Consider the following 72,089-nt stretch of genomic DNA (forward strand, 5'->3'; position numbering starts at 1 on the left):
GATGAGATGCCACAAAAGGGAATTTTAGAAGTAGAAATCTTTGATATGTGGGGAATCAATTTTATGGGACCCTTCCCATCTTCCTTTGGAAATAACTACATACTTGTCGCAGTCGATTACGTGTCTAAATGGATAGAAGCTGTAGCCTCACCAACAAACGATGCACAAGTAGTAATTAATCTGTTCAAAAATATAATTTTCCCGAGATTTGGTGTACCAAGATTAGTTATTAGCGATGGAGGATCCCACTTCATATCCAGAATTTTCGAAAAACTCTTAGTAAAATATGGAGTTTGACACCGTGTAGCAACACCTTACCACCCACAAACGAATGGACAAGTTAAAGTCTCAAATAGACAAATTAAGCAAATACTTGAAAGGACTGTTGCCACATCTAGGAAGGATTGGTCAACTAAGTTACACGAAGCATTGGGGCATATAGAACCGCCTACAAGACACCTATAGGAACCACGCCTTTCAAATTAGTGTACGGTAAATCATTCCATTTACTGCTAGAACTAGAGCACAAAGCCTATTGGGCCATAAAGACCTTAAACTTAAGCTACACTGCCGTAGGCGAAAGGAGGCTATTGGATATCAACCAGTTGGAGGAAATTAGATTGGATGCCTACGAGAATGCTAGGATTTATAAAGAAAGAACAAAGAAGTGGCACGATAAGCGCATCTCTAGGAAGGAATTTAATGAAGGAGATGTGGTGCTATTGTTCAATTCTCGGTTTAAGCTCTTTCCAGGAAAACTTCGTTCAAGATGGTCTGGTCCATTCGAAGTTACCAAAGTATTTCTGAGTGGCGCTGTCGAAATTAAAGGGAAATCAAGCGATAGCTTCATTGTAAACGGGCAGCGATTAAAACATTACCACATTGTTGAAAACAAAGACTACACTGATAGTCTTAAGCTCGTAGAGTCAATCGTCGAGTCGAAGAACTAATCATCGATTCGTCGATCTTGCGACGTTAAACAAAGCGCTTTCATGGGAGACAACCCACCTTTTAACTTTAACTTTATTTTAAATTGTTTTAATTTTAATGTTTTATTAAAAATCTTTTTTCTCTTCTTTCTACATTTATTTTTCAAAATACTAACTCCATTTGTTTTAAATGATACTAACTTAAAATTTATTCTGATTTTAAAAACTTTCAGGGTACTAACCTCTTTTCTGACATTAGAGATGGACTTTACTGATGATATGGTAGTTACTTTTGGGAGTGAGGATCACCATAGATGATATGATATTCTGGCACAGCGTGAGATGGGTCTCACTACTTTTTCGCATGATGCGATTCTGACCGTTCTAGGAATCCGGGAAAGTGTGCACTTTATGCTTCATCAGATTGGATGGGAGGATATCCTTACAACCCGTACACCCACTTTCCGCAACCTGACTTTAGATTTTCTGAGTTCCCTCTGATATGAGCCTAGACTTGGATTAGGATTCAACAGAGGAAGAGTTTCATTCAGGCTGTTTGGATTCACTTATTGTTTCACCACCCGTCAGCTGGCCGAGTTACTAGGATTTCATAAAAGCATGGATGATTTAATGGAAGTTGATGATGAGTACCTCCTTGATAACATAGTTGACTACTTTTGGAGTACCATATCTGGTAGAAACTAGAAAAATCTACGACTCTCTTCGGAAATCCACAATCCCGTCATTAGGTATTTCCACATGATACTAGCTTTCACTCTTTTTGGAAAACCTTTATACGATACCTCGGTGACTAAGGATGAGCTATTCATTATGATGTGTGTTTTCCAATCCAAACCAGTTATGGGAGTATCTTTTATGCTTTCTAGGATGGTCGTTTTAGCCCAGGACACCATTGGTCCTATCCTTGTAGGTGGTCTTGTCACTAACATCGCCCGTGCCCTATCATTAAGAGGACCGCTTGCTAGATTGATTCCTTATGGAGGATTCAAATCCATGGACATCGAGTTTTGCTTCAACAAAATCCTGATTAGCAATTACGATTCTCCCCTTATCAGCTTCTAGTGAACTATGAGCCCTTTCGTCATTTTGCCTTACCTTGCATTAGGTTCACAAGTGTTCACAAGAAAGAAAATTGGATATATGACTTGAAAGGACAAGGTGAAAATGATCTCGTGGAGGAATAAAGTGATTCGATGACACTGACTGGCTACCATGACATTGATGCTACACCTGATGAGGATGTGTCTATGGTTGACCATACTGCTGCTATTGAGTCCCTTCGGAACGATGTTGTTGTACTTCGTATCGACTTAGGGAGACTCCGAGGAGATTTCCACGGATTTATGGATTTGGTCACGGCAAATCTTGACAGTTTATATCAACATTTTAAGTCCGTCCCTGCTCCGAAAAGTGGCTAATTGAAGACCTCTAGTTTAGATTTCTAACTCTTACATTTTGACAATGAGCACATCGTCTAGTTTAAGTGTAGGGGAAGGAAATACTTAGTTAGGATTTACCGTTTTAGTAGTTTTAATTTTCATTTTTTCAATTTTAGTATTTTAATTAGTTAGTATTTTTATTTTCAGACAAAATTTTAATTCCAAGTTTTTGATTTTAATGAAATTCAGCAGTTTTCTTTAATCTGGTTTTTACTTTTCTCTGCTTTATTTCATCTGCTAAAGCCCTACTGTGTGTGTGTGTGTGCATTATAATTTTTAGTCTGCTATGTGCTATTGTTAGAAATAAATATTGCTGCACTAATGTATATGTGAAACACAACACAATCTTAGTCTGCTACCTATACTCTACTCTGCTACTGTTAAAAAATTATACTGGTATAGGCTATTAATTTATGTTAGATACTGAGAATTATATGCACCCCATTATAATACTTTTACTATTAGTCATAGTTATTTATGTCATTTATGATGGTCCAATAGCATGGCAAGAAGCTTGGTCAAAGAATCTCTGCACACGCTGAACACACGCTGCAACACACAGAGGACAATGTTGTTCTATCTCATGCATGCAACATGCACGCCATCCATCACATGGGGGTCCCTGCCGACCGTCCCACTCACCAAAGTGACGTTCATAACTTTTTCTCTATAAGTGCAGGAATGCACTTGCTTCGTTCGCACTTCAGAAAATCTTCTCTGTTTTCTCTATGTTGTTCAAACTTCCACTGAGTGCTCATTCATTCAAATTTTCTTCTCATCTTCCCTTCAAACTTCACATTTATTTCCATTCAATACCCATTCAATCCATTTTCAACCTTCACACCCCTATATAATCTCATTGTAACAACAGAACCATAACCATCCTTCTGCTATTTCTTTTACAAAACTTTTCCATACTTTCTGCAGAACAATTGTTATGGCCAACCTCAACAATCAAAACGAAGCCGAGTTCCCTGGTGTCATTTTCCGGAACGGAGAAGCGGGTGAAATTTAACGGAAGCGGGTGAAATTTAACGCAACCTTTACCGAAGTTTCTCTCAGAGAGGGGTGGTGTCATCAAGATTCGCCCATATCGAAAGTTTGCGAAGTTTGGGGCTGTTCGAAAACAGTGTGCGAATATTGCTCAATAAAACGGGTTTATCATTCGTAAGCACACTGGACTTCCCCATATACGAGGCATTAACCTTGGAGTTTCTAAGTTCGTATATTTACAACACACCCACTGACGCTTCTCACAACCTCATCGGAACCGCTACCTTCCGACTATTCAACCGAGAGTACACCATGAATCAAGACAACTTAAGTGCGATCTTTCACTTCACACGTGTTGAGGGAGTCAATTATAGAATTCCGCCCGAGCTTGAATGGCAAAGAATATTAAATGATATATGGCAACGAATGTCCGGTAACAAAAATGTCACTCCCGACATGCACTTTTCTTCTCAAATTCATAATCTGGTCATGCGTTACTTCCACCGTATTTTAGCTAATACTATTTTCGAAAGGACCAACAACAACAAAGTCAATGGCAAGGAGTTATACTTATTTTATTGTGATTTTTCCAACCATCAGATCAATGCCACCACTTTCCTCATGTCTCACATTCAAGCTCTCGTGTCAAGAGAAGGAAACACACCATTCTATGTAGGATGGCTTGTCACTGGTATAGCTCGAGCCCTCGATCTAAATGATAGGCTAGAAAATCTACCGTCTCTACCAGCCGTTTTTATGGATATCAACAACTCCAGAGCTGGTCGCCTCATCAAGGTACGAAACAGGGAAATTCGCAGTGTTATATTGCCAAACAGCGAGATCACCAGGATATACCGCAAAAACAATTGGATCTATGACCTTGAAGCACCTGCTCCTGTTGAGAACATACAAGATAATCAAAACAATGCAGATAATGTGGATGAGATCGAATAGGAAATGGATCAAGAATGGCCCCAGGCTGATGAAAACCCCCAACCCAATCCTGAAAATGTTGCTGGATCATCTGGACATCAACCTCAAAGAAAGAATCAACCAGTCACACTGGATGACATATATAGAGAGATGATACACAACCACGAGGAAGAAACTCAGTGTCATCAGAGGATTGAGGCGGGGGAGAATGAAATGATGACGCTGATGCGTCAGATGCAAAGGGATCAACACGATTATGTGTATTGGAATGATCAAAGCATTGCAATCCTCATGGAGGAAATGCATTGTTTGACATATCATGTTGAAGGCTTACATGAGTATGTGTATCATGCTAGGATAGTTCCGCCTAGAGACGGCGATGAAGGTCAAAGAGGAGGTAGAGCACGAGCCCGAGGCCGAGCACGAGGAAGAGGAAACGAGTAGTGAGTTTTCACCGTTTCCACCACACAAAGTCGCATTGAGGAGAACGCAAAGTTGAAGTGTGGGGGAGGAAGCTTGCTTCTTTTCTATCTATTGTCAGTAGATTTTAATTCCTAGTATTTAATTTCCAGTATTTCTAGTTATTACCTAAAAAAAATTAGTTCCTGTCATTCCAAAACATTTCAAAAAGTCAGTTCTCCCACCGTATTACACGTACGAATCGAGATGATTGTCATGCATATGTAAAACTCTTTTTCTTTGATTGCTTGCTTGAGGGCAAGCATAGTTCAAGTGTAGGGGAGCTTGATAACACGAAAACATATCGTATATTTAGCTTAATTTACATGTATTATTGTTTTATTTTATTTCAATTTTATTACTTTATTTCGTATAATGCCGGTATTTTGTATTTGTTTCAGGTATTTATTAAATTAGGGCTCTCAAAAGAAATGATCAAATAAAGGAGCCAAAATGAAGAGAAAATTGCTTAAAGGACGCTTGAATTGATGGGGGTGCAAATAAGAAGAAAGAGGCCCACCAACAAAGCTGCAAGCCAAAGCCCAACGCAACAAGAAGGAAGGCACGTGACGAGTGGCACCCACTGGGCCACGCCGTCCGTCGCACATCCTTCCCTGCCGGTCGGCACCCCCCTATTTATTTAGTGTGGGACATGAGTCACACACTCACGCCCTGAAGAGACGTTCGTCAAAGCCCAGTTTTCTCTCCGCCAATTTCTCCTCCGTAAAGCTTGCTACTGAGATGAAACAAATTCAAATCCAAGAATCTGAAGCAGCTCTATAAATACCCAGCCAACCAATTGAAAGGGTTACAAATTTTTACCCTAGTGCCGTCATTTTACTTTCTGTAATTTCATTTTCTACTTCAGTCTACTTCTTCCAAACCACTTAGTGCAATAGATTTCCACACCGGAAATATTATTGCAAATTCAGTTTCTTTTTAAGCTTCAGATTTAGTTTTAGTTTTTAAGATTAGATTTAATTTCAACATTTATTTCAAGTCCCGGATTCAAGAATCAGTGCTGCAAGATTACAATTTTCAGTCTGCAATTTAATTCAGGTTTATTCATTAACGTTAATTATTATTTACTGTTCATGTTAATTTTTCAAATTATGTCCGGATTAATTTATATCTATTATATCTGTTCTGATTCGTCTATCAAAATAATGTTTGGCTAAATATATATTATCGGTATGTAAAGTCATATAACTGAGGGAATCTAGTGACGCTATCGATGTAATTTATTAACGAAGATTTATTTATCTGGCTGTGATTTCTAATGCTTACTTAAACTGTTTTGTAACGAGAGTTAGAAACGATAGAAGTTAGGATCAATAAAAACGAGAGTTTGAGGTTTTAACTGGACCATAGGAATTAAGCATTAACCTTAAATACAGCGAGAGTGCTTTAAGGTTAATTAGTCTTCATCTGTTTTCAAAAATCATTTTAAACTTTAATTGATACAGCGAGAGCGCTCACTTAGGTTTAATTATGAGATCATAATCAATAAACACGAGAGTGTGAGAGGAAGGTTTTAAAACTAATGATTTCTACAGAAAGGTATTTTTAAATTATGATCTGCGTCGATAGTTTACTAGATCCCCGACGTCCGACTATTACATACCAATATAATTATCCTTTGATTTAATTTAATTCTATTCTTTTATTTTCCCCCGTCTGATCTCAATCAATCAAACGATAGCCTTAGATTTACGTAGTGACAATTAACTACATTAGGTCGATTCTTAGTCCTTTGGTTTCGATATCTTTTAAAACTACGCAATAGACTATGCACTTGCAGTCATAATCACAAACATACCCACTTTGTCGCGATCAAACAACAATAACAACAAAACTTAATCTTATGTGTTTACAAAAGTGCTTCTAATAAGTTGTATCACAACTGTGATGTATACACTAGGATTCAAATTACAAAAGCAGTACATAAAAGAATTATGAATATCGTTTAGAGCCTTTTGCTTTTAGCGTGCGTGAGTGTTGTACCAACTCTTCAATAAATACTTATTTATATAGAAGGACATTTTGATCCGTTGCAAGACACGCTTTCTTGATTTGGAAACTTGACAAATTACAGAATTAATTTTGTTTGCTTAATAGAAGATTCTGTCTCTTGAAAATAATTTCCAGTCGTTTAAGAAAAGATCTTGCATTTAATTCTTATAACAGAATTGTTCATCAGAGTATTATTCAGCGTTGGTGCATGAAGCGCTTATGTATCCTAGTTGCTCAGAACTTCTTGTTCTTATAGACTTCCTTCAAAGTTTTCGGAACTACTTGTTCTTATAAACTTCCATCAAGTTTTATATCTTCTTATTCTTGTAAACCTCTCTTAATGTAACCTTCTGTTTCTGAGAAATCATTGTTCAGAGCATCTTCTTCTTATAAGCTTCTCTCAATGTAGTTTCCTGCTTCGGAAAAATCACTGTTACCTACTTCAGAACTTCTGCAAAGTAAAACAGGATTAGAGTGCATATTTGTTCTTATCTAAATTTATGTGTTTGTTATCATCAAACTCTTTCAAAGATGTAGAACCAACACATGCTCTAACACTTAACTCTCCTTTAATCAAGCTCACTAACTCCATTTTTAGAGATGCAAAGTTGAACTTCAACAGGTAGAATTTTTCACCATTTTGCTTCAAATTTGTTGCTACAATATAGCCCTTGGTTCAATAATTCTCATAGCATCATTTATTTTTAAATATAGATGCATTTGGTTGATTAATTTTTTAGAGTTTTAGTTTTAAACTTGTCTGGTTTTCCTCAAATCGAGTGAGTTACACTTTGAATAAACTTTTCGTGATGATGTGGTTGAGATCGTCCATGAGAGGCGAATCCAATGACACCACTAGCATTTGTTTGGTTATGTTTTGTTTGATTCAAGATTTCAGCATAAATCCTTTTGTTTTTTTTGCTTGAGGTTGAAGATGATGAGTTGTCATCATTTAGCTAATGATAGCGTGCCAAACATTTTATTTCAATTGGTTTGACCCTTTAATGCATTATGAACGTGTTTTGACTCAGGTCTACCATGGACGCGCGTTTAAGAGCCATTAGATCTGCCAGATCATTTAATGAGCTCCCAATCCAACGCCTCCTAAGTTTTTTGATTTATTTTATTTAGTTTTAATTGTTTTAACTTCAAAAATTAATAACTCTCTCATTTTAATTCCAAAAAATATCAAAGTTTTTGCTAATTTTCTCTTTTTGATGGATATTTTTTCAGATTTTTTATTTTGATTTTACTATTTTTAGTTATTTTTGCTTTGTTTACTGGATTTTAATTGGTTTTAAAATAGTTTTGAGTTTCCAAAAATTACCAAACCCTTTTTCTAAAAATATTACATAGTTTCTATTATTTTATTATGGTCTTCTTTGAAATTTATTAGGTGTTTAGATACTGATTAAGTATTTCATCAATGATTTCTTATTATTTGAACATTTAAAAAAAATTATTTAAATGTGATTTTATTTCTTTTGGTGATTGGTGCTGACTTTTATCATATTTTGAAACTTGTTTTTTTACCTCCATCTATTTTCTTTTGATTTGTGAGTGTAAGTCTTTATGAATTCATTGTGTAGAGGCTATGATTTTATCATTCCTCTTATGGATTATTAAGATGAAATCCGATAAATATCAAAAGGAATTCATCTGGACATTTTGTTTTACATTTTTTCCATTCCCATCCCTCTTCATCTCATTCTCATTCTTGTTTTTTTTTTGTTATTTTGCATGTGTTGCAAGTTTTTGGAGAATGATCTTTTATATCATTTCTCTAACTTGTTCTTAAACACATAAATTATTATTGACCGGCCTCGTTGTAGGGTGACTTCTATATAAGTTACTTAGCGATATCTTAACATAGGGCTAAATTTGTCCCGAATCGAATTATCATCTCTAATACTAATAATTGACCATATAATTCTACTAACATTTACTTTAATGCAATTTATTATTCCACAATTTACTTTTCCGCTCTTTATTTTTATTGTCATTTATTATTCATTGCTTTTTAATATTATGCCATTTTCCTTTTTCTCACTTGAGCATTATTTACTCTTTGCTTGCTTGAGCTTTTATTTTGTTTGTTAATATAAAACATAAAAAAAACTTAATGAGGACTTGGTCTTTAGTTACTATACCCTATGCTTGAAGGACGGACTATTGGACTAAGACTTTGATACGTTGACTTTATTCTCTTGATATTTTGGAGTCCTTGGAGTTTACTCCAAGGAATTGGTTTGATTTTCTTTGTGTATAGGTTATTCTAAGTTCCATACTCTGTCTGAAGTCCTTGGGGTTTACTCAAAGGCATTGTGATTGAGAATTCCTCTGTATACAGTTGTTACTTTGGCCAATTTTTGTCTTAAGTTCTTGTGGTTCATTTCCAAGGCTTTGGTTTACAAGTTATTGATATGGAGATGTTATATTTAATTCAAGAAAGTTCATTTGGTTCATTGAAGCTTTGAGATAAAAATAAATACTTTTCTTGATTCTTGATCTTAGGCTTAGTACATTTGGTACTTGGTACTGCGCTTGCTTGGTTTTTTAATCCAAAGGGTGAAAACTTTACATTGACTTCTTTATGTAAAGTGTTGGCTTCTTGTTGGTTAGATATTTCTTTACCTTATATTTTACTTTATGCTTTAGGATAGTCTCTTCATCTCCTCTCAACTTCTTAAATGTTTAAAACTTCTCCCTGTCATTTCAAAACCTTCTTATGTTTGTAAACTTTTAAATTATTTTGATAAAGCTTTCTTATAAAGTCTTTAGCCCTCTGTAGCTTTCTTTTAAAATCCTTTTTTCTAAAGTTTAGGCATGAGTAATCATTATGGTGGAGATGTAATCCCCTAATATCTTGATATGATTGATTCTTTTCCACTTTAAAGAGTTAGTGACATACTTGTTAACTTTTATCCAAGTTGGAGCTCGTCTTTCACTTATGATGCAAAGGATCCATTTGTTCTCATGTTCAAGAGTGATTGAGTGAGTTTTCTCTCCTATGATGACAAAGTGTCTATCCATTTTTAAACAAAACCTTTTGCTTCTCTTTTAAGTGGAACTACACTTGCTCTGGATTCTCCATTGTACTCATGAGGTATGTAGGCACAAGATGTAACGTCTTGCTGAGCATAATTTGAAAATCAAACACAAAATTTCTTTTACACACAACTCTTTTAACACAGGTTTATAAAAAGGTTCCTGTGGAGTATCATAGATGTGAGGGGTGCTAGCACCTTCCCCTTACATAATCAACCCCCGTACCTAAAAAAACTCATTTGGGTTTTACTTCGTTCTTTTCCCATATCCTTTAGAAACAATAAAGCGCGGTGACGACTTTCACTAAAATACGAGTCAATTTAATCCAATGGCTTTGATCTCAATTTTTCCCTGCAACAGGGTTGCCACAAGCCACCCATATGAAATAGACACTTTGGGCGCCCAAATTGGTCGTCGTATTAGGTATAAGCCTAACTATACTAACCAAACCATGTTTCCCACTAATTCACTAATGGGGAACATGGCATGCACAAAATCAGTCAAGGGTTAAGGGATAACTTCTCTTCCCTCTATTATAGGAAGAAGCCAATCTTCCCACTCTCGCGTTTTTATGACTGGAGGAAAGGGGAAACTACTCTTTTTGGTCTTTGATACAGGCCCAAGTAGTCAACTATATATACTTCACTTCAAGAAGGGCAAGCGGGTCACAAAACTGCTTCAGAAACACATACAAAAACTCATCAATACCCTTACATGGATGAGCTCTTAGAACATCATAAATCTGAAATCTCAGACAGCCCTGCATAATTAAGAATTTTCCCTCACTGCACTTTTTTTAGCAAATACAAAACTATTGTGAAATTATAAAAATTACACTGTTATAGTAATCGCGCTCAAGTATTATTATTATTTGAGAAAACAATGACTTGTTAAAACAATTGCTTGAGTATACTAATAGGAATACTTCTTATTATAGAAATTAATATATACTAGTGTGAGAAATTTTATCTATTAATGAAGCCTAAAGTTTTAATAAACATAAATCCATTGTAATTTCATGGATTCTCTTATGAACTAGTTATTAATAACTAAGACTTCTGAAAAGTAATTTAAAATTTGACTCTATAACAGAGTTATAGTATAAATTCTCAACATTAGTTTTAGGAATATGACCCATAAATCTCAATGAGTTCAAACCTAAATTCTAATTCAAGTAAAAAAACTAAGGCATTAGTCATATCGCTTAACTAATTCAAATCAAATGCGGTTTTTTGCAGTTTTGATTTAGTTTGATTTGATTTGCGATTTTCTATTGGGTTGGTTTGGTTTTGAACACCCCTACCAAGAAAATACCTTTTGTTCTATTCATACAATATTTTTTTGTATTTTTAACATTGATCCTATGAAAATTTAATCAATAAAAAAATATATATTTCCACCTCAATGATGCCTTATCCCTACAACTAAATTTTCCATTCCTATAATTTATAATTTTGGGATTTATTCATTGTCTATCATGAAAGAATAAAAGAGAAACAAAAATAATAATAATAATAATAATAAGGATTATTAAAACTAGAGTTTGCTTTAACAATCATCAAGAAACATTTAACAATATTTTTAAATTAAAAAAATATATGATTTTCACACTATAAAGTAATTGTATAAAATTTTATTTCTACATCCAAACAAGAGAAAATATGTCAGAAATTCTCAAGTTTGTTTTTGTTATGATTATTTTATTTTTCATAATCATTATTGTAACCGATGGTAAGTTTATTTTTTCAACTTTTTCTATATTTTCTTTTTTATCTTACACATGGCTTTTCGAAACCTGATGTAAATTTTTTTAATTAGATATCTTATTTTTAGTAGTTTTCATTTTTGATTATTATGACATTCATTTTTCAAACTTGAAATCACAGGAGCTTATGTATGCCTTTCTGATAAAGAATGTCGTCGTTTTGCCTGCAAAGCTCCTAAAACTTCAAGATGCATAGATTTATTTTGCAAATGTTTGTAACTAATTGTAGCAAATAAAATAAAGAATAATACTATGGAACTTCTAAGAGATTATAATTGTATTTGAAATTATAGTGTTGGTACTCTATTGATTTCTCTCTCACTTTTATCAATGTTCATCGAGCCTTCAATTTTATCGACATAAAAGTATTTTATTTTACTATACATGTGTTGTTATTATTTTTTTAGAAGTTATTGAGAATAATGTAGCTATACATTTAATATATAATAAAAACTATGCTAGATTTTCATTTAGAATAAGATTAAGGTGTGTGATATTAGTTGAATTGATAGAATAAATGAATAAGAAAAGATAAAATCTCAATAATTGAAACAAATACAAATATGTTGTCATATATATATATATATATATATATATATATATATATATATATATATATATATATATATATATATATATATATATATATATATATATATATATATATATATATATATATATATATATATATATATATATATATATATATATATATATATATATATATATATATATATATATATACTTTAAAATTATAGATGCAGTAATGAATAATTATTTGTAGTATTAAGGATCACTATATAGATAGAGAATAAAAGGTGTATCTTACAAACGGAACGACATCTAACAAAGATAACCACAATAAACATGAATGTGTTTGTGTGTTTATCTCTAGGGGTGTGCATGGTATTTGCACAAATTTCTAGCAAACAATCTCTAGCTTCTTGTTCGAAGTTTACTTGTAGGATCGGCTACAAAATCCTAAAAGTTGGTGTTAGCATTAGAAAGGTTATGATTTTTGAATTGTAACGTTTGGATTGAGTAAAATTGAAGTGCAGAAAAACAACGTAAAATAAAGTAAATGGGACAAAGTAAAATTGAAGGCTTGTAAAAGTAAAGACTGAAAAACATAAATTGATTTAAATTGCAAATTGGATGCATGCGTACATGTTAGAAATTTCTCATTTCTCTCTTGAATGCGGGTACTTTGAGCTTTTCTTACGATGTTACAAAATGCGACCTCCAAAACTGAAAGTAACATCTACTTATATAGAAAAATAACATATTATTGTTATTCTATTTCGACAAATCCCAATCTGCCACATCATTTCTCCATGCAGAACTGCTCTTGGCCACCTTTCCACGTTTCCAAAACTGGTTACCACGCCTTTTTTTCCACTATTTCACATCTTGAAGGAAAATTCACTAAGTCTTTTGTTGATCTTTCGACCAGCCTGGCTATTCTTTTGAGGTTGATTCTCTTTCGACTACTCTCATGGCAGTCGATTCCCTCGTGGCTTGCTTTCTGTCGACTTGCTTACGCCTGCTTGGATCGTTACTCAAGCTTTGTCAAGACTTTAGGCCTTAGTCGAAAATTTCCAGCTAGCAAATCCCCCCTCCCAAAAGGCCAGTTTTGATTTCGACCATGCTCGATTGAGAAGCCCGAGCCTTTTCTACTCTTTTGTATTTTCGACTGTCAGTCTATAACTGATGTCATCGGTCATGATTACCACTTTTTGTGCTGCAATTTTCGAGGTTTTCCCATCACTTCTCATGATTACCCCTACTCTCTATATTGTGGTTTTTCAAGCTACTATCACCAACTCTCCTACTTCCTGAAAACAGAACCATTTTCCGCCTACATGTAGCTGCCAACTATTCAATTTTGGCGTTTATTTCTTCTCAAAATATCATCATCTATTCTTTCTCAAAGTTTCTTCCTCTTTGTTCTCTTCAAGTTCACTAAACTATAGAAAAAACCTTTTCTTTCTCGTTGTTTTCTTCCCATCACCGTGGAATGTCTCTAACTCCCATCAACACTGGTAATAATCCTGTGGCTTTCTCTTTGACAGAAAAGGTTGCAAGCTATTCCTCAACCATCATCTTCTGAGGAATTAAGGAATAAGAGATGACAGCAACATATGATGATTCCTTTCGTTGTTGACACCAAACTTTGCGCCTTCCATGGCCCCTACCCAAATGTGAGGATACAACCATCGATGGTTCAAAAGTTCTTCCCCTTCCATACCCCAGCAAAGCCTCCAGATTTTGAGAAAAGAGCATTCGATCTGAAGTTCATGGACCCTTCTTCTAGGGTCTTTCATTTTATGCTTGCTCTAGGGAACAAGAACTATCTGGCTTGGCTTTACAAGGTTAAGTCGAAACACAAAGCACAATGGGTGGAGGTTGGCATTTTCAACTCCATCCAAATATCAAGGTAAGCTTACCGAATAAATCCCTGTATGATTCTATCTTCGATTCTCTTCTAGGATGAATCGAACAACGCCTTCTAGTTTCCTTGTGGCAGGATGATGTCTACACTATTCAACGTGGCAGCCATCATTGGCCTTTCCCCTTTGGGTGAAATTTTCGATGCAACTCTAGAAATGGACCATTCATTCGACTTCAAATGTCCCAGCCTCAAACACTACATTGCTGACCATCATGTCAAGGACACTAAGGAGGTTTTGACATGGAACATATTGCCTTCCTAACCTTGTGGCTCTCATATTTCCTTTTTTGTCCATGCTCATTATAGATAGCCAAAGGCTTCATTCCTCTAGCGATCTTGATCCATGAGGATCGACAAATTTCTTTAGGCAAGTTTTTGTTGGCATATTTGTACCATAATTTGGGATGTGCTGCTTTAAAAATCAAACTTCTTCATACTGCCAATAGATCATTTGCTCTATCGGGACCTTATTGTCTCTTGCAATATTGGCTAAATGCCACTTTCGAACACAAATTAGGTTACCCTGTGTCGGAGGATATCATGTGTATGTCTGAAAGTAGGCATATCGAAGGAGTGAGGCTTGCATTGACTACCCTCCTAGAGACCCCTAACATGTATATTTTCATGAAGTATGTCAATTTGTTCCTTGAAACTACAACATTCATTTCAGTTATGGATCCCTTTGTGGATCGAAGCGTTGGTCCCTCCTAGTTTAGAAATCCCTTTTCTGGCATTTCCTCAAGAGATGCTGCCCAATCGAATGTTGTATGGAGAGCATTTTTGACTCCCACCCTTTTATCTTACAGAATCGACATATGCATAAAAGAGAATGGTTTCATGAGTTACCAACCAAATCTAATGGCTCAACAATTTGGTCTTAGCCAAATGTTACCCAAATCTTTATTCTCTCACCATCTCGATATCATTTGGGTTGCTCGACAATTAAATGCTAAGAATCATGTAGCGTGTCTTAAGTTCCACAAAAACTACTCAACTCTTAGAACTCCCAATCTTCCTATTTCAACAACCCTTTTTTGTATTCAAGGAATTCAACCATTGGTGGTCTTAATTGGCATCTGTAACGCCTGGAAAAATAAGTATATGCTTAATTTGGACGTTTGTGACGTTTATTGGAATTTTACCGTTTTTGGAGTCATTTCAGTCGGTATTTGTTCGGGATGGCAGACTAATATTTAATTGAAGGTTTTCATATTTTTGGTACTAGAAATATTATTAAGGTAATATTTTGCGTTTTGGGGTTTTTCTAAGCAATTGAGTTTAGACCGTAAAGTAGATATTTTGTTGAGATATTTTGGAGAAGTAGGGGGATATAGAAAAGAATATAAGAAAAGAAAAGAAGAAAGAAAAACAGAAAGGAAAGAAAGAAGAGAGAAAGAAAGGAAGAGAGAAGAAGAAGAAGAAGAAGAAGAAGAAGAAGAAGAAGAAGAAGAAGAAGAAGAAGAAGAGGAAAAGGGATTTTTGTGGAGATCAAAACAAACCTTGATCCAAGAACAAATCCAAGGTAAGGGGGAGTATGTCATTTATTATGCATTTGTATGGTTTATATAGTTGTTCTTGTTCATCTTCTTCATCCTTTCCATATCTTCCATTTTTTCTTGTTTTGTAAGAAAATGTTAGGTTTGAGAGAGATTAATGATTCAACCATGAAAGTTGAATATTATGTTGTTTATATGGCATGTGTGTGTTATATTGATGTTATAATGATGTATATGTGTTAGAGAAGTGTTTATAAGAGTTTGGTTGGTGGAAACGGTGATTTTAGGGTTTCTACGAAGCTTAGGTCGACCTACACAGGGGTTTGCGTCGACCTGTGCAGCCTAAAAGGCAAAAATCTGATTTTTCTGATGAATGCGTCGACCTATTGGGTCAGCATGCGCATACCCGAGGGGGGCAGGAGTTCAATGCGTCGACCTACTGCTTTTTCCAATTTTTGACAGATTTTGTAACGATCATAACTTTTGATCCGTAGCTCCGATTTTGTCGCCGTTCGAAGCGTTGGAAAGCTAAGGCAATAATATACACTAAGATTTAATGAAATGATTCATAGGATGTAGTCTCCTATTATTTTTATTAGGATTTAGTGGTAGAACTAAGTAGGGTTAACACATGAAGTATGTTTATGTTTTCCAAACTTTGAAAAGTCGTATCTTTTAACTTGGGTGTTCGTTTTATGTGTCGTTTGAAACGTTAGGAAGCTAACTGGATGTTCTATATGATGGTATAGGTTTGGTTAGCTTGTGATTAATTGGTTATGAGGTTTTGTTGATAAAAACACATAATTGTTTATATGCGCGATATGATTGGTAGATAATCATAGTGCTTGGTTGCAATTGTTGTTGATGTGTGGATTAACATGAGATCATGTTCGTATATGTTATGTATTAAATAATGTTCATTCTTGATATGTGACGATGTTTGGTTGTTTGTTGTTAACATGATGTGTGGCCTTATGGCAAGTAATTGTTGTTATGAGAATGATGTATTATCATTGTTGAATTGTTGTTATTACAACCTGTTATTGAGGTATTGATGAATTTGTGGGCCGATGGCCAATATCAATTTGATGTGTATAAGTGTGTTATACATTCATCTATGCCGATGTGGCAAGTATGTTTTGACGGTGAATGTGTGTTGTGTGCTTATTAATGCCTGTGTGGTAATTATGGTGTGATGTAATTGATAACGATGTTATTAATTGGTGATGTATCCTTTTGGATAGAATATAAACGATGTAACGTGAGTGTATGATCGTGTTATATTGTTGATGATGTTGTTGTCATGTAATAGAGTTATATATTTGCGCATCATAACATTTCAATACGTTAATGGCGGAATGCTGTTAACAGATGGCCTGCGGGCATTGGTTACCAGTAGGAGCTTAATGCTCGGTAACGGTATATTAGCTTGAGTGGCAAGGGTCATCAGTGGGAGCTACATGCTCGATGACGACAGCATGCGGGCTTCCTGAGTGGAATAAAGTCCCAGCATAATGCTCAGTCAGGTGTATTTGTCATAATGACAAGGAGGAGTTTACTCCGGATTTGGTACCACATGCATATGCATAGTCGAGTCTCATTCATCATTGTCTGTCTTATAATTTATGTTATCATTCATGTGTCGCATTACTTATATATCGATTGTGGTTGAATGAGTGGATTGCCGTGACTTTTATTCTTGAGATATTATGTCGATCCGTGTGTTGTATTTTGATTAATTGTGTTTTAGTTTCTACATATATTATACTTATTCGTAATGAACTATATACTCACCCTTCTGCTGATTTGATGCTTGAGTGGCATCCTGCAGATTAGCCGCTTCGGGAGTCTTTGGAAGAGGGAGTTCTCCAGTTGGTCTTGTCGGTTGCTCTGATACGTAACACCGGGGAGTCGGGAGTCTGTTGTTATTTATTTGTATATGACTCTTCTGAACATGTATATGTGATGATGTGCTGATGTGTATTGTAAACACTTTATTTTGGAAAACTCCTCTTTGAGAGTGAGAACTATACGTACATTTTTATGTTCATATCTTCCGTGTGTTATGTATCGTTTTATTGGCAGGTGTTGTATGCTTTTGGCATCGCGGATGTCCGTTTATTTTCTAGGTGTTTGTTTGGTTACTTAGTGTAACATCCTAATTGTGTTGTATGAAATTTTAATACTCTGATATTTTCTTGCCTAAATGCTTTAGGTAGAATTGGGGTGTTACAGCATCTGCTAAACAGGTAGCAGATAACCTGATAAAAGTATCTCGGTTCCCTCGAATGAAGATGCCGAGGGCGTCTTGTAATATCCCAATTTTTCTATTTTATTTATTTGATAGCTATTTTATTATTAGTATAATTATTTAATTATTATTTGGTGTGATAATTAACTAATTATGTGTTATTATGCTCATAGGGTTAATTGAACTATTAGTATAATAATGAGTTAATAGCTATTGAGCTCAATAGTTAAGAATAGAAATAATAGGATGGAATGGGTAGCTAAGCCCATTAACTTAAGAGAAAGATAGTAAGAGAATTAGGCCATTCTCATAGTTTTCATTTTGGTAAAAGAAGATAAAAGAGAGAGCTCAAGAGAAGATAAGAGAAAGAGGTAACTAGAAATAGAAGGAGATTTAACCTAAGGAGGGGAGAATCCTTATTATTATGGGTATGGTATAATATGCTATGGGTAGTAGTATGCTTAGGTTTTCATCTCTCAATTCCTCATAATTTCATATGTTAGGGTTTGAGTAAATCTATGAGATTTTGTGAATTAATCATGTTTAATGATGTTATAATGATGACCCATGGTTAGAAACATGATTAGGAACCTTATATATGTGGTTAATTGTTGTTTGGATGAACTTTTGTTGGTTAAAAGTGATTTTCGGAACTGCTGTCAAAAATTGGATTTTTTCAAAAAAAATTGCAGAGGGCGCGTTGCACGGTGGAGCGTGCGTAGCACAATCTTGAAAATTGAACGAACCATTTTATAGAACGCAGCGCGCGTAGCGCAGTAGTCTGGGCGCGTAGCGCAGCCTGATCCGGAAAATTTTGTGATTTTGATGATTTGACTTGGGATCTTGTATGCTTATGATTTAAGATAGATTTTCATGTATTCTAATCATTTATTCAATAATGTTTGGATAGGTTTTGAATCAAAAATGAACTTATACATGAAACTTGTGTTTTGGTTATGTATAATGTGAATTTTGTGAATTCATATGCGACTCAATGAATGCAACATCACAAATATAATCACAACGAAATCGTCATGAGGCATACGCCTATGTCACAAATATTACCAATAATTAGAGGTAATTTGTCGTCACTTTATTTCCTGCACTTCACAATAATTCACAAAGTAGTAGCATCACCACATCACAATATATCACAACAACCAATCGACAACAACGATTCAACAACGATTCAACAACGACAGATCAACACAATTAGTCCACACAAACATCGCAATACATCACAAGGACAATAACGGTTAACAGTATACTTCCTGTTTAAAACTCCATTTTTTAAACACACACATTTTTAATCAAGAATTACATATAAAGACAACAATGCGTCGACCAATAAAAATACCATATATAAATAATGTCGGTCAAATACATAATCCAAACTCATAGTCGAGTACATCATCAAAAATACATAAACAAATCAAATATAAATACATCATAAAAAAAACTACTGAGTATGCCGGGTAGCATCCTACGTACCGTCCTGGCCATGTCCTCCAGCTCCGTCTCCGCCTCCGAGTCCACCAAGGGCTCTGCTGGCTCTACCCATGGCGTCAAGTGTCCCACGGGTCCTGGCTCGATGTCGATGGTACAGAAATGCACTCTCTACCATCCTGATCATATCATCCAGGACACGCCTATGAGCAGTCCCTTCCAGGAAGAAACCCTCTACAATGGCTCTGAGGCCCCTGTCAGCTATCTAACGACACAAAGGAAGAAGATCCAGAGTGTGGTCCAACTGAGCCTGATGCGCACGGAGAATCTACTCGTGGGCTGGTTTAGGCGGACCTCCCCCGGCAGCTCGAGGAATGTAAGGGTGTGAGACTCTGTAGTACCAGGAGATGTATCCCTCGGCACAGCTCCAATCGTGCTCTGATGGTGTCGCCCGTTCCTCTTCAGGGACCACGTGCTGCTCCCAATTTGCGAAGACCTCCTTTAATAGCATGCGGGTCATGGAGATAGGAGCTGAGGCAGTAGGATCGCGAGGTATCGTCTGCTTAAATCCAAATAGCCGTATGATGCACTCCGGAATATAGCGTACAACAATGGTCGAGCTGGCAGCCAACCATCCGGAGTACAGAGCTATCTCGTCAAACGGAACTGTCTCCTGATGCGCAGCATAGTAGACATACCTGATGTCCTCGGCGGCCATGCGGTCAAGACCGTGCCTGTATGGATCCGGATTCTGGTTCCTTCTGCGGGGGATGAAATGACTGGCATGCGACATTACCTCTGTGTAGGTGGGCACCTCTTCCCAGCCAATAATGTCTGGGAAGTGTTGTAGTATCCAAGCTTGAAACAACAAAACACGGTTATTTTAAAGTACTATTAAAAAAATATAAAAAAGTAGAAGAGTATAAGATTGTTACCACTAAAAGTGTACAGCTGCTCGCCACGATTCTTGCCTTCCACAGGCATCCCTCTCCCAGTCTGTAGTAATTGTACACCAGTACAGCCGCTCCCCAGTTGTACTCATGGATACTTGCTATATCCGATAAGTACGTAAGGTATACGACGTCTGTGTACATCGAGCTCGTGTCCACAAAGAGCTGGGTGCCTATCAAACATAGGAAGTAGCACCTCAGCGCCCGCTCTCTATGCTTAGCCTGCTCTAAGTCGTCTCCCTCAGCCTGGTGTGCCGCAGTGAGCTCTAAGTCATACTGCCTCTGAAGGAAGCTAAACCTAACGTGGGCCCCCTGAGTCCTCTCCACCTCCTCGAGGGCATCATCGGGATCAGCCCACAGCTCAGCAATCAGCATCTCCTGAGCTTCTGCTTTCGTCATCCTACCATGACGAAAGAGGGTACCCCTAATAGGTAGATGAAGCAGGCATGCCACATCATTTAGGGTGATAGTAATTTCACTGTGGGGTAGATGGAAGAAGGAGGTCTCAGGATGCCATCTTTCCACAAAGGCTGCAAGCATACCATTATGTATAATATGGTAGCCGAGCGTACAAAGGTCCCTCAGGCCTAAAGCTGTCAGTACCTCTTGAAACCATGGCTGGTCAGGTTGCGCGAGATCCCTAATCTTCTGCCCATGGTTGTAGAACCTCTGGAATTTTATAAAAAATTTAAACGGTCAGTAATAATCAAGGTGAGAGCTGAAGAAAATAAATAAATATGTAACTATCAAATAAAACTTATAGTTCCATCCCATATACGTCTCGCAGCATGATTTGCATATCCAATAAGAAGAGAGGCATCTACGGGCCTACCGGGGTACCAAACAGGCTCTGGCCCCCGCACCGGATCATCTTCGTGTACCTCCGGAGGTGGCCCGGTAGAAGAAGAACTGCCCCGACGAAGTCTACGTGAGGGTGGTGGCAAGCCTGAAGCTGAAGCACCCTTAGGATCATTTCGAGGTCTCCGTGATGGAGTAGTAGACGTAGAAAGCCCGGCTGGAGAGGGTGATGGATTGGGTCTGGCTGAAGTAGGTGATAGAATGGGCCCGGCTGAAGCGGGTGATGGAATGGGCCCGGCTGATGCAGGTGAACGAATGGGCCCGGCTGGAGCGGGTGATGGAGTAGGCTTGGCTGATGCAGGTGAAAGAATGGGTCCGACTAAAGCGGGTGTGTCGAATGTAGAAGTAGAAGGTGGGTCAGGTACAACCGCAACTCCATTGGTCACCTGAGATACTGTGCACAACGTCCGTTCTCGCCGAACGGATGCGTGCTGTGTTGTTCCTACCATGTATGTCCCTGTCCAGACCGTGATTCATGATGTCTACATTATGATACAAAATGATCGAGTTAGAAACTGCGTATTTATAAATAAACATAAAAATAAAAACAGAAAAATACTCTTCCGTAGATCCATCTACGGAAGCACCATTCTTACAAAAATCTTGGGTGCTTCCGTAGATGGATCTACGAAATGACCTTTCTTTCAAAAACTTTGGGTGTTTCCGTAGATGCATCTACGGAAGTGCCTTAACATACATCTCTTTCGTAGATGGATCTACGGAAGCTACTGAAAGCAGAGAATGTCACAATGGCGTCTTCTCCACTGTCCAATCACCAGAAAAACCATTTTTGTGCCTTGGTCGTGCGTTTAAACCCTAAAACATTACCTACATTGTCTATAAACACTATTTCTAAACCTATCCAATCAACTATACACCTAAATATCGAATTCTAATTCGATTTCACAACTACTCTAAAATAACTCGAAATATCGAAAACTTTCCGATTAAATTGATATTTGAACTTGATAGAATGTGTAGGTTGTTGATGTTAACAATGTCAGCCGAACTCAAAGAAAAAAATGCAACGGAGGGAGTTGTTTGATTTTTGGGTTGGGAGAGTTTTTGAGAGAGAGCAAATGAAAACTGAAGAATGAGGAGGTGAAGGTTCTGGCGCGAACTATAACATCAAACTCTTCCGTATATGAATCTACGGAATGTTTCGGTAGATGCATCTACGGAACAAAGTAAACTTAAACAAAAAAAGTACTTCCAGAGATCCATCTACAAAAGTACGAGAATAAAATTGTCATTTCGGTGGTGCGCCTAAATGTTATGGGATGGGGTGAGAAATTTTCTAAATCAAACTCTTCATTTTTATAATTTTTTTAAATTAATTTATTTTATTTGAAAAGCGTTATTATTAAACAAAATGAAAGAGAAAGAAAATATCAAGATACATTGGTCGGTGATACGGCCGAGTCTGTATCTTCTCTTTTCAACATCACTCTAAACCCTAATTCCAAAATTTATTGTTGAACCTCATATTTTTTTCTTTTGTTTATTTTCATGATCTCCCCTAACTATTAAAGAAATTTTCTCTACCTTATCACTTCTTTTCAACCTTTTGTATACTCAACTTCTTCAAAATGTTCTTATAGTGGTCAAGAACAAATATCTTAGCTTCAACAATAATACTATACATTTTTTAATGTCTGATCATACTTAATGGTGTAACACCCTTCTAAACCCCAAAAATTTTAATTAACAATAATCAAAGTAAAACATGAAAAAGGGTATTACAACTCCAAACAAAATAAACAAATATTCATGTCATGCCATAAAAGGAACGATAAACCAAAATTATCAAGATAACATGTTAACACAGCAGAATATTCTTAACATCTGAATGATTAAACATCCGGAGTCGGAGACTCATAATTCAACCATAAAACAAATAGCCAAAAACAAGAGTTTATCAGGTAACTCTAAATAACGTCCCCAGTGTTACACGACCAGAGCATGACACCGACCCAACTGACTCAAACGGATTTACTCTACGAGCTAATCCTCACCAAGCACAAAAGCTAGTCCTCAATCTGAAAAATAACAACAGTAAGGGTGAGTCTCATTCACATTTAACCAATGTTATAGGCTATGAATAATAAAATATCAATCACATATTATTCACCCAATTACAGTTATGATCAGATTCACCACAACATAATTAATCACAACAATTACACAATTATCACATATTATAACATTGGACAATCTTCCATTCATGTTATAATAATACAAGTAGCCTAATGCAATGCAACTATATGCATGTGGTACCAAACATGGGATAACCCATCTCACCGATCCACCACCATAAAGATTCGGCTACTTCTCTCACTAATTCCGCACAATGGGAATTAGCTACTGCTGTCCCACCACCATAAGGGATACAGCCCACAACATGATTATGAAATGCATGCATCACATACAACATGCTAATCATCAACACCAATCAATTGAATGTCATAATCAACAACCAACGCCACAATCAATAGCCACACACAGTTATGCTATTTCTCAACCACAACAAACATATATTTCACATCAACAATATATGTATATCAATCACCAATTACAACCACGAGATCATAACAGATAAAAAATTCATCAATGTACCTGTACGCATAAACCGTCACAACCAAATAAAATCGAATGTTTTAAAAATAAAATCGAGTCACGACTCAAAACACCATTTTATTAGCTTCGCCGTGCTCGAAACCGCACTAAAATCTGACTTATGGTTTGAAAGATATGGATTTTAGAAAATAAAATAATTTTTCAAAAAGCTTCAGTGGTAACCGGTTACTGAAACCAGGGTAACCGATTACTGACTCACAAAAATAACCCCCACGCTGTTTTTAGTATGGGTAATCGGTTATTGCCCTTTCGGTAACCGATTACCGACTCACAAAAAGCCATTCCTGCTGTTTTTACTATGAGTAATCGATTACCTGTAACGCCCGTATAATTTTAATATTAATTTAATCGGAATATTGAATTAATAATTAGAATTATTAAGGATTTTGTGAAAATAATGAATAAATAATGGTTTTGGCATTTGGGCCATATGAGGAAATAGTAAAAGAAGGAGGGGTGATTTAATCAGTGTTTTAAAAACCGGACCGGCCGGTCGGACCAGTCGAACCGGGAATCGGCTAGGTAACCGGTCTGGTTCAATAGCTGGATCAGGAATGTCATTAAACCGGTGTGAACCGGTAAAAACCGGTGTAAACCGCTAAAACCGGGAAAACCGGCGGTTTTTGTGAACCGGTGGCTTAAATGCATTTTTCAATTTTTTTATTTTTTTTACTTTAAAAAATTAAAATAATGTCATTTTGACTATTTTAATTAAGAATTAAAATAAAAAATAAAATAAAATAAATAAAAAAATAAAAAAAATGGTTGTAGATGCAGTTGATTTTGTTACAGATAATTTTGATATTGAAGAAGGAGATCCCAACATTGAAATAATTTTTCTTTTATTGAAATTAAATTTAGGAGACAATGGAATTATTTTCTTATAAATTATTCAATTAAATTATGTTGCGATTAAACTTTTGTTTATATTTTATAATTATGTACTATTTGATTGTGTGTGATACTTATGTGTAAAATTTGAATTTAAATTATGAATTTGTGATTTTTTTGTATAATATGATGTTTTTAAAAAATTTAAGTACTAGTTATATTTTATAGAAACTGAATCATCCGATTCGATAGATTTTATACTATATAATTTTGTTATAACGACCGGTCTATTCTACTGAGTTATCCGGTTTAATCCGGTTTAGTCATGCGGTTCGACCAGTGACCCAATGGTTCGACTAATAAACCAGTGACCCAGTACCCTCACCGATTTGATGTCCGGTCCGGTTTTTAAAACACTGGATTTAATAATCCTTTTTACTAATTTTATTATTTGTTTTTATAAAACATTTGGTTTGGGAAAAACAAAGAAAGAACGTGAAAGAACAGAAGTCTGAAGAACGAGGAACGTGAAGGAGAACGCTAGAGGGAGAGACCAAGAATCAAGAAATTTGTCTAAGGTAAGGGGGGACTTGTCTGATTATCATCTATTATCGGGTTAGGGGTCGATAATGCTGAATAGATGTAGAATTCGGGTCAATTGAGTCATATGATAGGTTTAGGGATTGAGTCAAGTTGTATGATGTTTGATCCCTATATTTGAATCCATGATATCTATGTTGTTATGGTCTCAATTGATGCGTGATTGATGTATTATGAGGTGTTTTTCGTGTTGTTTGTGCATTCTATTTCCCTAAGTTCGTACTGGTATGAATTGGGTGATTTTGGAATGTATAGAATGTTGTTTTCTGTAGGTTGGGGTTTCTGAAATTACCGGTTCGCGCCGCGTACATAGGGTGCGCCGCGAACAGTTGGACAGAATACCAGGAATTTGTGATACGCACAGGTCGCGCCGCGTACCCGTGTTGGCGCCGCGAAGGCGTAACTTTTTCCTCGCTTCGCGCCGCGTGTAGATGTTTGCACCGCGAATAGCTTGGCAGAGAGCCAAGGATTTTTGGGACGCTCAGTTCGCGCCGCGAACTGAGATGGCGCCGCGTGCTGTTGATTGTTTTGAGATATTTGAAAAGTTCAAAGACGCATAACTTTTTAACCGTTGGTCCGTTTAATGTGCCGTTTTGAGCTAAACGAACCTTATAGAATAATCTATATGATGATGATTGATTGATCTTAGAATGATGAGAATACATGTATGCTATTTCTTATTGATGATGATGATTGGTGCAAATACGTGTATGTTTTCTATATGATGATGATAGAATTGTGATTGAATGATGTTAATATATATGAACATACTTGATGATGATGATGATATTGATGATGATGATGGTATAAGTATGTTATATATGTTGCATTCATTCATATTCATTGACGATACTGTATCCATAAGGGTGTGTTGGATCAGTAAAGGGCATGATTCCCATTGTGTGGAATCTGTGCTGGCAGGGCCATATCTGGATGATGTTGGATCGGTCATGGGTTATTCCCATTGGATGATGTTGGTACCACATGCATAGTGTCAGTTCATTCATATGCATAATTTATAACATGATTGGATGTATTCCAGTGTTGTAAATGTTGATGATGCGTTGATTGTTGTTTGACTTGTTTTGAATGTCTATTTATGAAACAATTGGGTGAATGATGCAATTGTGACGTGTTATTGCTTTATAACCTTATAACATTTGTTAATTATGACGAGACTCACCCTTACATGTTGTCATTTTCAGATTGAGGATAACGGCTGTTCGACTCGGTGAGGATTAGCTCATGAGTCAGTGTTTTAGTTAGCGTCAGGTGTCATGCTCTGATAGTTGTAACACTGGGAACGCTTGTTTTGGAGTTTTGATTGTAACTCTATATTTATTTGTTTTGGTTGAAGTCTGATACATTAGTGATATAATGTTGACTTGATGAAGTATTTCCGCTGTGTAAAACATGAATTTGATTAATGAGTTATGATCTCAGGTGTTTCAGTGAATGCATGACTTATACTGACGTGTGTTTTTCATTATTTATGAATTGTGATACGTCTCTACATGTTACTCTGATTTAATAATTGTTTATTTGCCGCGGGTTATTAGAGGGGTGTTACAATAGTGGTATCAGAGCATAGTCGGTCGTTGTGACCAGAGTCTTAGTGTCAGTCTTTCTATGTATGCGACTAATACGAGTTATTTGTCGATACTTTTGCTCTGACTGGATTGTTGTGATTAAGCAGAACAAATGGCTGGAAGAGGAGGAAGAAACGATGATGCTCTCGCGGAAGCTCTGGGCATGATTGCTGGTGTACTTGGAGGCGGGACTGTAGGAGCAGGGATTGGTGCTGATAGGCAACTGGGGAATTTTCAGAGGAACAATCCTCCATTGTTCAAAGGCACGCATGATCCTGAGGGTGCTCAGAAATGGCTCAAGGAGATCGAGAGGATTTTCCGAGTCATTGACTGTGCTGAGAATCTCAAGGTGAGGTTTAGCACTCACATGTTATCTGAGGAGGCTGATGACTGGTGGTTAGCAACCAGAGCTGAACTGGACGCTGGTGGTATAGCAATTACTTGGGCTATATTTAAAAGGGAATTTCTGAGGAGGTATTTTCCTGAAGATGTCAGGGGCAGAAAGGAAGTTGAGTTTCTAGAGCTGGTACAAGGTAACATGATAGTACCAGAGTATGCTGCCAAGTTTGTGGAGCTGACAAAGTACTATGTGCACTACAACAACGACGAAGCCAGTGAGTTCTCAAAATGTGTCAAGTTTGAGAATGGTCTTCGTGATGAGATCAAGCAGGGTATTAGGTACCAGAGGATTCGGAGGTTTGTTGACTTAGTGAATTGTAGCAGGATTTTTGAGGAAGATAGCATCAAGCTGAAGTCATCTCACTCTCGCGAGTTGGTTGACTGAAAGGGTAAGAAGCCTATGGATAAAGGCAAACCATATGGTAGAGGTAAACCTGTTGATTGGAAGAAACCCAGTGGGGGAGATTCCAGTGCTCGTATTAGATGCTATAATTGTGGAGAGATTGGACATCGTAGGAACGAGTGCAAGCTTGATCAGAAGAAGTGTTACAAGTGTGACCAAGTGGGCCATGTTGCTGCTGACTGCAAGAAGAGGGTTGTGACTTGTTACAACTGTGGTGAAGAGGGTCACATCAGTCCTAATTGTCCCAAGCCAAGGAAGAACCAATCGGGAGGAAAGGTTTTTGCTTTGACCGGGTCAGAGACTACTCCGGAGGACAGGTTGATTAAAGGTACGTGTTTCATTCATGGCACACCTTTAGTTGCAATTATTGATACTGGAGCAACTCATTCTTTTATTTCCTTGGATTGTGCTATGAGATTGAATCTTGAGATATCTGACATGAATGGAAGTATGGTTATTGACACTCCTGCGTCGGGTTCAGTAACTACTTCGTCTGCATGCTTGAATTGTCCGGTTGACATTTTTGGCAGAGAATTCGGGATGGACTTAGTGTGCCTTCCGTTGAAACAACTCTATGTAATCTTGGGAATGAAGTGGTTGGAATTCAACCATGTTCATATCAATTGTTTTGCGAAGACGGTAATTTTTCCTGAAGAGGTTAGTACTGATAATCTGGAAATGACAGCTAGACAGGTGAATGAGGCTATCGGGGATGGTGCAACAGTGTTTATGTTGTTCGCATTGATGAATGTGAAAGAAAAAGTGGCGAGTAGCGAATTACCTGTGGTGTGTGAATTTCCAGAAGTTTTTCCAGAAGATGTGAATGAATTACCACCGGAAAGAGAAGTGGAGTTTTCTATTGATTTAATTCCGGGAACTAGTCCAGTGTCGATGGCACCGGATCGTATGTCGCCGTCTGAGTTGGCCGAACTGAAGAAGCAGTTAGAAGAATTGCTGGAGAAGAAATTCATTCGTCCTAGTGTTTCTCCGTGGGGTGCGCCTGTTTTACTAGTAAAGAAGAAAGAGGGTTCGATGAGGCTGTGTGTAGATTACAGACAATTGAACAAGGTTACTATCAAGAATCGGTATCCTTTGCCGAGGATTGATGATTTGATGGATCAGTTGGTTGGAGCGAGTGTGTTTAGCAAAATTGATCTGAGGTCTGGGTATCATCAGATACGTGTGAAAGATGACGATATTCAGAAGACTGCTTTTAGAATAAGGTATGGACATTATGAGTATTCTGTAATGTCGTTTGGAGTTACTAATGCACCTGGTGTTTTTATGGAGTATATGAACAGGATCTTTCATCCTTATCTCGATAAGTTCGTGGTGGTGTTTATAGATGACATCCTAATATACTCTAAGAATGAGGAAGAACATGCTGAACATCTCAGAACGGTATTGGAACTGTTAAAAGAGAAGCAACTTTTTGCCAAACTGTCGAAGTGTGAATTCTGGTTAGAGGAAGTCAGTTTTCTTGGACATGTGATTTCTAAGAATGGTATTGCTGTTGATCCTGCAAAGATAGAAGCTGTGTCACAGTGGGAAGCTCCGAAGTCAGTGTCAGAGATTCGTAGTTTTCTCGGTCTTGCAGGTTACTACAGAAAGTTTATTGAAGGATTTGCAAAGTTAGCATTGTCGTTAACTAAACTAACCAGGAAGGGACAAGCTTTTATTTGGGATGCAAAGTGTGAAGAAGGATTCCAAGAGCTGAAGAGGAGGTTGACTAGTGCTCCTATCTTGATTTTGCCGAACCCGACAGAATCATTTGTGGTTTATTGTGATGCATCACTGATGGGTTTAGGTGGCGTATTGATGCAAAATCAACAAGTAGTCGCTTATGCGTCGAGACAACTCAAAGCACATGAAAAGAATTATCCGACTCATGATTTGGAGTTGGCAGCTGTAGTTTTTGTTTTAAAGTTGTGGCGGCACTATTTGTATGGCTCGAGATTTGAGGTATTCAGTGATCATAAGAGCCTGAAGTATCTCTTTGATCAGAAAGAGTTGAATATGAGGCAGAGAAGGTGGTTAGAATTTTTGAAAGATTATGATTTTGGTTTGAATTATCATCCGGGTAAAGCAAATGTAGTTGCTGATGCATTGAGTAGGAAGACTTTACATATGTCTATGCTGATGGTGAAGGAATTGGATTTGATTGAACAATTCAGAGACTTTAGTTTAGTGTGTGAAGGTACTCCTACTAGTGTTAAGTTGGGTATGCTGAAGCTGACTAGTGGTATTCTTGAAGAAATCAGAGAAGGTCAGAAAGCCGATGTTGAATTGATTGATAAGTTGACTTTGATTAATCAAGGCAAGAGTGGTGAATTCAGAATTGACGAGAATGGTATACTGAGGTTGGGTGACCGAGTTTGTGTCCCTGATATTGCTGAACTCCGAAAATGTATTTTAGAGGAAGGACACCGTAGTAGATTGAGTATTCATCCTGGTGCTACCAAGATGTATCATGACTTGAAAAAGTTGTTCTGGTGGCCGAGAATGAAGAAGGAAATTGCCGAGTTTGTGTACTCTTGTTTGATTTGCCAGAAGTCGAAGATTGAGCATCAGAAACCGTCTGGGTTAATGCAACCGATGTTTATTCCTGAGTGGAAGTGGGATAGCATATCAATGGATTTTGTGTCGGGTTTACCGAGAACTGTCAGAAATTGTGAAGCTATCTGGGTCATGGTAGATAGGTTGACGAAGTCTGCACATTTTATACCGATGAGGATGGACTATCCGATGGAGAAGCTAGCTCAGTTGTATATCGAGTAGATAGTTAGTCTACACGGTATTCCTTCAAGTATCGTGTCAGACAGAGATCCGAGGTTTACGTCTAAGTTCTGGGAAGGTTTGCAGAAGGCTTTGGGTACTAAGCTAAGACTAAGTTCTGCTTATCATCCGCAGACTGATGGACAGACTGAGAGGACGATTCAGTCATTAGAGGATTTGTTGAGAGCTTGTGTGCTAGAAAAAGGAGGTACTTGGGATAGCTATCTGCCTTTGATTGAATTTACCTACAACAACAGTTTTCATTCGAGTATAGGTATGGCTTCGTTTGAGGCATTGTATGGTAGGAGATGTAGAACTCCATTTTGTTGGTACGAAGCTGGTGAGAGTGTTGTAATTGGACCAGAAATTGTACAACAGACTACAGAGAAGATTAAGATGATTCAAGAGAAGATGAGAGCTTCTGATAGGAAAATAGCAAGTGTACTATTTTTGCCTATGTAGTAGTAATGGGAAAATCCCAAGTATCGAATCTCAAGGACTGCTTGACGATATAGAGTTTTATCAGTGTTTCAATTAAACAAAAGTTCAAAAGGTTGTTTTGATTGGTTTTGCAAATAAAGTAAATAAACAGAATAATAGAACGATGAACAGAGATGAGTAGGTTGCTAGGGGCCGATGAATGATTCTTCCTGTAACAACTATCCTTCTCAATACAATAACATAGTTTCACAATTGGTTACCAGTTCTCAAGAATATCTAATCCTAAGGCCTTAGTGAAAAGATCTTTGACGTCACAACCTAATTACTATGTCCATAGATAATTATAATTATGATCAAGCATTCCAATACCAAGAATTTCCGGTTAAGATAAAATATCCCTAGTCCTAGGTGATAATTATTATCCTATGTTCTTACTCATGTCAATGAACAATTGTTGTCCAGCTAAATTCATTCATACAATTTCATTATCCGTTTGTCCGACGGTTAAGGCATAAAGAACAGATGTAAAACAAACCAATTATATGAAAACCAAATTGTTATTGCATCAATTGAATAAAGTTATCACATTCAGAATCAAGATCACCCCCTAGCAATGGGGGGTTTAGCTACTCATAACAATAATAAAAATCATAGTTTGAATTGTAGACATTACAGATAAACAAAGGGAATCAGATCTTCAATCGCGAATGCTCATGGAAATCTTCATTCCTTGCTTAGAATCTGAATTCTCCAGCTTCTCCAATGTATTTTCGCACCCAAAACTGTCCAACCCCTGTCCAAACGCAATCTGGTTCTTTTATTACTGTCATTCTGGGCTTTTCAGCAAAATAGGCCCAAAAATCACGTGCACACGCGTGTGGGCACGCGTCTGGTGCTGTGACACGCGTCCTGAGACGCGTCCTGGCAGGGGGGAAGTTTTCTTTGCAATTCTGGCAGCTGGAACGCGTGTGGGCACGCGTCTGGTAGTCTGGGACGCGTCTGGGCACGCGTTTGGGGGTCTGGGACGCGTCTGAGAATGCGTTTGCTCAGCTGACCTCAAAATTTCACTTCCACACGCGTCTGGGGACGCGTTTGAGCAGCCAGATGTCCTTTTACAGGCTCCACACGCGTCTGGGGACTCGTTTGGCCAGACCATGTGCTTTTTCATCAGTTTCCTCACGTTTCACACTGATTTTCTCCACTTCATTCATCTGAGTCTGCAAACACTTAAACACACAACTAAAACGTAAAATGCGGAATAAAGAAATAAAACATAAAATAAAATACTTCAAAGACAACTAAAAATAACAGTAAAAACATGTGTAAAAACCACTGATCAAACTCCCTCAAACTTAAACCGTTGCTTGACCTCAAGCGACAATTACAAGAATTAATGACCTTTAAGGCACACCGGTGTTCATATGTGAAATATCCGTTTGTATTGATCAAGAAACAGTTGGTCCGGCATTCACATGACGCGACGAGTTTCCGCTACCACTTTAAACCTTTAGCTCCCATTTTAGATACCTCTCCAACTATGCTTTGCACTTAAGTCTCTTTCCGATTTTTCTCCTCTTTCATTCGGACAATCACATTAAGGCACTGTATTTCTTATAATAATCATCACATGCATGAGACAGATCAAGGCTTTTTATTTTCTTTTTCTAGCACCAAACGAGCAGCATTTGCTACCTTTTTATTACCGATGAAATTTTCAAACTTTGCAGTTATATATTGCCCTTTTGGACGACGTTTGGGGATCAACCTCCTTTGGGCTGAATAACCGGGTGAGGGTTACCCAACTTAGCGAGCCGGTTGCCTTTTACCGCCTTTTCATCATTTGGTGCCAACTTTTTATATCTTCTTTTTCTAATCAGTCATCATGCACGTGAATCTGAATTATGCCAGACTGTATCAATAAACTACTCGAGGAGTACTTCTCAGGAGGCAAGTACTATGGTGCAAATCTACACGTTAGACTCGTATTTCTCTTCGGGAGCCAAGGGTGTTTAAACAAACCTCTTGTCACATTATTCCGAACTTCCTGTCCTCAAACAATCCTCCCTTCATCTCTATATACTATTCCCGATCGCTCTTTCAGATCAAAACTTCTTCAAAAATAAAAATTTCGGTCAAAATTTGGGACAAATATGATTCTGTAGGTCTTACACATATTATAGCAGCAATATAAATTAAAAAGCAAGGAGTAAAACCTCCCCCAAACTTGAACGAAACATTGGCCTCAATGTTTTAGAACAACCCCGAGAGAGGTGACTCACAGAGGGTAATGCACTCCATAGCTTCCACTTGAAATGCCCCTTTTATTTCCTGAAATAAAATTTAAAAAAAAAAACAAAGTAATTATTAAAACTGTGGGTTGCCTCCCACGAAGCGCTTCGTTTAACGTCGCATGGCTCGACGGTCCATTACCCTTTATTATGGAGGGTATTTTCTATTCCACACCTGGTTGCTTTTCACCTCCGCAACCAAAAACTCATGAAGATGAAAGGCATGGACAACTTTTCTCTTCAATTCACTTACCACATTTTTCTTGACTTTCTTAGCCTTCTTCGGACTTTTGATAGCTTCATGAGTTGTTTCTACCCGAGATGCTATGCTTGAAACTTTTTCTTGGAGCTGCTCAGGCTTTTTGTCTTTTTTCTCACTTTCTGTCATACCACCAGAATTTTGATCATTTACAACCGCCCTATGTTTCTTAACTCCTAACATCTTCAAGGTTACTTCTTCATCAAAAGATCTCAGCGTTAGTGTCCCCTTTTCAATGTCGAGGTTGCAGCGGCCTGTCGACAAAAATGGCCTCCCAAGAAGGATAGGAGTTTCTTCGTCTTCCGGAATGTCCATGATGTGGAAGTCAACAGGGAACACAAACTTATCAACTTCCACGAGTACATCTTCAGCTACCCCATATGATTTCTTAATGGTGTGATCAGCAAACCTTAACTGTGTCTTACTCTCACTAATCTTTTCCAATTCAAGCTTTTTAAAAATTGACAAAGGCATTAAACTCACACTAGAACCAGAATCGAGGAGTACCTTTTTAAAAGTTATGTTATTGATAGTGCATGGTATTGCCACCGCTCCCAGGTCTTTCCTCTTTATTGGGATCTTTCTTGCTGACGAGACTAAACCGCACTTCTCAGTTGCAATCTTTTGTTCTCCTTCCACTGATCTCTTTTTCGCCATCACCTCCTTCATAAATTTCCTATACAAGGGCATGTGCTCAAGTGCTTCGAAGAATGGTAAATTTACCTCTAACTTTTTGAACAAAGCTGTGAACTTCTCAAAATCCTTCTCTTTTGACTTCTTCTTTGTCACTCGGGAAGGGAAAGGTAGTTTGATCACCGGTTCAGCATCTTTCTTATTTTTTTCTTCAACTGGTTTAACCGGGGGTATCACAACTTCTGGTTCTTTCGGATTTTCTCTTATTTCCAAATCCACCTCTATTACCATAGGGTCATCTATTTCCTCTTTTTCTTTTTCAGATTCAGCCACTTTTTTGCTCCTTGTTGTAACTGCATTAATCTTCTCTTGGTCTTTCGGATTTTTCACAGTTGAACTCGGAAAGTTACCTTGTGCCTGTAGAGTGAGGTGCTGTGCTATTTGACCCACCTGAACTTCTAGATTTTTGATTGAAGCTGTGGTGTTCCTATGGTTGTTTCTTGTCTCTTCTTGAAATTGAGAGCATTGTCCAGCCAATCTCTCGATAGCTACTTCCCACTCCGCTTTCTGAGGGCCTTGTTGTTGTTGTTGATCTTTCCAAGCGAAGTTGGGATGATTCTTCCACCCAGGATTATAGGCGTTAGAATAAGGATTATTTTGCCTCAAGAATTTGATTTCTTCAATTTGCTTGGGAGTCGCAACACAACAAACAGTTTGATGAGGACCATTGCAAATTTCACAGATTACATGTTGAGCTTGTTGCACTTGAGCGACCTGTTGAGTACCTATATTCATAGCCTTTAATCTCTTTTCTACCTCTGCAGCTATTGCATCTTCAACTCGGATTTTTGAGGTTTCCAGCTTGAGATCAATGATTCCTTCTGGTTTACTGGCACACCTATCATACAGCTCCAAATGCTCATTTGCAGCTATTGCTTCAATGATCTTGATGATACCAGAGGCTGTTGTGAAATTTGTTGAGCCTCCAGCTGCTGTGTCGATTAACTGCTTTGTCTTGATTCTCAGCCCGTTCACAAACATTTGCATCTGTTCAGTTTTGTCCATATTGTGTGTCGGACATGCCACCAAAGTCCTCTTGAACCTTTTATAGGCATCCCCCAAAGACTCACCCTCCTTTTGCTTGAAGTTCAGAATTCCATACCTCTTTCGTAGAAAGACTGACGCTGGAAAATATTCATTTAGGAAAGCTTTTTCCATCTCTCCCCACGATGTGATACTGCCTGCTGGTAGCGAATAGAACCACTCCTCTGCCTCTTCTGCTAGAGTAAAAGGGAACATCCTCAATCTCTTTGCTTCTTCGGTATGACCATCAATTTTTAGAGTGGTGCTCATGGTCAAAAATCTCTGCAGATGCTTGTTTGCGTCTTCGTTAACCTTTCCGGTGAAAGGTTTCCTTTCAAGCTGATTGATGGTGCTTGGGTGTAGTTGAAAATTTGCAGCATTTACCGGTTGGTTGACAATTGTTTGTCTTCCCCCCGGTGTGTTTGCAGCACCGTAGTCACCAAGGAGCCTCTCAGGAGGAGGAGGATTTTCACCCATGGTTTCTTCTTCACTTTCAGACTCTGAATCGGAATGAACTGACACAATTTTCTCTTCAGGTTCCAGATTAGCCAACCGAGCTTGTCTACGCCTTGCGTGCAAAGTTCTTTCAATTTCTGTGTCAAAAAGAAATTCAGCTGAGGCCTTACCTCGCATACACAGATTAGATAAATATGAGAATTAGGAAAAATAAATAGTGCAGAAAATAAAATTTTAGTCGCAGAGCAACAAAATTCTAATTGAAATAAATCTAGAACTCTATAATCTTCGGCAGTCCCCGGCAACGGCGCCAAAAACTTGATAGGAAAATAGCAAGTGTACTATTTTTGCCTATGTAGTAGTAATGGGAAAATCCCAAGTATCGAATCTCAAGGACTACTTGACGATATAGAGTTTTATCAGTGTTTCAATTAAACAAAAGTTCAAAAGGTTGTTTTGATTGGTTTTGCAAATAAAGTAAATAAACAGAATAATAGAACGATGAACAGAGATGAGTAGGTTGCTAGGGGCCGGTGAATGATTCTTCCTGTAACAACTATCCTTCTCAATACAATAACATAGTTTCACAATTGGTTACCGGTTCTCAAGAATATCTAATCCTAAGGCCTTAGTGAAAAGATCTTTGACGTCACAACCTAATTACTATGTCCATAGATAATTATAATTATGATCAAGCATTCCAATACCAAGAATTTCCGGTTAAGATAAAATATCCCTAGTCCTAGGTGATAATTATTATCCTATGTTCTTACTCATGTCAATGAACAATTGTTGTCCAGCTAAATTCATTCATACAATTTCATTATCCGTTTGTCCGACGGTTAAGGCATAAAGAACAGATGTAAAACAAACCAATTATATGAAAACCAAATTGTTATTGCATCAATTGAATAAAGTTATCACATTCAGAATCAAGATCACCCCCCTAGCAATGGGGGGTTTAGCTACTCATAACAATAATAAAAATCATAGTTTGAATTGTAGACATTACAGATAAACAAAGGGAATCAGATCTTCAATCGCGAATGCTCATGGAAATCTTCATTCCTTGCTTAGAATCTGAATTCTCCAGCTTCTCCAATGTATTTTCGCACCCAAAACTGTCCAACCCCTGTCCAAACGCAATCTGGTTCTTTTATTACTGTCATTCTGGGCTTTTCAGCAAAATAGGCCCAAAAATCACGTGCACACGCGTGTGGGCACGCGTTTGGTGCTGTGACACGCGTCCTGGGACGCGTCCTGGCAGGGGGGAAGTTTTCTTTGCAATTCTGGCAGCTGGGACGCGTCTGGGCACGCGTTTGGGGGTCTGGGACGCGTCTGGGAACGCGTTTGCTCAGCTGACCTCAAAATTTCACTTCCACACGCGTCTGGGGACGCGTTTGAGCAGCCAGATGTCCTTTTACAAGCTCCACACGCGTCTGGGGACTCGTTTGGCCAGACCATGTGCTTTTTCATCAGTTTCCTCACGTTTCACACTGATTTTCTCCACTTCATTCATCTGAGTCTGCAAACACTTAAACACACAACTAAAACGTAAAATGCGGAATAAAGAAATAAAACATAAAATAAAATACTTCAAAGACAACTAAAAATAACAGTAAAAACATGTGTAAAAACCATTGATCAGCTTCTCAGAGTCGTCAGAAGAGTTATTATGATAAAAGAAGAAAGAAACTTGAGTTTCAAGAGGGATATCATGTGTTTATGAAGGTTACTCCTATGACGGGTATTGGTCGGGCATTGAAGTCAAAGAAGTTGACTCCATGTTTTATTGGACCATTCCAAATTTCTGAAAAAGTGGGAGAAGTGGCATATCGTGTCGCTTTATCGCCGATGCTTGCAAACTTGCACGATGTGTTTCATGTGTCTCAGTTGAGGAAATACATTTCAGATCCCATGTGATCCAAGTGGATGATGTACAGGTTAAAGACAACTTAACGGTTGAAACGTTGCCTGTGAGGATTGAAGATAGAAAACTGAAGCAATTGCAGGGTAAAGAAATAGCTTTAGTCAAAGTAGCTTGGGGAGGACCAGCTGATGGAAACGTCACCTGGGAGTTAGAAAGCCAGATGAAGGATTCCTATCCGGAACTCTTTGCTTGAGGTATGTTTTCGAGGACGAAAACTCTTTTAGTGGGGGAGAGTTGTAACGCCCGTATAATTTTAATATTAATTTAATCGGAATATTGAATTAATAATTAGAATTATTAAGGATTTTGTGAAAATAATGAATAAATAATGGTTTTGGCATTTGGGTCATATGAGGAAATAGTAAAAGAAGGAGGGGTGATTTAATAATCCTTTTTACTAATTTTATTATTTGTTTTCATAAAACATTTGGTTTGGGAAAAACAAAGAAAGAACGTGAAAGAACAGAAGTCTGAAGAACGAGGAACGTGAAGGAGAACGGTAGAGGGAGAGACCAAGAATCAAGAAATTTGTCTAAGGTAAGGGGGGACTTGTCTGATTATCATCTATTATCGGGTTAGGGGTCGATAATGCTGAATAGATGTAGAATTCGGGTCAATTGAGTCATATCATAGGTTTAGGGATTGAGTCAAATTGTATGATGTTTGATCCCTATATTTGAATCCATGATATCTATGTTGTTATGGTCTCAATTGATGCGTGATTGATGTATTATGAGGTGTTTTTCGTGTTGTTTGTGCATTCTATTTCCCTAGGTTCGTACTGGTATGAATTGGGTGAGTTTGGAATGTGTAGAATGTTGTTTTCTGTAGGTTGGGGTTTCTGAAATTACCGGTTCGCGCCGCGTACATAGGGTGCGCCGCGAATAGTTGGACAGAATGCCAGGAATTTGTGATACGCAGAGGTCGCGCCGCGTACCCGTGTTGGCGCCGCGAAGGCGTAACTTTTTCCTCGCTTCGCGCCGCGTGTAGATGTTTGCGCCGCGAATAGCTTGGCAGAGAGCCAAGGATTTTTGGGACGCTCAGTTCGCGCCGCGAACTGAGATGGCGCCGTGTGTTGTTGATTGTTTTGAGATATTTGAAAAGTTCAAAGAAGCATAACTTTTTAACCGTTGGTCCGTTTAATGTGCCGTTTTGAGCTAAACGAACCTTATAGAATAATCTATATGATGATGATTGATTGATATTAGAATGATGAGAATACATGTATGCTATTTCTTATTGATGATGATGATTGGTGCAAATACGTGTATGTTTTCTATATGATGATGATAGAATTGTGATTGAATGATGTTAATATATATGAACATACTTGATAATGATGATGATATTGATGATGATGATGATGATGATGATGATGATGGTATAAGTATGTTATATATGTTGCATTCATTCATATTCATTGACGATACTGTATCCATAAGGGTGTGTTGGATCAGTAAAGGGCATGATTCCCATTGTGTGGAATCTGTGTTGGCAGGGCCGTATCTGGATGATGTTGGATCGGTCATGGGTTATTCCCATTGGATGATGTTGGTACCACATGCATAGTGTCAGTTCATTCATATGCATAATTTATAACATGATTGGATGTATTCCAGTGTTGTAAATGTTGATGATGCGTTGATTGTTGTTTGACTTGTTTTGAATGTCTGTTTATGAAACAATTGGGTGAATGATGCAACTGTGACGTGTTATTGCTTTATAACCTTATAACATTTGTTAATTATGACGAGACTCACCCTTACATGTTGTCATTTTCTGATTGAGGATAGCGGCTGTTCGACTCAGTGAGGATTAGCTCATGAGTCAGTGTTTTAGTTAGCGTTAGGTGTCATGCTCTGATAGTTGTAACACTGGGAACGCTTGTTTTGGAGTTTTGATTGTAACTCTATATTTATTTGTTTTGGTTGAAGTCTGATACATTAGTGATATAATGTTGACTTGATGAAGTATTTCCGCTGTGTAAAACATGAATTTGATTAATGAGTTATGATCTCAGGTGAATGCATGACTTATACTGACGTGTGTTTTTCATTATTTATGAATTGTGATACCTCTCTATATGTTACTCTGATTTAATAATTGTTTATTTGCCGCGGGTTATTAGAGGGGTATTACATTACCCACCCTATGGTAATCGATTACTTCGAGTCTGCAACCCAAAATCATCATTTTTACAGCACCTGTATCAATTCCAAACCACACCAGAACGTACCACAACGTATTGCGACATCAAACAGCATCAACAAACACAATTTGGCATGTTTATAACTCATTTCAAACATCCAATTACTACCATACACAATCAATGCAAACAATTCAACAATTCTCCCAAACCTAACATCCTAAAACCTAAACATAACCCAATTGATACAAACAACATGCTCAATCTATCCTACTATCGATAATCCCATAATTGAAGTTAAACGGAAGAGTCCCCCTTACCTGAAGGTTGATTCTTCGTTCTTCCTCTCTTCGCACTTTCTCGCTTCTCTGCTCTTTCACGTTCAGACTTCTCTTCTCTTTTGGTTCTATTTTCACAAATCCTTCTCTTTTTCTATTTTATGAAAATAAGTTTATTATTAGCAATGAGCTTCACAACTGAAACCCCCTTTCTACTAAAAGCGACACTGACCCATTAGCCTTATTACTCCATAATTCTCAAACAACTCAAATAATTCTAATATTTAATCCAAAAATCAATTAAATTAAATAAAGAATTTTATGGGGTGTTATAAATGGCAACTACATAACCAAAAGTGACTATCCGTGCTTAATAATAAATAAGGTACTACTAATCATCACTTAATTTCACATCATTGTTGATCTTGGATTTGGAAGCTTCACCTCCTAAAGAAGATTAAGTTTTTATTCTGGCTCACTTACCACAACTCGGTCCTTACTCTTTCTACGTGAGATCATCGTAATATGACCACACTGGCTCTGTGCATTTACTGTGTTTTACAGATGAAGCTTTCATTCATTGTATCCGAGATTATATTAACTCCAAAAACCCATTGTTGAACCTCATATTTTTTTTAATTCTGTTTTTTCACAACCAAAGATGATAACAACTGGCTAAAAAATGACATGTTTTAAGTTCACTACAATCTTTTTGCTATAGGAATATAGTGGGTATGAAGGAATGAAAATTGTACTTGCATCACAACATGACGACCCGTTTATCTATTGCTTCAACAAAACTCATCATATGCACTAAGAGGAAAGACTCTTCAAATGGAACTCTCTCAACCTTTCTCACACTATCATTAACGTTGATGAAAATTGGCTTAACACTTCTACCTGCGCAAGTTATGGCATAATCATTTGCAACTCCATTTGATGCATGGTATAAAGACTTTTTAAACTACATCAAAGAAAATTTGATATCTTCTAAAGTGAACTCTATACCATTCATCAAGTACTTTCCATTGTGAAGGACATAAGTTTCACCGACTCTGCTAGTTACACTAATTCTTCTTTTTGTATCACCTTAATTAAGACCCCACCCTAAATACCACTAGTATGTTATTTTGTTTCACGATATCGATGAATTATTACAAAAAAAAAGGTTGTAATACGGTGAACTGACTTTATTTGAAATGTTGCGGTAAGCAAGAGTCGCCACCGACTTTTATTTTATCCAATTGGAAAGGCAAAAAGAACAGGAAAGACCTTTGAAAAGAGATTGAGTTCGGGGGGTAGGTTATACAACGGGAAGGTGTAAGGCACCCTTTGCATCCATGGTTATCCATGGGCTCTTAATTGCTTAGCTCACTTGTTTGTTAAAATGTTTGAATTGTTTAAAAAGTAGGGTGTGAATGGAAAAAACTTCGTTAAGGACTTTAGCTTGTAAATAAGCGTAGCCTTGTTTTGAAATCGTTTTGAAATAGGAGGTGTGAAAAGTATTTTGATTTGAGTATGAGCAAGCAATTAAGAACTACCTACCTTAAGTTCGTCTTTCGTGTTCTTTAAGTCTTTCGTTTGAAAGGATCTATCCATACCATGAGAGGGTAGGAAGTCTTTCAATTGGATGTGCGGGTCATCGAGAATAATCGTTCGCCACAAGACTGTCCCTACCATGAAGAGGGCAGGTAGTCTAAGGGAAGGATATAATAGTCATTTAGGCAATAGTAAGGATACCTTAACATTCGAAGGGACTATCACCATTTAATCGAGGGACGAGATCATATTTATCTTAGGCAACTCGAAGGGACTATGATCTTTTATCGGAGGGATGTGGTGATTTTTAAATCGAAGGCAGCAAGCTAAGGTATCCCTACGCTCGAAGGGACTTGACTATTTGATCGAATTCGAAGGCAACAGGCAACAAGAGGGATACCCTAAAGATGGGTGTGTGCAGCAATCACGTGGTTAACTTCAGTTATGTTATCTTGATTTAGGTGAGCTATCGTTCAATTAATTAGTCTTGTCACTCCCTATATTACTAACCACGCAGTTATATATCATACAGAAAAATAAAATGCGGAAAGTAAATGTTCTACACTATTACAAAGCTTCGGGAATGGGGAATACATGATAAAAACCGGGGGAGGTGCGAGTAAAGTGCGAGAAAATAGAATCCTAATTACTATTACATCACAAAAATTGCAACCTATACACCTTCTAGAATTTAAAAGACGGAAATTAAATAATTTAAATAAATAATTAAATATAATAAAAGACGGAATTTAAACAATCATGCGATATTCAAGAGTTTTGAGATGAGAAGAGAATCGCAAGTTGAAATTTGAGTTTAAAGACGAGTGAAAATAAACCTAAGCCTAAATTAATTACATTAATTAAATTAAAGTTAGATTAATAAAGTTAATTAAAATTAAACCAAAATTAAATTGATAAGACTTAATTAATTAGTTAATTAAAATTATTTGACTAATTATAAGTCAAAAAATTAAATTGATTTTTATTTGTTTAAAAGAAAAGATTTTATTTAAGAAAAAGGAGTAAGAAATAGAAATAAGAGAAAAAAAATAACAAACATAATAATAAAATAAAAAAAATTGAATGAACCTGGGCGTATAATCAGGTGTGGCACTGTCTGAGTATCCATGGTACACTTGCATCCCTAAGAGCGCTGGATGGATCTGTGTGAAAATCTGATGGACGGATGATGAAGGTTTATGGGGACGGCGTACGTGATGGTCGTATTGAATCACGAATCATGCAATTTGTTAAAAATAAAATGCCATGGCCTGGTCTCGAATGCAGGCCCTCAAGGATACATTCTCTTTGCCTTTACCAGCTCTGCTGCATTACATTAGTCAATAATATTATGTGTAAAAGAAATTATATTGGAAACGTAACAGAATTAATGGACTAGTCAACAAACTCCAACGTGGGGTCCCTGGATCGCTGACTGGCGAATTAGAGAAGGAGGGAGAAAGTTGGATTTTTCTACCATCCAATGCATCTGCGCCACGCGTGGAGAGAGAGTAGACCAAGTTTCACCCACGAATGAGAGTTATCCACGCGGCGGTCAGCCTCTTCAACAAACACTGTTCATCATCTTCATCCTTAGGGCCTGCAATTTTTCCTGCGGAATTTCTTATGAATTTTCCTGCGGAATAGCTTGCCAGTTCATCCTCTCCCTTGGCTGCGACCTAAAACCTACGATAATCCATCAAAAAACAAAAACCAGTGGTCCAGATATACTAATTAACCTACCACGGATCCAAATATGATGTTAGTTTGGCCTTAAACTCCCTGTAGCTATGAAAACGAAGGTGAAATTCGTTTATGCCCTAACAATGGTGTTCGGCCATTCTTGCGTTAAAGCTATGAAACAAAGGTCCATATCCCTTCTAATACATGCCAGGAACTTAACAAACAGGTTAGATTCAATTGATGTGCAATAAAATACAAGATATGAATATTAAAACAAAACATGAATATGTTTAAACATGAACACGAATCCTACGTGTTCTCAAGCATGATTAATGATTCATACCTACTCTATGATGATTCTGGAGATGAATGGAATGAAGGTTTGGCCTTGATAATAGCTTGAACACAAAGTCTCGAGTTGCACCTTCTTTTGAATTTTTTTTTTGCCACCTTTGAACCCTAGTTTTTCTCTCAAATCCGTCCCTCATGCTGAATGAATATGTGTCTATATATGTGAAAGCATTAGGTCAATGGTTTAGGAAATATATCATGTAATTGGAGAAAAGAATTTGATTGAAAATTTGAATGATTTCTTTCTATTTTTGCCCTCAATCTTCCCTAAACCAAATGCCTTGAATTTCCTTGATTAATGTGATATATTTTGACAATTAATTGAATCAATTCTGAAGCCAAAACAAATCTTCTATTATTTTTATAATTTTATTTGATTAAATCATGATTTTAATGAATAAAATCTATAAAATAATAAATAAAAATAATAAAAATGTAAGAGATATATTCCATGGCCGTGGATGGGCTTAAGATGATATTAGGACCAAAAGAAATCAAGCCCATTTAGAAGAAAAATCATTTTGGACCATATTTCTCTTTGTAACCTCTTGAAAATAGGTGAATTTGTGCACCTTGCCATTTCCTCATTTTTCAACATTTTTTCAATCTCTTGGACTTTTTAGAAACCTTGAAGAGTCCTCTAACTAGTGTCTTTGGTCTCATACAAAACTAGTTTTCCCTGCTCCTTGTATGTTCTTTTGAAAAAGATGCCTTTTGGTTGATTTTCAAAAGGACCTATAATGTTTTAAGTCATATCTCTCAAATGAAGCATTTTTAGACTTGGCATGTGAGAGACAAAGTTGTAGAGAATTCAATTTCCTTCAAGATGAACTTTGGATGGAAAATTTTTGATGTTCCATGTAGGAGTTATGGCTGGTCAAAGTTCAGTTGACTTTTCCTATGAAACCCTAATTTAGAAACTTTTGGAATTGTTTATTTCTGATCTTTCCTTGATGAACCATGATCAATCCTTGTTCAAATGGTGAATGATACTTCAAAATGAGGATGTTGACAAAAAATCGGAAGTTTTGACTGTACTTTGACCACAGTTGACTTTTAGGTCAACCAGTCGATTATCATTCGTTTGGGCCATTGAGTGAGCAATCTTTTGAATCGGGACTTGAAACTTGGCATGAGGACACTTTGAATCATATGAGAGGCCATGTAGTCCACTTGAGGTGTCAGAAGTTCAGATTCCTTGATTAAATCAAAAACCCTAATTCAGAGGCTGTTATTTAGGAGAGAGACTGCATGCTTCTTTCTTGTGTGTCTTTGAGCATTTGAAAGTCAGATGGATTGAAATATGAATAAATATGTTGGGAAAATTTTGGGGTGACAGCTGCCCCTGTTCAATCTTCTTATACCTGAGGATGTAGATTGGCTTGTGTGCCTGTCGGAATCTGAAGGTAGAAGAGGATTGAACACTAGAATACCAAGAAATTTGCCCTTGCTGATGGTGAAGGGACTTTTTGGAGACGGGCTCAAAGATGCCGTCCAAGTGTTGGAAAAGATATATGAGACGGGCTTAAAGATGCCATCTGATAGATGCCATATGGATGTTGGGAGTGTGAAGTGAATTGATTGTAGTGACTCTATTGTCATGACTCCATTGTCGTATTGTCTTGATTCGATTGTTATGATCGTTTCTGAATTGAATACCGGGATTTAAATATGTGACTCTATTGTCGTAACTCCATTGTCGTGACTTCCTTGTCGTGACTCCATTGTCTTGATTCCATTATGGTGACTCGGTTGTCGCGAATTCATCTTCGTGACTCAGTTGTCGTGATTCCATTATCGTGACTCAGTTGTCGTGATTCCAATATCGTGACTCAGTTGTCGTGATTCTTTTATCGTGACTCAGTTGTCGTGATTCCATTATCGTGACTCAGTTGTCGTGATTCCAATATCGTGACTCAGTTGTCGTGATTCCATTATCGTGACTCAGTTGTCGTGATTCCAATATCGTGACTCAGTTGTCGTGATTCCATTATCGTGACTCAGTTGTCGTGATTTCTTTACCGTGACTCAGTTGTCGTGATTCTTTTATCGTGACTCAGTTGTCGTGATTCCATTATCGTGACTCAGTTGTCGTGATTCCATTATCGTGACTCAGTTGTCATGATTCCATTATCGTGACTCAGTTGTCGGGATTCTTTGATCGTGTCTATACCATTCGTGATGATGGAATTAGATCCTTGAAGGTTGATCGTGTCAGTACCGTTCGTAGTAGCTGAATTAGATCAGAGATATTGTTCATCTACTTGTTACTGTATCCTGAAAAAGGTAAAGTTAGTTTTTATGTAATGTCATGATGCATGTATTATGCGACAAGTCTCTCAAAATAAATGAGACACTTGCGTGTTATGTATGAATTCGTTATGAGGCAATGTATGAATATGTTTATGACGTATGATATGTGAATATGATTTATGTTGTCTTGATTGAGAAAATAAATCTATATATCCTTGTGATTTTGCTGTTTGATTTTGTCTTGAAGGTACACAGCTGGAGATTTATGATCTCTGCTTGGGGATGATCAGTAACTTGATGTATCCTGATTGGGGATTAGAGATATTAATGAACCATGTTGGAGAAGAGAAAAGTGTTGGAGATATAAACTCTGTTGGGGAGCCATGTCTTTGTCGGGACGAGAGCATTTGAAGATCTCTTCTTAATGATTACTCTGTGGGGATATAATCTTATGAACCCGGCTCTATGGGGAGACATGAGTGTCTTGAAAGTTGCCCCCAGTATTATAGTAACTACCATTCCTGGATTTGATTAGGACACGTTACTGAGTACTGATCAATATGTCAAACTGGACTTGTATAGATTTGCCCCTGCTAGTAGGAACTTTTGGAAAGATTCGCCTTGCGAGGACTTTGTGAGATGTTCACTATGGGCGACATGCCCCTAGTAATCATAGGCCCAAGACAATGTCCTATGTTGGTTGAGAATTAGCTTTAGATCTTCTTGGATGCATACCCCTGATTGGCATCCTTGAGATATTCTTGGAATCTTGACTTGATTGTCTCAGATTGATTGGGAAATAGTTTGAAACCCACTTGGGATGTATGCCTTTGACTATTTGGCATTTGAGAGATTCTTGGAATATTGACTTGAATGCCCCAGATTGATTGGGCAAAACGTGTCATGCCCCTTTGTATGCGTAGGCGACATTGCTTCTTAGAGTAATCTTGTCTGTCGGGATAACTTTCAGTCATTAGTTGTACCCTGTGCAAATTCTTTCTGATGCTAACATTTGAAATTATGTAGCAGAATATATTTAATAATGAATTCATGACATGCAATGCATACGTCTGTCTTGAGTTTGTTGATAAACATTAAAACTGGAGATGTAAAAGCGTGATTTTTATAAAAACATGATGTTTGTAAAAAACGAAATATCAACTTAGCATTTGTGGTAAACCTTAAGGAGTCAGGATACCTTTTTGGTGACAGTATGCTTTCGAACTAACCATGCTTCAGTTAGGACTTTCAAGGGTTGTAACGTGGCTTGGTTCACGGTTTAAGAAACAAAGGATAATGGCTCAAAATTTATTTATACCCATCCCCATCTTCGTGATGTTCTTCGATCCTATGCTCAGTTAACTTTGCGTTTCATCTTTAACAAAGCTTGAAGTGTTAACATTGATATTTGATAGTGGTTGAAGCACCAGAAGTTTATTTGGACAGTCAATCATCCTTCTTTGTAATTCTTTTTGCTTTGGTCGAGGATTTGTAGTGACCTCTTTTTTCTTTGATTTTTGTTATCCCTAACTTTTGCCTGAACTGTTTATTTTGAGGTTACAATCAGCGGGATGTTTTGATTTTTGCTAAGTCTCCTTCATAGGTTTTGACTTAACATCTTTTTTCTTTTTGGTAGATATTGACTGCATGACTTACTGGTTGCGGGAACCCATCATTATTTGTATAAACAACAGCTAGTATAATTGAGTTAACTGAGTAACTACCCTGCCCCAGGTTATGATTAAGGGTTTAATTTGTATGAGAAAGAAACTTCTACTTCTTTGGCTCAAAGGGGTTTGTAGCGGGGAAAATCTGATATCGAAGCCATGGGATTGACTCGAATCAATATTTCGTTTGAAATCGCCACCGCGCTTTATTTTTTCAAAAGAAAAGGGAAAAGAACGAAAAACCCAAAGTTTTGTTTTTAAAACAAGAAAGAGAACTCAGGTTCGGGTGTTGATTATATGAGGGGAAGGTTTTAAGCACCCCTCATATCTGTGGTATTCCACAGGAACCTTTTTGAAAATCTGTGTGTGTGTGTGCTAAAAAAGGGTTTGTTTTATTTTTAAAATAAGCTCGGCAAAGCGTTTAGCTTTGGGCCTACATACCTCCTCGGTGCAATGGAGAAGTCAGAGCTAATGTAGTTCCGCTTAAAGGGAAAAAATGTTTGAAAACGAATAAACACTTTATCGTCGTCGGAGAGAAATACTCAGCCGTGGATTTTGAGCATGAGAACAAACGAGTTCTTTGCATCGCAAATGAAAGAAGGGCTCCAACTCGGATAAAATCGACGAGTATGCCACTAGCTCTCTCACGCGGAAAAGATCTCATTATATCAATCAATTTCAAAATCGTGGGGTATAACCACTCGTTTCGACAATTAACGGTGTCTAAACTTTTGAAGAAAAGCCACTAAGGGCGAAAGATATTTTTTGAGAAAATGTTTTGAAAATGTTGCAAACATAAAAATATTTTGAAAAAGGGAGAAGATTTTGAAAATTTAAGAAGTGGGAGGAGATGAAGAGGCTATCCTATTGCGTAAAATAAAAGCTAAGGAAAAGAACGGTCTAACCGAAATAAGAAGCCAACACTTGACATTAAGAGTCAAGTTAGATTTCCCATCCTTTGGAATTATCAATACCAACACATTAACACTTGGGGGATCCAGATGAACTTATTGTCTTAGCACCACTTTTCATTAAGCACATTAAGATTCTGACGAAAATCGGGCAGAGTAACGGCTGTTTTCGGGTAAAATCCTTATCTCAATGCCTTGGAATTAACCATCAAGGGCTTTCAAGGAAAATACCTGCACATACAAACAGACAACAATCCAATGCCAGACAGACAGAATAACAGCAGAGTAATAACAGAATAAGAGTCCAGAGGCACTAGGTCCATAAGTCCGAATCTCCAAAATGCTAGGGATAGTAACCAATAGTCCAAAGAGAGCCTTATGTGTTTTTTAGATTTTGGTTGTTTATTAGTGTTTTAGCATAAAAGTAAAGTATGGTCCAAGTGGACAAAAGGAAAATAGCGGAAGCATAAACATATGTCCAAGTGGACAAAGAGAAAATAGCGGAATTATAAACGTCCAAATGGACAAAGAGAAAATGGCGGAATGTAAATATGATGAAATGATAAAATAAAGCGATAAAGCGAGAAATATAAAGAGCGGTATAATAAATGGCGGAAATTAAAGTTAGTTGTTAGATGTTAAAGATAACCATCTTGAAACTTGTCAAGTATGTTATCAAAGTTAGTAATGAAGATCGATGGTGAGTGAATGATGTACTCGGATTTAAGGTCAATGGAAACTTATCAGAAGCTTGATAAAATCATAGCGACTACACGATAAATTTCCATAAGTCATAAATCAACCGCATACAATTCTCTTCCATATTTGATCTTTTATCGAGTCGGGACAAATGTAGGAGAACTCTCCATGTATCAAGATCATCAATCAAAAGAAATAAGAAGGAGAAGAAGAAATGATCTAGCCTTTATCAAGAATCCATAGAATTCTCAAGATATCAAGACTTTCATCGATCAAGAGAAAATAAGATGAAAAAAGATAAGAATGAAAACAAATTGATCTAGTCTTCATCAAGAATCCATAGAATTCTCAAGATATTAAGACTTTCATCGATCAAAAGAAAAATAAGATGAAAAGATAAGAATGAAAACAAATTGATCTAGTCTTCATCAAGAATCCATAGAATTCTCAAGATGTCAAGACTTTCATCGATCAAGAGAAAATAAGATGAAAAGATAAGAATGAAAACAAATTGATCTAGTCTTCATCAAGAATCCATAGAATTCTCAAGATATTAAGACTTTCATCGATCAAAAGAAAAATAAGATGAAAATAAGAATGAAAACACAAAAGATAATCAACTCACACTATCATTAATATCATTCATCCATTTTGGTGGATTAGGTCATTTCAAACCTATCAACACCCTAGATCCAATGATATTAATGAAGTGTAGGAAGAAGGAAGCCAAAACAAGCACAAAAAAGGCAAAAAAACCACATTCTGCCTGCTGGAAATCGATTTCATGCAGGGGGAAATCGATTTCCATAGTGCAGTTTTCAAAAAAAACAAGTTACGTTCAGCAGGAAATCGATTTCAGCCTTAAGGAAATCGATTTCCTCAGTGTAAATTTCAGCAAAAACAGCATTTAAAGGCATGAAACTTGATTTGAACAAATATACAAACACCTTATGATCACACATCAACTTGAGCACGAAATTTCCATCACAAAACCAGCAAATATCATCAATATAGCATCAAAGATGCATTGAACACAAGCAATAAAGATCTACATCATGGATCTAGTAAATTACCACTTCTTGAACAAAGATTTTGGAGTAGCTTCAAGAGCAAGCACAAGGTGTGTAGATCCTTCAAATTTGGAGATGATCAAACAAAGAAAAGAGTGAAATGTAGGAGGCTTAGTTCAAAATTAGCAAGATTCAATGTGAATCTCACTAATCTTATGAAAATGAACTTTGGGTGAGGGTTTTGGAAAGGGAGAGAAATGAATTTGCAAGCAATTTTTTGGCTCTCCAAGCTTGAGAAATGAGAGAGTAGTGGGCTCTATTTATAGGATGAGAGCAAGAGTAGTGGTAGTTTGGTCTTTTTGCATTTGGTAATTAGCTTGTGTTTAATTGGTGATTAAAGTGGCAATTAAATGGTAAAAAGTGGTAAAATGGAGTTTAAGTGGGTTTAATGAAGAGAATTATTTTGATGAGGTGGAAAATTGGTACAATGATCAAATAAAAAGGTGCCAAAATGATGTCAAGCTTCCTTCCTTATATTTTTTTGAATTTCGCCTTAAGGAAATCGATTTCCCCAGGAGTGAAATCGATTTCACTCTGTTCCAGAAGAGAATTTGGCGCAAAATACACTAGGGAAATCGATTTACCCAGGAGGGAAATCAATTTCATGCTGTCCAGAATGTGATTTTGTTGAAGATTGCTGCAGGGAAATCGATTTACCCAGTAGGGAAATCGATTTCATCAGTCAAAAATTTGAAAAATGCCTTGTTTATTGCATGTCTTGGCTTGGTACCTACAAAACAAAAGCCTACAAAGAAACAAAGCAATGTTTTTGGTATTTGGGTTAGTATAATATGCATACAAGATAAACAATCATTGGTGCTTGATGGTCCCTCTTATTGATGAGGTGAGTGCAACACCATAAACAAAACTTCCAAGTGAAGCTCTTGATTAGTGATTGGGATATGAATGATATAGGATCTTAGGGTCAAAAATTGGGGTATGACAGATGCCCCTATTTAAGTTTCTTCGATTTGGAGATACGATGATTGGAAATCTTTGTTTTGACAAAATCGAAGAGACTTAAATATATAAAACACAATTTTTGATCCTAAGATGCAATGCAATGTTTAATGAATGCATATGATGATAATAAAGCATGACAACATTGGGGAGTAAAAGGTACTCCACTGGGGAAAATAAATGTCTTGCTGGCAAATCTCCGCTGGGGAAGGCAAGACTTTGTTGGAGAGATGAAACTTTGGTAGGGAAAGAAATTTCTCTGGGGAAAACATTTCGCACAAGAGAGGTTAAAGCATCACTTTTCACTAGGGGTGAGAAAAGGGGGCATCCTCTTTCACTGGGGATGAGAAAATATGCATCATGAATCAGAATGCCAATCTTCCGTTAACAGAAAACACACCATCGTTCCACTGATGATATGAAGAGATGTACCGCCGTACCACTGACGATAACATATACCAACATTCCACTGAAGGTGAGCTACCAACTCAAAAGTTGAAGGTAGAAGAAAATCGAATCACCGCCCCAATAGTTGACGATAAGCTACCAACTCAATAGTCGAAGGTAGAAGCAAATTGAATTACTGCCTCAATGGTTGAAGATAAACTACCAAATCAATAGTTGAAGGTAGAAGAAAATTGAATTACCGCCTCAATAGTTGACGATAAGCTACCAACTCAATGGTTGAAGGTAGAAGAAAATTGAATTATCGCCTCAATGGTTGACGATAAGCTGCTGAGAACAATAAGTTGCCGCTAAGAATAGGGATCAACTTCTTCAAGGACATGGCTTGAGAAAAGGAACTGGATGCAAACTGTCACTTCTGATGAAGGGACTTACCATTTGCTGACTTTGCTGAGGAATCTTTAAGCAAAACGAACGGTCTTCGTGAAGAAGGCTGCCATTCGTTATCTCAAAGGGAACAAACTGTCTTCTGCTGAAAGAGACTGCCATTTGCCGACCCTGTCGAGAAATCCTTAAGCGGAACGAACTGTCTTCTGCTGAAAGAGACTGCCATTCGTTGACCTATCTTAGGAAAAAGTGAGCAAACTGTCTTCTAATGGAGGAGACTGCCATTTGCTGACTTTAAAATTAGAATTCTTAAACGAATTGTCTTCATGAAGAAGACTGCCATCCGTTATCTCAAAGGGAACAAACTGTCTTCTGCTGAAAGAGACTGCCATTTGCCGACCCTGTCGAGAAATCCTTAAGCGGAACGAACTGTCTTCTGTTGAAAGAGACTGCCATTCGTTGACCCATCTTAGGAAAAAGTGAGCAAACTGTCTTCTAATGGAGGAGACTGCCATTTGCTGACTTTAAAATTAGAATTCTTAAACGAACTGTCTTCATGAAGAAGACTGCCATCCGTTATCTCAAAGGGAACAAACTGTCTTCTGCTGAAAGAGACTGCCATTTACCGACCCTGTCGAGAAATCCTTAAGCGGAACGAACTGTCTTCTGCTGAAAGAGACTGCCATTCGTTGACCCATCTCAGGAAAAAGTAAGCAAACTGTCTTCTAATGGAGGAGACTGCCATTTGCTGACTTTAAAATTAGAATTCTTAAACGAACTGTCTTCATGAAGAAGACTGCCATCCGTTATCTCAAAGGGAACAAACTGTCTTCTGCTGAAAGAGACTGCCATTTGTTGACCCATCTTAGGAAAAAGTGAGCAAACTGTCTTCTAATGGAGGAGACTGCCATTTGCTGACTTTGGTGGGGAACTTTGAAAGCGGACAAGCTATTTTCTGGAGAAGATTGTCAATTGTCGACCTGCTTGGGAAGTCCAAAAGTGGACAAACTATCTTCCGGAGAAGATTGCCGTCTACTGACCCGTTGGGAATAACAAAAGTAGTGAACAAACTTACTCTTTGAGGGAGATTTTTGCTTGCTTTGAAGATAAGATTGATATGTGGAGACGTACAAACTTGCTCAAATAAAGAGGCTTGTTGTCAGCCAAAACATGATGGGGATAACATAAGTTGCTTAAAGTCAAAACCTGCCCCTTGCTTTCAAGCACAAATTCCAAGGGAGTGCAATAACATCACTGCTGGAAAATCTCTGATAAGAACATCAATCACAAATGAATTTTCCATTATTGAGGAAAGAAGAAATCCTCAAGAGGTGCAAAATAAATGCCTTCTCAATCTAGGTTTCCCAGCCTAGAGAGGTTCAAAATAGTATTGAAAGAGACCAAAGTTCAACTCCAAGAACAAACTGGATAGAAACGGTCAAACAAAGCTTTGCCTCTTGAGGAATAAACTCAACTAGGGATTAATCAATCTCTGTGAGGAATTTACAGATCATCTTCTTCTTATCAAAAAGATTGGACAACACATCAAGCTCTATTATGGGAAATCAGAGAAAATTTCTTTGGAGAAAATCACCATTCCGAACTTGCAGAGGAACTAAGAAGTTAACATCAAAGCAAACAAGTTAACATGCGGGGGATTTTAGTTCAAAACTCAACACAAGGTGAGAAAGAAAACCCAACAGTCAACCGTTGTCTCAAAACTTCTTGGTAGAGAGTGACATACTCTGGATTGATCATGGCAACAACCTTTGTTCTTCAAGCTAATGAGGTGATCAAGGTAACTTCGGATTCACAACTTGCCCCAGATTACATGGTCTATGAAAGGAAACTACCTCAAAAAGGTTCATAGAGATCCTTGGCGTCATGCAGACTTGGAATAATCTGCCCCAGATCAACAGATTTTTGGAGAGATTTGTCAAATCTCGACGTAGCTGCCCCAGATTGACTAAACTTGGCACATTCTTTTACTTGACAGAGTCTTCGAGATTTGCCCCATGATGGTAATCAAACTTGCAAAAGCATTATACTGGGAAAACAACATGCCCCTGGCAATGTTTTAGTTTTCTACTGATGATCAGATGTAAACTTCCTGGATGTCAAACAAATGTTTATAAGCAGAAAAATGTTTATTCTGAGAATGATAATGAAAATGTGATCGCGACTTTGCGTGTCTATTAGTCGGGATAACTGCAAGTGCACAGTCGTGTCGTGTAGTTTTAAAAGATATCGAATCCACAGGGACTATAAATCGACCTACCGTTATCTAAAGTTACTATGTAAAGCTAAGGCTAATGATATTTGGGTTTTTTATAAATGGGGAAACTAAAATCTTAAATCTAGGTAAAATATAATAACAAATAGATATCAGTATGTATTTCATCTAACTTAGGTGATCCGAAGTTCCATTGGCCAGATTCTAATTAAATCAAAGATCTTTACTAACTATGTTATTTAAAAGTCCTCCTCTCAAACTCTCGCTCTATTGATTCAGACTACGATCCTAACTCTTAATGTACGCTTTCGCCATCCCACCAGATTTAGAAATGCTTTTTGAAAACAATATAGTTAATAAAATGCTTGTTTTATGAAGTCGTTATCTATTTAAATCTCCTAATCTCAAACTCTCGCTCTGTTGACTCGGAACATGCTAATATCCCTAATGTACGCTTTCGCCATCCCGCGCGGGTGTAAAAACACTTTTTGAAAATAAATAAGTTCTAATTAGTTTTAATACGCTTTCGCCATCCTTAAAATTAATGTCCTATGTCTACTATCCAGTTAAAGATCTCAAACTTTCGCTCTATTGATTTTAACCTTTGACCGTCTTAAGACCTCAAACTTTCGCTCTATTGATTTTAAGACTTACTAACTAAATTAGACATACAAACCAAAAACAAGTGATATTTAATAAAATATAATTAAGCCAATTTATTTCGGATCCCTACGGTTAAATTACTCTACATACCGACATCTAAATAAATTAGCCAGACATACTTAAAGAAACAAACATGAAATTATAATTATTAAACATGGAATTATAATTATTAAACATGAAATTATAATTACTAACCATATTATAATGATAATGATAAAACAATATTATAAGAACATAAAACTAAAATAATTGCAAATAAATAAACCTGGAAGTAAAGCGGACAAAACGGACTTGAATTAAATTGCGAACTAAACAAATCTTGAAACTTGAATGAAGCTTTGAAATAATGTCGACAAGATTGTGATCCAAGAGTACATAAATTGTAGGCCTAAAACTAATAGTGTGGTAGTTCCTCAATGTGAGAAACTACCACTTTTACAAAGTGATAATTTATGCCTAAAACTATGAACAGCGCTTCCGCGCCTAAAACTTGGATCCTCTCAAATGAATGCTCAGCCTCTATTTATAGTGAATGGAAATGGAAGTTCCTTTCAGCATTATGTGAGAAGTAGTGGCGATCATGCGTGGGAAGTTGAGAAAAAGGTGGAGAAAATAGTGGAGAGGTGGAGACGGACGTCTCAAGTAGCTGACGTGGCGCTCTTTCACCCCTTGGGCTTAGGAGACGTGCGTCTTCTGAGGAGACGTGGCAAGGAGCATGGAGACGGGCGTCTCCCACTTGGAGACGTGGCTTGGATGATGGGAACGTGCGTCCCTTGATTTATGGAGGGTGAGACGACCGTCTCCCACTTGGATACGTGGGGGCTTCAACTTCACGTGGGCTGGATTTGTACTTGCACAATTTGGGCCTTCTTTGCACCCCTTTCTTGCTTCAACACCCTTTTTCCATCTTTTAGGCACAAATAGTAGTGATTTTAGCTCCATTTCTTTCCTTTTCACAATTAGTCTCAATTTTGAGCGTAAAACCTGAAACAATAGAAATACCAGCATAATACCAACATAAAACAACATAATTAAGCTAAAATAAGGAAATAATTGATATAAATCGAGCCAAATAAACGATACATTTTCGTGTTATCAAATACCCCCACACTTAAACCATTGCTTGTCCTCAAGCAATCAACCACACGGTAAAAGAAAATGATTAAGCAAGTTTCGAAACAAGGGCATGACACGACTCCTAGTCATACGTGGTTACTAGGCAAAGGTTAGATCGATAGGTACTAAATGCCAATACCAAGGATACTGTAACGACACAATGTCAAAAACTCCCCCATTATACAAACCAATTCGAATTATGCCATTATAACTCAACCTATATCTCTCGTTTTTCCTTTCACTCTTTTCATTCAAGCGCAATCACATTAAGCCCGTTATCCGTACACTCACATAGTAGGGGAAATCGCTTAGCGACTATGATCCTTTTCTTTTCCTTAGCACGGGGTTCTGGTTTTTTAAATGGCGAAGCCCCATCTTTCCCAAATGCGGTTGCGGGGGATCGAACCGTAGTCCACCCTACCAAGCCTAGTACCAGTGACCTCTAAGCCAACCAACAGTGGGTGCTAATTAATAAATTCTTACATGCGTAACAACCGTTGGGCTAAATGACCGGGTGAGGGTCACCTAACTTAGAGGGTTATTATTTTTTTTTCAGTCAAATCATTTATCTATTAAAAACAGGATCATTCACTTATATTCATCGACTCCCTACGTAGTTTGTGCTTAAGATGGTGCCGACTGCTAATATAAACTACTTAAGAGCTACTTTGAACACTTGAGCCTAAGGTCTCGACATAATGGGCATCCAAATTGATATCACATAAAGAGGGGGTTTAGGGTGTCAGGACGGTATCGATGTTGTTGAAACATCTCCAAGTCTTTCTAACAAAGCCTAAAGTAGGACAACCTCTATACTTTCAGAGTGTGTAAGCCATGCGTCAAAATTCAAATTTTCGTTGGAGGTTAAAATTTTCAAAATTTTCAAATTTTTGGGAAATTCGATAACAACAGAAAATCATATATAAAGACTTGACAACATAACTAGAAAACAATAAAGCAACAAATGAAAGCGGTAAAGCTTCTCCCCCACACTTAAACCAAACATTGTCCTCAATGTTTCGATCCAAAGTGGAGAAAGAAAAACAGAACCTGTATGGATGCTACCGGCGGGCTATCACGACCAAATCCACTCCGCGTCCGGAGGAAATACCTTCTCTTATCATACTCATCAATTTATGTCACCACCAGCAGCAACACTCGTAGGAATGTGCGTGGAGACCCTCTCATCTTTGAGATGATCATCTATAGGTTTTTCGCCTAGATATGATCGAGACGTGACAGGCGATCCATATCTTTATTATCTGCAAGTTCAAACAATAAAAGGAAAACATTAAATTGAAAACTCGTGGGTTGCCTCCCACGCAGCGCTTTGTTTAACGTCGATAGCTCGACGGCTTAATAGTGCAAGCACTCAAGGTGGTTCTCTCGAGAATGACTCCTCGGTTGAACTTTTAGTAAACCTCGTTTTCCATGGCCATTTATCAAGCCATCTCACATATCCCTCACCTTTTCTTTTCTTTCTTCTATGGGGTGGTTCATTCTTTTGAAATCGTGGTGGCGGTTCTGGATCGATCCTAAGTATCAGCTTTTCAAGTTCGGGCTTAGTGATATTATCCACCACCTCAAAGATTAACCTTACCCTCTTATCACTAGCAATATTCTTAGTTTCATGGTCGTCTAAATTTCTCTTTTTATGCAAGACTTCAAATAAAGGTGCATTAGGGTGGATATTTTCCAATATCTTCACATACATTATGGATTTGGAGTCTACCTTGGCTTCCACAAAACTTTGCGGGAAAGAAATCAGTGGGGTATAGGGAAGAGGAATAACAATAGGTGTTTCCCTCTCTACCTCTTCTACAACCTCCCTTTCAGATGGTGTTGGTGGATTTTTCTCAATCTCCACTCTTTTCTCACTAGAACTCTTCTCAACCACATTATCACTTTCTTCAATCTCATTATCACTTTCCTCAATCTCATTATCACTTTCCTCAATCTCATTATCACTTTCCTCAGGAATTTCAATTTGTTTTTCACTAATGGTTGTTTTAACATCCACGTGCTCCTCAAGGAAAGTTCCTAGAGGGTTTTGTTCAAGTTGGGAGATTTGAGTCTCTAATGCCTGGTTGTGAGTCGCGAGGGACTCAACCATAGTGGTCAGTTGCCTAAGGGTCTCATTGTTTTGAAGACTTTGTTTGATAAACTCTTGGTTTTGGACGATTTGTGTCTCTACAAAGTGCTCCATCATGGCTTCTAATCTAGAGTGAGTTAGCGTCTCATCGGGATCCTCCATTGATGTTTCGAAGTTAAAATTATGGGATTCTTGAGGTTCTTCAAAGGGAGCTAGCGTTGCATTTTTCGTTTCCTCAAAGTGCTTTGTCATCATAGATTCTAGCCTAGAGAAAGTTTGTGCTTCAATGAATTCCTCCATTAAGATTTCAAGGTTGGATTTATGATAATCTTGCGACTCCTCAAAATGTTGGGCGTGGTGATCGTAGAGGAAATTTGGTTGATGATAAGTTGGCGTTGCATTGAAATCCTCTATTAATGCTTCGGGGTTAGAATTATAGGATTCTTGTGGTTCCTCGAAATATTGGGCGTGGTGATCGTAGAGGGAATTCGGTTCAGGATAAGTCTGGTTGGAGTTATAAAATTCTTGCGACTCCTCAAAATGTTGGGATTGATAGTTCGGGAGGTAGTTTAGGTGAGAATGAGTTTGTGATGCATTGAAATTTTCCAACAGTATTTCGAGGTCGGATTTATGGGATTCTTGGTATCCCTCGAAATATTGTTGTTGGGAGTTGTAGAAAAAGTTTGGGTGATACATAGTAGTAAATGAAGAGAAAAAAAATGCCTTAGTCTCTACGCTGTAACAACGAGTTACGATATCGACTTGAATAGTCCCCGGCAACGGCGCCAAAAACTTGATCGCGACTTTGCGTGTCTATTAGTCGGGATAACTGCAAGTGCACAGTCGTGTCGTGTAGTTTTAAAAGATATCGAATCCACAGGGACTATAAATCGACCTACCGTTATCTAAAGTTACTATGTAAAGCTAAGGCTAATGATATTTGGGTTTTTTATAAATGGGGAAACTAAAATCTTAAATCTAGGTAAAATATAATAACAAATAGATATCAGTATGTATTTCATCTAACTTAGGTGATCCGAAGTTCCATTGGCCAGATTCTAATTAAATCAAAGATCTTTACTAACTATGTTATTTAAAAGTCCTCCTCTCAAACTCTCGCTCTATTGATTCAGACTATGATCCTAACTCTTAATGTACGTTTTCTCCATCCCACCAGATTTAGAAACGCTTTTTGAAAACAATATAGTTAATAAAATGCTTGTTTTATGAAGTCGTTATCTATTTAAATCTCCTAATCTCAAACTCTCGCTCTGTTGACTCGGAACATGCTAATATCCCTAACGTACGCTTTCGCCATCCCGCGCGGGTGTAAAAACACTTTTTGAAAATAAATAAGTTCTAATTAGTTTTAATACGCTTTCGTCATCCTTAAAACTAATGTCCTATGTCTACTATCCAGTTAAAGATCTCAAACTTTCGCTCTATTGATTTTAACCTTTGACCGTCTTAAGACCTCAAACTTTCGCTCTATTGATTTTAAGACTTACTAACTAAATTAGACATACAAACCAAAAACAAGTGATATTTAATAAAATATAATTAAGCCAATTTATTTCGGATCCCTACGGTTAAATTACTCTACATACCGACATCTAAATAAATTAGCCAGACATACTTAAAGAAACAAACATGAAATTATAATTATTAAACATGGAATTATAATTATTAAACATGAAATTATAATTACTAACCATATTATAATGATAATGATAAAACAATATTATAAGAACATAAAACTAAAATAATTGCAAATAAATAAACCTGGAAGTAAAGCGGACAAAACGGACTTGAATTAAATTGCGAACTAAACAAATCTTGAAACTTGAATGAAGCTTTGAAATAATGTCGGCAAGATTGTGATCCAAGAGTACATAAATTGTAGGCCTAAAACTAATAGTGTGGTAGTTCCTCAATGTGAGAAACTACCACTTTTACAAAGTGATAATTTATGCCTAAAACTATGAACAGCGCTTCCGCGCCTAAAACTTGGATCCTCTCAAATGAATGCTCAGCCTCTATTTATAGTGAATGGAAATGGAAGTTCCTTTCAGCATTATGTGAGAAGTAGTGGCGATCATGCGTGGGAAGTTGAGAAAAAGGTGGAGAAAATAGTGGAGAGGTGGAGACGGACGTCTCAAGTAGCTGACGTGGCGCTCTTTCACCCCTTGGGCTTAGGAGACGTGCGTCTTCTGAGGAGACGTGGCAAGGAGCATGGAGACGGGCGTCTCCCACTTGGAGACGTGGCTTGGATGATGGGAACGTGCGTCCCTTGATTTATGGAGGGTGAGACGACCGTCTCCCACTTGGATACGTGGGGGCTTCAACTTCACGTGGGCTGGATTTGTACTTGCACAATTTGGGCCTTCTTTGCACCCCTTTCTTGCTTCAACACCCTTTTTCCATCTTTTAGGCACAAATAGTAGTGATTTTAGCTCCATTTCTTTCCTTTTCACAATTAGTCTCAATTTTGAGCGTAAAACCTGAAACAATAGAAATACCAGCATAATACCAACATAAAACAACATAATTAAGCTAAAATAAGGAAATAATTGATATAAATCGAGCCAAATAAACGATACATTTTCGTGTTATCAAATACCCCCACACTTAAACCATTGCTTGTCCTCAAGCAATCAACCACACGGTAAAAGAAAATGATTAAGCAAGTTTCGAAACAAGGGCATGACACGACTCCTAGTCATACGTGGTTACTAGGCAAAGGTTAGATCGATAGGTACTAAATGCCAATACCAAGGATACTGTAACGACACAATGTCAAAAACTCCCCCATTATACAAACCAATTCGAATTATGCCATTATAACTCAACCTATATCTCTCGTTTTTCCTTTCACTCTTTTCATTCAAGCGCAATCACATTAAGCCCGTTATCCGTACACTCACATAGTAGGGGAAATCGCTTAGCGACTATGATCCTTTTCTTTTCCTTAGCACGGGGTTCTGGTTTTTTAAATGGCGAAGCCCCATCTTTCCCAAATGCGGTTGCGGGGGATCGAACCGTAGTCCACCCTACCAAGCCTAGTACCAGTGACCTCTAAGCCAACCAACAGTGGGTGCTAATTAATAAATTCTTACATGCGTAACAACCGTTGGGCTAAATGACCGGGTGAGGGTCACCTAACTTAGAGGGTTATTATTTTTTTTTCAGTCAAATCATTTATCTATTAAAAACAGGATCATTCACTTATATTCATCGACTCCCTACGTAGTTTGTGCTTAAGATGGTGCCGACTGCTAATATAAACTACTTAAGAGCTACTTTGAACACTTGAGCCTAAGGTCTCGACATAATGGGCATCCAAATTGATATCACATAAAGAGGGGGTTTAGGGTGTCAGGACGGTATCGATGTTGTTGAAACATCTCCAAGTCTTTCTAACAAAGCCTAAAGTAGGACAACCTCTATACTTTCAGAGTGTGTAAGCCATGCGTCAAAATTCAAATTTTCGTTGGAGGTTAAAATTTTCAAAATTTTCAAATTTTTGGGAAATTCGATAACAACAGAAAATCATATATAAAGACTTGACAACATAACTAGAAAACAATAAAGCAACAAATGAAAGCGGTAAAGCTTCTCCCCCACACTTAAACCAAACATTGTCCTCAATGTTTCGATCCAAAGTGGAGAAAGAAAAACAGAACCTGTATGGATGCTACCGGCGGGCTATCACGACCAAATCCACTCCGCGTCCGGAGGAAATACCTTCTCTTATCATACTCATCAATTTATGTCACCACCAGCAGCAACACTCGTAGGAATGTGCGTGGAGACCCTCTCATCTTTGAGATGATCATCTATAGGTTTTTCGCCTAGATATGATCGAGACGTGACAGGCGATCCATATCTTTATTATCTGCAAGTTCAAACAATAAAAGGAAAACATTAAATTGAAAACTCGTGGGTTGCCTCCCACGCAGCGTGTTATACCCCAAAATTTGCCCACTTCTTTTTTCAGGAAAGTTTCAATATGAAAATTAAGAGTCTCATATAAACATGGATTTTTTCAAAATATCCTGACATATGAAGAACTTGGTTTTCAGAATTTTTCTTACACAGTAACTTGGCTTACAGTGGAATTTATTCTTACGCAAACGCCAAATACTGTTCTTTACTTCACAAATACTATTTATTTATTTTACAGATAAATAGTACTAACACAGTTCATGCAGGGTTAAATCTTTTTGCAGGCGCAAAAGCAGGAAACTCACACTGTACTGGTAACAATTGTTTTTGTTTTCCCACTAACTTTTGTGCTATATTCCATTATTTTCAAAATCTTTTCAAATCTATCCTTTCAAATTCAAATCTCAACTTTATTCTATCCATCTCTCTTTTCCCAACAATACCTTACACTTTCTTTCAAATCTCACTTCCACTCAAATTTCCTTTTGTACGGAATCACATCATTCCCCAACGTCTCTATCATCTTTCCATTCTATAAATACCTCTCCTTCTTTTCACAAATCTCACATCAAATTCTAAATCATCTTTCAAATTTCTACTTCATCATCCATTTTCTCTTCTTCCCTAACAAAAATGGCAAAATGGATAGAGACACTGTTTCTTACAGTCATCACCATTGCTACGGTGATCATGACTTTCTTCTGCCTACACAGTCCTGAGAAGTGTGGACCTGCAATGGTTGCATTCCCAATCCTCTACATGTTATTGATCATAGCATGGTTCATCAACCGTCATTTTTAAAGTTTGCCGTGTTTCTTATTTTCTTAAACGTACCGTTTATTCGTCGTACTTTTCAATATAGTATGTAATATTTATACTGTCAGTATTAAATGTTGTACTAGTTGTCATAATATTGCTTAATTACTAAGATAATATTTTGTGTATTTTCTGCCAGTCAAATATTTCTATTTCTGTGCATTAAATAATTTTCAGGTTATTATCGGTAATTTTGCCCGCATACCGTAAATATCAGTTATTTATTATGTTTCTGTTTTCTAACAAGTCATGTAAATAAATTTTCATGCTTCACACCAAACAAAAACAAAAATAAAAACAAAAAAAAAAAGAAGAAAATTAACTTTGACGGTTGATTTTTCACTTTAACTGCTGCTTCAGTACACGAACAGTCGGTTGACAGACAAACTGCAGACAGTACAATTCACAGTGATTTGTACAATCAATCAAATCAATCATTCACAATTCAAATTTCCAAGATTTTTGTGTTAGAAGTCTTCTGAATATCACATGATTAGCAGAAACTCAACACTGCACAAAAATCAGGTACGCTTAACTGCCTCCTATACAGACAGTCCCTAATCAGGGTTTTTCTTGTTTTAACAGGAGCAACAAGTTTTGAGAGCTCAAATGGATTTCATATACATCCATACATCTCAAAGTACCATCATACAAATTTTCAAACTTCAATTCACTCAGACGCACCGTCAGCAGCTCAAACAGTCAACAGACGACCCGTTTGACCAAAAAAGTCAACTGACAGTCAAAAATGAAATTTTTTGTCAAAGTCCATATTTTGTCAAAGGATTCAACATTTGATCATTGGATGATCACAATTCATCAAGGAAAGATCAAAAATCAACAAAACCCTAAGATTCAAAATTAGGGTTTTTGCCTGAAAAGTCAACTCAACTTTGACTGATCATAACTCTCTCATCCTTCATCCAAAAAATGTCAACCAAAGCTCATTTTGAAGGAAATTCAATTATCTTTCAAATGCAATTGATCCCATGGTCATAGCATTCACCATTTGAAAAATATGGCCAAAGACATTACAGGTCATTTTCAAAGTCAACAAAAAGACACTTTTTTCAAATGGACACACAAGGAGAACCAAAAATCATTTTGATATGAGACCAAAGACATTGGTTAGAGGACTCTTTGAGGTTTCCAAAAAGTGCAAGATCTCCTTCATATGACAAAAATTGAAGGATTTACACCTTGTTGAAGTTGGCTAAATTTTGGGAAAATGCATGAAATCAACATTGCTCAAAAATGTTTTTTTTCCAAAAGATGCCAAGTTTTTATGGTCCAAACATCTTTGCCATGTTACTATGGGCCTCCCACGACCAAGACAAAGCCCACATCTTTATTGGCCATTTTTTGCATAATTTTATCTTACTTTAAGATTAAAATTAAAAGGAAAATGCATGGATAATGGTTGCTTGGCCTCCAAGTATGACTCACTTCAAGGAATCTTCATTTTTTCTGCAAGAATTGAAGAGCAAGACAAGAGCATTGAATGGAGTCAAGCTTGGTCAACAATTCAAAGATTTTTAATATTTTAAAAATCAAACTTTCAACAAAGACAACAAAGCTTCTTAGCTTGAGTTCCAAGCAACTTTGGGCTATAAAAGAAGCATCATACTTCAGCAAAAGGGGGGACACACGAAGAGATAGCAAGAGAATAGCCACAAACCTCTCAAAATTCTCAAAAAATCTCCATACTTTGTAATTTTCAAAATCAATTTTCCAATCAATATTAATACAAACCAAGCATTCTAATCATCTTCTCAAAGATAATAGAGTAAGATTGAACTTTAAACACAGGCCCATGAGAGTCGTATAAAGCATATAATACTCTTCATGTACATATGAATTTTATTTTCGTTTTTGTATATGCAACTGATTTCAATGCTAACCAACCATCCTATCATGCTCATAAGGTCCTATGCAAATGATCTGGGCCTTAACATGCCAACTCCCACGTGAGGATAGCCATATGCCATTAACATAAGCTTATGAGTGTTCATACTTTAACATCTTCGAACCTATAGCTATGAGCATCAAACCACGAAACTAATGACATATTTGGATTCAGGGCATCATGTTTAGTGGATCTGGGTTGTTTTCATATGTTGCTAACGTGTGTTCTTGCAGGTTTGGGAAGCTACCGAAAATAACGTTTTTGTATCGTGAAATAGAGGGGGTTAAAAACCCCCGCTATCTGTCTGAAAAAGTGCATGGGACGGAGGTTGAAGACGACCACGCGTCCGAGCGTGGTTCGTCAGTCAACTTTTCAACCTTCTCTCCTCTGTTTCCATTGGTCCATGCAGGCGAGGGTGGGGACCAGTCTGACTTTGGTCTCCCACTAATCCCATGCCTTGCTTTAATCATGTGCTTCATGTGACCTCAGATCTGAACCCTTGGATCAATTCAATCTCCAATCCAACGCCTCACACACGCAGCTACACCATGCTCCCTCAGTCAACTTCCACACTGAATAAGTATCCTTTTTTATTTTCTATTTTATTTTAATTTCTTTGATAAATTAATTAAAAATAGTTAAAAACTTCCAAAAATTCCACAAAAAATATTTTAAACTTCTAAAATAATATATTATTTTATGAAACAAAAATATTTTATTTTTCTTCAAAATTTCAATATTTTTCATAATTAATTAGTATGTATTTGTATATTTGCTTATTAATTATTTTAATTAGTCAAAAAAAAATCATAAAAAAAATTGTTCTTTGTGTTAAATATTGTTTATATATCATAAACTAATTTTGTACATATTTAGGATAATTTTCTCTTTAAGTTTTAATTATTTGTGTAATTATTTGCATAATTATGTTTTGATTAACTTAAAATATCCAAAAACAAATTTCAAAAATTCCAAAAAAAATTAGTTTTGTTCTAAAATCAATTAACAAACCTTTTGTACATATTTTTAAACTTATTTGCTAGGTTTAATCATATTTCCATCTTTTCTTTATTTTAAATTAATTAATAATGCATTAATAATATTTAAAATAAATCACAAAAATACAAAAAATATGCCTTTTATTTCTTGCAATTTAAAATTCCTAGATAAATGTATAGGATGTCAAATTCATGTAAATAGGCTAGTTTACATTTCCCGCACAATCGATGTAATAGCGTAGATTTACTTTCTGCACTTTACATTTCCGCATTTTAATTTCCAGCACCCATATAAACTGCGTGTATGTCAAAGATAAAACTGAACCGTCAGATCACTAACTTCAAAGATAAATATCTGAATTCAATCACAATCACATTTGCACCTCCTAGGGTAACCCCTTTTCACTCTTTTCAAAATCAAAGTTACATTTCTACTGTTTCGAGTACAAAATCGAACCTTTTGTTTATATCCGACGAATGGATAGATTTTTAAAGGGAACAAGGATAAAGACCTCCTAACTCAGGGTAGACCTCCTAGTTTGCTTGCTCAAAATCAAAACAAACAAAATTCTCATACACTGTTGTTTTTTTTAAAACGAATTTTCCAAAAGACAATATTTTGTATACATCCAAACACGGATCATTACAAAATTAACGATCTTTTCAAAACATCTTTCGAAAGATAAACAAGCATTTGTATATATCCGCACAAGGATCATTACAAATTCTATTTGCAAAGGTATTTCAAAAACACAGGTAAAGCATTCCGAATCAATTGAAAAGTAAAGCAAATGAGCTAAGCAAACTAAAGAGCCCATGGATAACCATGGATACAAAGGGTGCTAACACCTTCCCTTTGTATAACCTACCCCCTTACCCAGAATCTCTCAAAGGTCTTTTTTCTGTTTCTTTTATAAACCTTTCCTTCATTGGATAAAATAAAAGGTCGGTGGCGACTCTGTAAACTTTTTCAAAAGTGACGCGAAAGCGTCCGATCGACAAAAAAGAGTCAGTTCACGTATCCCACCCACGGAGGGGTATGGCCCGAAAGGACGGTCCACAGAACTGGCGACTCTGCTGGGGAATACAAATTCAAAATGTTTTCAAAAGGGGTTACCTTTAGAGTATAGATCATTTCGATGTTTTCAATTGTTTGATCTGATTGCTTTACTTCTCACAGGTTTGCTTGGGTACTTTGCTTGTGTGAAAGATTCTAACCCGAATCTCGAGATACCTTAAGTATATGACAATAGACCAAGGAAACTGTACGGCATGTACCGATACGGTTGATCTGGTAGTCATCGTTAGTGTGATACTTTGGTTTATACTGATGTCCCTTGAAAGCGATCAAGGAGTATATTAGGCTTCCGAAGTGTCATTAACACTAATTTGTCTTAGAACCTTTTAGTTGAACTTGACTTGTGGCCTATTAAGTGGCTAGCTTTGAAATTGATCGAAGCTAGTTATCCTCGAGGAATATTCTTGATCGGCCGTCCGAGCGCCGTATTGAGATGTTGTCTCCAAGGATCGTAGAACCCGAATACTATTCTAGGACAGGTTTTCAACCAACTCAACTTCAGAGGGGAGGGTATCACCTATCAACCTCATGCAAGCCTTTAAACCTAAGGCTATTGTTTGATTTGTTTTTGTGTGCCACATGTTTGCATCATAAACACATCATTTTTCACTACACATTTCAAGGATCAAAGAGTTTACTTTTGTTTTTGCAGGTAATGGCTCCCGCCACCAGAGATTACATCCGAATCAATATCTCAACGGTGCCATCTGAACTCAAAGTCTTGGTAGCAGAATTCCCCAGGAATGCTCAATTCACTGAAAAGCATGGTCACCTACTCCATTTGGTTACCTCAAAGTTTGAAGAAGACATGATACGGGTCCTGTTCCAGTTCTTCGACCCTGAACATCATTGCTTCACATTTCCTGATTACCAGTTGGTACCCACTTTGGAAGAATTCTCTGAATTAATTGGATTACCAATCCGAGATCAATTACCTTTCACTGGTTTAGAAAGAAAACCAAAACCTGAAGTCATTGCTGCTGCTTTACATCTGCAAAAGTCAGAAATCAAATCCAATTGGGAAACAAAGAGTGGAGTTGAGGGTTTGCTTGCCAAATTCTTACTGGAAAAGGCTCGACTACTGCTAGAAAACAAAAGTTATCCAGCTTTTGAAGAAGTTATGGCTCTTTTGATCTATGGGTTGGTTTTGTTCCCTAATTCCGACCAGTTCATAAGTGTACACATCATCAACCTTTTCCTAATTCGCAACCCGGTACCAACATTGCTGGGAGACATCCTACACTCTCTACACACTCGTACCACGAAGAAGCGAGGAACTCTCATGTGCTGTATACCACTGCTGGCTAGGTGGTTTACATGTCATCTTCCCCGATCAGTACTGAGAAATGAACAAAGAGCACAATGGTCTTACAGAATCATGTCTTTATCTCATTCAGATATCCGATGGAACAACTTCTTTCAAAGAGACATTACTATCATTGATCATTGTGGAGAATACCCTAATGTGCCACTCCTTGGCATTAAAGGAGGTATCACTTACAATCCCTCTCTAGCTCTACGCCAATTCGGATATGCAAGAAGCAACGGTCCTCATGACATGATTATCCGTGGCATTGTGTTTGATTACGAGAATGATTCTCACAGACACCGACGAAGATTCATACAGGCTTGGGACAGTGTCTATAGAATAGAAAGCAAAACTCTGGGGCAATGGAATTCTATTCCTATGGAACTTTACCTCAGATGGGTGCGTACTCATGCTCAAAAACTCATGATGCCCTATCCCGCTGTTCTACCTGTGACTATCGAATCAGAAGTCGAAGGTTACGAACCTCAAGTTATTCTACACCCGGATATGCCAACTGACTTGGAAGAGTTGCAAAAATCCTGGGTTCAACTCAAAGAGGAAAGAGACACCTTCAAAGAACACTGTCAGGACTATGAGAGAAGGCTATTCGAGCTCACCAGACAGCTTCAAGAAGAACAAAGAATCAACGCATTCCTGGGGACAAAGAAAAAGCGCCCACGGGAGACCTGAAAGATCATTTATTTTATTTTCTGTCTTGTAAGCCCAAATGAGGCAAAGAAAAAAGAATAAATTGATTAACTAACGTTTGTTGCTTCTTTAACAAATCTAGACTCTATGATCCTTGAAAACATTGCACACATGCATACACATTGCATTTCATACATTGCATTTCATACATTGCATTCATATACATTGCATACACATTGCATACATGGCATCCAGTCATACACATTTCATAACAGGTTCTCATGACGGGTTTCTCATCTCTTCGCTGTTTATTTCAGTCAGAAGAGATGGAATCTGAGGCAAGCATCAAGAATCTCGAAGTACAGAATGCCCAAGTTCAAGTGGCAATTCTGGAACTGGCAAAGGGGCAACAAGAGCTGAAAGCCCTGATACTCAAGAAGAAGAAGAAGCCCAAAGAATCTGCAGGCTTGAGTTACCTGAGAAGGAAGATCAAGATCCCTGTCAAAAAGATCAAAAAGCCACCAATCCCTGAAATAGTCGGTGATGGTGAACAAGAAGATAATCAAAGCAACCAGGGTTCTGCTAAACCCTCTCTCTCTTCAAATGAAGAAGAAGATCATTCTGGAGACGAACAGGATGATGACAAATACCAACAGTTGGAGGATCGTATGAAAGCTATGGAAATACAAAAAATACCTGGCTTAGATTTCAATGATCTGGGACTCGTGTCGGATGTTGTCATCCCTCCAAAATTCAAAGTTCCAACCTTTGCAAAGTATGATGGAGTTTCTTGTCCAAAACTACATTTGAGATCTTATGTGAGGAAGATACAACCTCATACAACAGATAACAAATTGTGGATTCACTTTTTCCAAGAAAGTCTGTCAGGTACACAACTCGAATGGTACTACCAGCTAGAAAATACCAAGGTTCATACTTGGGAAGAATTAGCTGCTGCTTTTTACAAACAGTACCAATACAATGCTGATCTTACACCCACTCGTACTCAATTGCGAGGCATGTCTATGGGACCAAAAGAAAGTTTCAAAGAGTATGCACAAAAGTGGAGAGATATGGCTGGAAGGGTTCAACCACCCTTATCTGATCGCGAACTAGTCGACATGTTCATGGGCACTTTAACTGGCCCATTCTATAGCCATTTGCTGGGAAGTTCATCATCAGGTTTCACTGACCTAATACTGACCGGAGAACGTGTCGAAAGTGGCATTCGAAATGGAAAAATTCAAGTAGGATCCTCCTCTGGTACTACAAAAAGGCCCATCAGAAATGAGGTCAATACAGCGCAAATTCAGACAAGTCACAAAAGTGATCAGCATCAATCTGTAGGGGCAGTTATGATCTCCGCATCTGCACCTCAAAAAGATCAACAGCCAAAATATACGCATCGACCAGATGCACCAAGAAGAACTTTCACCAAAATCAACATGCCAATCTCTCAGGCATTGCAGCACTTGCTTAAAGCGGATCTGATCACATTAAGGGGTCCTCCGAAGAATGTCAATACTTCTTCTCTGAATTATCGCCCTGATGCAACATGTGCCTATCATTCAAACTGTCCAGGACATGACGCAGATCACTGCTGGGCCCTGAAAAATAAAATCCAAGACATGATAGATGCTGGAGAAATTGAGTTCGATCCTCCAGAAACTCCAAATGTCATCACAGCACCTATGCCAAAGCATGACAAAACTGTTAATGCTATCATAGACACAGTTTACATTTATGATGTGAACGAAGTATCAATTCCACTCCTCGAAGTCAAAAGAAAGTTCATCCAAGCTGGTTACTTTCCAGGTTGTGATCCCGACTGCTTTTATTGCTCACGCCAACCCAATGGTTGTGAAAATCTAAAGATGGGAATTCAAAAACACATGGATCGCCGTATCATTATGTTTGAGAGGCTCCCTTCTATGGACATGTTGGGCAAAGTCTTTGCCAACGGGATAAGAATGGAAGACGTCTCAGTGATCTCCAGCTTACCATTCAAAATCTCTACCAAGGCTCCATTCAAACTTTCTGCTACACTCAAAGTGGCATCAGTAGTCATTGCTAGACCAACTCCATTTCCATACTCCTCAGACAAAGCTGTCCCATGGGGATATGACACTAATGTTTACATTCATGGAGTTAAGCAGGATCCCTCGACTAAAGAGGACGCAACACTAACTACTTCAGCTGTAAGTAACATTGCAGGCACTAGCAAGATCACGAGAAGTGGAAGAATCTTTTCACCAGAAATTTCTCCAAATATTGCTGCTAGTCCAATCCAGGTTCCAATTCCTATTCCAGATATCAACACTCGAGGCAAAGAGCCACTGATCGAACCAGTTCAAAATCCGGTAGAGATCACTGCTGAGGATCCATCAAAGCAAGAGATGGACGAAATATTGAAAATCATCTGCAAAAGTGATTACAATATTGTCGAACAACTGGGGCATACTGCTTCAAAAATCTCAATGTTATCTCTGCTAAAATATTCAGAAGCTCATGCTAAAGCTCTAATGAAGTTCCTTCAAGCTGCGCATGTGCCTCAAGAAATCCCAATCGACCAATTTGAGAATTGTGTCGCCAGTCTTACAGTGCCCAATGGTCTTGGTTTCTCTGATGTGGATCTAACTCCTGCTGGAAGAAATCACAACAAGGCCCTGCACATCTCTATCGAATGCAACGGCACCACTCTGTCTCATGTGCTAATAGACAATGGTTCCTCTCTAAACGTGTTACCAAAGGTAATACTGGAAAAACTTGACTTCAAAGGAGTTGTGCTACAACCAAGTGATGTGGTTGTAAGAGCCTTCGATGGGTCAACAAGAACGGTGTACGGAGAAGTTAAGCTCCCAATCAGAGTGGGCTCTCAAACTTTCGATGTTATCTTTTCCGTAATAGACGTTCTTCCAACATACTCCTGTTTACTAGGACGCCCTTGGATACATGGGGCAAACGCTGTAACTTCTACCCTGCATCAGAAGTTAAAATACCCAGTAAAAGGAAAGGTTGTCACAGTCTATGGCGAAGAAGAATATATGGTCAGTCACTTGAGCAACGACAAGTATGTTGAGATGGAGGGCGAATCCATCGAAACTCCGTATCAAGCTTTTGAGGTTGTATCTCCAGATATCTCTACCACCAAGCATATTCCTGCTACTCCAGCTACAACTATGGCTTCTCTCAAAGATGCCAAAGCCATGATTGAACAGGGTGATCGCACAGTATGGGGACAACTCCCTGATACACCCTACAAGTCCGACAAGCTAGGTCTGGGCTATAATGGTGAAAATCAAAAGAATGATCAAAATCCTCGCTCTGAAGGGGTTAATATCACACTTCGCCAGCCAAGAAGTAAACGCCATTGATGATGAAGGGACATACTTGAACCACATCATTCAGCCATATCCAGACGAAATTCCACCCATTACCATGGGAATGTGGGATGCTGTGGGAGGACCAAATGACGGTTACAACTACCAGTATATCACACCTCAGAATTCTTACATTGCTCTGGAAGATCTTACTCCAACAGAAGAGGGTAATCAAAATG

At 37.5% G+C, this 72,089-nt stretch overlaps 2 protein-coding genes and 1 long non-coding RNA gene across 3 annotated transcripts; 1 reads left to right on the forward strand and 2 right to left on the reverse strand.

Annotated features, from left to right (window-relative positions):
• Positions 1-11,373: 11,373 nt before the first annotated feature.
• On the forward strand, positions 11,374-11,983 carry LOC131598937 (uncharacterized). Its single transcript, XR_009282436.1, has 2 exons — positions 11,374-11,566; positions 11,722-11,983. It is a non-coding gene; the product is annotated as an uncharacterized LOC131598937 (long non-coding RNA).
• A 7,590-nt stretch (positions 11,984-19,573) lies between these two features.
• Positions 19,574-20,594, reverse strand: LOC131596857 (uncharacterized). Its single transcript, XM_058869593.1, has 2 exons — positions 20,195-20,594; positions 19,574-20,103 (listed from the first exon to the last, which is right to left on the reverse strand). The coding sequence occupies exons 1-2, from the start codon at positions 20,592-20,594 to the stop codon at positions 19,574-19,576; spliced, it is 930 nt and encodes a 309-aa protein (XP_058725576.1).
• A 347-nt stretch (positions 20,595-20,941) lies between these two features.
• LOC131596859 (lysine-rich arabinogalactan protein 19-like) lies at positions 20,942-21,502 on the reverse strand. Its single transcript, XM_058869594.1, has one exon. The coding sequence runs from the start codon at positions 21,500-21,502 to the stop codon at positions 20,942-20,944; it is 561 nt and encodes a 186-aa protein (XP_058725577.1).
• Between the last annotated feature and the right edge of the window lie 50,587 nt (positions 21,503-72,089).

The sequence above is a fragment of the Vicia villosa genome, linkage group LG4 (genome assembly GCF_029867415.1).
Source record: "Vicia villosa cultivar HV-30 ecotype Madison, WI linkage group LG4, Vvil1.0, whole genome shotgun sequence".
NCBI classification, from domain to species: domain Eukaryota; kingdom Viridiplantae; phylum Streptophyta; class Magnoliopsida; order Fabales; family Fabaceae; genus Vicia; species Vicia villosa.

Excerpts from the sequence above, each read along its gene's own strand:
- LOC131596859 (XM_058869594.1), bottom strand. The coding sequence starts at position 21,502 with ATGGTAGGAACAACACAGCACGCATCCGTTCGGCGAGAACGGACGTTG.
- LOC131596857 (XM_058869593.1), bottom strand. The coding sequence starts at position 20,594 with ATGACGAAAGCAGAAGCTCAGGAGATGCTGATTGCTGAGCTGTGGGCT. Across the intron at positions 20,104-20,194 it reads AAGAATCGTGGCGAGCAGCT|CTTGGATACTACAACACTTC; the intron begins GTACACTTTTAG and ends TGTTGTTTCAAG.